We start from the raw sequence: 68551 nt of genomic DNA, 5'->3' as shown, positions 1-68551 counted from the left end.
GATGTAGCCCTATGAATCAAAGTGTACAGATCGACGCAATAGATGAACTAAATCATGCGCGCATATATATGCGAGCTTTTTTTGTTTGGGTCTCGAAATATCTCCCTATAATCGTCTACTGTCAAATTATTCTTAATTTCGATCTTGGAAGCTGAGTTCTGTACATAAAATTTAGAACTATATATAGCTAGTTTTTCCACCATCATCGATCGATCATAGATGACCAGAGTGCTGGTCAATTGACATGCAGAAACGCTCAGAGGTCTTTCAGCTAGCTACACAAGGTGGTGGACTAGCCGACCTGGATTAAAGTCTCGCTCCTTTTATTTATTTGATATAAGGTTATTTTTTAATATTTGTGTTTTTTTTCTAGTCAATCGACATGCAATGATGTTTTTGTACATCGGAGATTCATTCATCGAGAGCTAGATCGATCGATCGATCGATCGATCGATCGATGAGGATAATCCAGCCCTGTCCGTCTGGGCCTTGAACTCGCGGAACACACTGCTTGTCCTCCTCCGTGAAGCACTCAAGCATGCAGGCATCTGCATCCATTTGGTCCACCTTCATGTCGAGGAACAATCTCATAAATGTAGGCCAAACGGGAAACTTAAGCCCATGAAGGGCCCAGTACTTCTAATCTCGAGGGCCATCTTAGCCTTGGCATCATTTCGGCACACAGCATTTGGGCCTAGTGGTACTGTCCCATGCAGCCAACATCGAAGAAAGTCTACTATTCATCTCAAATGATGGTACACATTTTATTTGCGTCTCTCAACCATAAAATCAGATACAAAGCGTCCCTTAAATTCTAAAATCAGTACAAATTAAGTTCCTTGACACTATTAAGGACGGTTTCAACTGACGTGATGCCTATAGGACGGTTCTATAGTTTCGTGGGCCCTAGGCGAACTCAATGATATGGGCCTTTTAGGCTACTTGTGTTTTGGAGAGAAATTACTAAATATTTTTCTATATCTTAGGTGGTGTTCTTTTCTCCTGAAGATGAAGATAAAGATTAAGTTTTTTTTACGTAAAACGAGGTGTTATTAATGTATAATTGATTGAGTTTTAATTATTACAAACTTGGAAAATAGAGTAATATGATATTTTAGAGCAACTTTCATATAGAAAGTTTTTACACAAAACGCACCGTTTAGCAGTTTGAAAAGCGTGCTACGAAAATCTTTATCTTTATCCAACTCTTGTTGAAGAAATGAACGGGAAGTGTGATGTACATAAAATAGTTGTTTGCATCATTCCGATAGATACGATTTTCGTGAGATCATCGTTGATAGGAGAGAGGAAGGAGGAAAAAGAGAGAAAATGAAGCGTACGTAGGGGAATTGAAGAAAAAAAAAAGAGATGAGTCCCCTTCAATTTGGTTCTGGATCCGCCCCTGCGTTTGAGTTAAGCACACGTATATTACTGTATATATTTCGTGTTGCACGTGTATTGGCTTATTAGTTTGGTTTTCCTTAGTTGGTTAATTTGACTTAGGGGTGCGGCATGCATATGTTTATGCAGCATTCATGGATTGATATATTCTGTTGGCTTTCGCTAATTACATGCAGCAAATTAATCGTGACATCTTCATGTTAATCGTACATATTGGTAGATAGCTTCTACTGGTCGATAGTAGTCTGGCAGCCCAACATGTATTATGTATACGTATATGTATATACATTATACATCGAATGATCTATCTAGTATAGCCACAAGTGCAAGCATATTTCTCTTTTTTGGTTGATTAGCTTGCTGCCGCTCTGCCGTATTAGTTAAGCATATAAATATACGGTTGAATAAACGGCCTACGGATGGCCCCCTCCTTACCTCCTAGCCAGAGCCCTAGTCGGTCGCACCACCTGTCTAGGTGTCTAAGTCAGCGCTACCTATGTGGCTTGTTGATTTAGTCTTTACCCCATGTAACGTTTAGGTAGCACATACTAGAAGTAATAATAATAAGAATAACAATAAAAGATAGATCATAAAAGGGACTCACGTATCACATGGTGCCAGTAGAAAAATACTAAAATAAAATATGTTGGGCCCACATGTCAGTGGGTGTCTGCAAAAAAAAACACTACACATTAGCAAGGGCTTCTATGGTTGCAGCCAGGTCACACTAATTGTGGCAGTAGTGCTAGCTGAGTATGTTGAATTTCAATGAAGAGGACATGGCCACTAAGGAGTCACTATGGATGCTCGATAAGTCACTATGGGCGCTCAATGAGCGCTAGTGCGAGCACCACAAGGTTGCATGAGACATCAGCAACAAGAGGTTGTGCTTCAATGTCATCAAGCAAAGCACGCGTCACGGCTACGAGTTCCAACAACCCTTCCTAAGCTAGGCATAATCTCTTCGGAAGAGGTTGACATCGCATCCCACAACCTCGCATCTTTGACGGCGAGAAGCACCAAGGCGGGTCTGTCGATGTGGTCATGTGCAACGACCTCCCGGTAAAGTTGATTGGCATGTCAACTCTCTTAGGAAGAACAAGTTGGTATCATTGTCGGTGCAGTAGCTCGTGTATTGTGACACGAGGAGCCACGCAATGGTGAGTAGAGAGCGTCAACTCTCTTAGGACAAACAAGTTGGTGTCATTGTCGGTGCAACAGCTCATGGACTGCAATACGAGGAGTGCAACGCAACTAGGAGATCAGTGCATTTTTCTACATCGAGAACAATGGCGGTTTGGCGTTGGATGACTACCCTACATAGTAAGCAGGATTTCTACTAGAAGGTCACGAGCCCCGTCATCACAATCGACGTCCATGTACGAGTGGTTATATACAAGGAGATCAAGTTGAAGGAGGCGTGGCGTCCTGACCCATCATAGTGGAAGTCAATGCCAATTGGAGTGCTGATGCCCAAGGCCCTTCAAGCGCTACTTATGTGGCTTCTCGTGGGGGTCCTGCGGGTATGGCACCACCGAATCCGGCAAAAAATATTGGATTATGAGAAACTCATAACACAAACGATAGAGAGATGACGGTTACATGTTGATGAAACTACAAGTGCACGTGATCAATTGCATGATCAGGAGCGAATCCAACATGGGTGTGCTGGGGGCCCATGCCCCCTATCCTGGTGGATTTCTATATCCAAACATTCATGTGTCATCACGAAAAATTAGCGCGATGACGGACGAAAACGCAGACAAAAAGATGTGACGATCGGAAAGTTACGCATTTTTAAATTAGTTAAGATATAGGGTGTGCTAAATTGTATCCATCGTCACATATTAATCATTATCCCATGTTATGTAAAGCTGGGACAAAGCCTTTTATAAATAAATAAATCTTCATCGTATATTACATAATACAATAAGCCTGTCAGTTGCTCGTGGAAATGATATTATATGTAGAGATAATCTAAGAAATGCTATTGACAAGCTTTCAAATCCAAGAAATGTCATTGATAAGTGTGAGTTCCAAGAAATACCATCATACAAACGATTTTCTCCTCGTTGTTAGGGTTCCGTTCATTCCGCATCGTTAAATACATTGTTCATCCTATACTCCCTCCATTCAAAAGTTTAAGACCTATTTCTTTTTACACCAAGACCAATGAGTAATTAATTCATCCATCATGTGACGAAACCAATGAACATGCAACCAATAAATACTAAAATAACTTCTTAGGCTCTGTTCAAAAATTTAATATAGCACATAGTGACTAAATATGATTTAGATTTTTGGAAAAACTTTTGGACTTAACAACACGGAATGTACGGAACCCTAACGGTAATGGTATTTTTGGGATAAAATCGTTTCTATGATGGTATTTCTTAGAAGTGACACTTGTCGATGGTATTTTTTGTATTTGGACGCTTGTCAATGGCATCTTGGATTATCTCTTATATGTATGGATTTGCTAAACATGAAAAATCAATGGCACAATCTGAAGGCCCATGTTGGGCTTGTCGGCATGGGCCACTGATAGCATTTGGCCCATCCATCTTCTCATTCAGCAGCATGCTGCAACATCATTACTGTTCCCTGTTCTGCATTCCTGCATGCTGTTTTCAGAAACAAACAAATACTCCCTCCGTTATCTAATATAAGAGATTTTGATATTTTACTTGTACTGTTTGACCACTCGTATTATTAAAAAAAATTGCGTAAATATAAAAAACGAAAAGTTGTGCTTAAAATACTTTGGATAATAAAGTAAGTCACAAATAAAATAAATAATAATTTTAAAATTTTTTAAATAAGACGAATGATAAAATATCAAAATTTCTTATATTATAGTACGGAGGGAGTATATGGGCTTGGCTACAGATCAGAGTTGAGAAGCCAACTCATTGCAAGGAAAAGAAAATGGCACACCTACAGCCCTACGGTATTAAGAATACTTTAGTTCATCATCATGTATTGGAAGAGGACATGTATGATAGCAGGGCATGGACCACATGCACACAAGATCCACGGAACAAACTGCAATAATCCTCGAGCATCGACCTAGCTGCCCCTTGTTTATGCATGCTCTCTTTTCTTCTCTTCTCATCTCATATCGTAGCACCACATTGACTAGTAATAGAATGCATAGTATATACTACTGCATAACGAAGGAATATAGTAATAGTGGGAGTATATACTTTTCTGAACTTGCACAGAATTGTTGTCGGTGTTTATAAACAACCGAAGTCTCTCTCTCTCTCTCTCTCTCTCTCTCTCTCTCTCTCTCTCTCTATAATTTTCAAAAAATAAGCTTACTGAAGTTTATATTGCACATACTTCTCTGAACTTCTGCAGAAATTCTGTCTGTATTTATAGCTAACTGAAGTTTACTACTGGTATAGTATAGTATATACTTCTCTGAACTTCTGTAGAAACGCTGTCTGAATTTATAGCTTGTTTCCTGAGCAAATTTTTGCAGACACAGAGACGGTGTGGAGTATCCGGCAAATGCAGACGAAAAAAATATCAAAAACTGAATAGAAATATATGTGTAGGGCCAAAAGTGATACTACTTATTAAGTAGTGCCACTTGACAACCACATGCATAGAGATGATCTGAATGAAGAGGAGTTCGTGGTGGGCTTATTCAATTTCAATCTACCTATCTGTGCCAATTGTTGGTTAGCTCTCGTGTTAGGGGCTGTTTGGTTTCTATGGACTTATTCCTAAGTCCCTGTCACATCAGATGTTTGGACACTAATTTAGAGTATTAAACATACACTAATTACAAAACCCATTCCATAAGCTTAGACTAATTCGCGAGACGAATCTTTTGAGTCTAATTACGCCATGATTTTGACAATGTGATGCTACAGTAAACTTTTAATAATTATGGATTAATTAGGCTTAAAAAAATCGTCTCGCGGATTAGCTCTCATTTATGAAATTAGTTTTTTTATTAGTCTATGTTTAATACCCTAAATTAGCGTCCAAACATCCGATATGACATGGACTAAAAAGTTTTAGCCCCATCTAAACACCCCCTTAGACTGTCAACATAAGAATATACTTCCTCCGTTTCACAATGTAAGACTTTTTAGCATTGCCCATATTTATTTAGATGTTAATGAATCTAGACATATATATGTGTTAGATTTATTAACATCTATATGTATGTGAACAATGCTAGAAAGTTTTGCATTCTGAAATGGATGGAGTCCTGTATATCAGCATCAGCATGACAGCATGGGAATATAATGGAATCTCAGCTGTTAAACTATGCTTATCTCATTTGGATAACTCACGACGCCACCGTGGCAGATCTTGCTACCAGCCAGCTGCTTGCTCTGACAATACCAACTTGAATGATGATTAATAATGCCGATCTTTCAAAAAAGAAAAATGAGTACTAGCTTGGTTAATTAATGGCAGTCCTAATACTAATACGATTTGAACACATGCTTATACTGCAGTGCTAATTGGAGTACTCCATTGTCGTTTACACTCCATATACGTGCTGGATCCATTGTCGTTTGTTCCACGTACGCGTACGACATGACACATTTTGTCTGTGTTCTTCTCCGTGGGTCAGATCATGCTCGCGTGTTTCGTCTTATGATTGATTGTCACCTACAAGTAGCTTATGCATCGATCGATCACACTATCAGCTTGCAGCCGCACTCCAATTGATCAATTAGCCGATTGGTTGATGTTGATTGATTGATCAGACTGGCTAAATCCTGTGCAAACTTTATGGGTAATTAGTCACTGAACCTATGTCCTCCTAGTCCTAGCTAGCTAATCAATTCGATCAGTGGCTGACGATGAACAGAGATGAGGGAGAGGAGAGGAGAGGAGTGTCGGTGGAGCGGCCCGGGCGTCAGGACACCGACGACGCATATGCAGTGCAGCAGATGCTGGCCACTGGCCAGTGGGGACGACGAACAGACTGGACTAACGTACTTGCGGCTCATTCACTCCACCCTTAAATTCATTTCACCCGACAAATTAATCAGAGTCTATGGCTTTGCTTAATTACTCCTAGATATAATCAAGTACGCACTCACCCGATCCATGCAGCTTTCTTTGACGAGACCGACTCTTAATTGGTTTTGGGGGCACATTAGAGTAGGTACAATAATAACAGGCTATAAGCCAGCTACAAACATATTTTAAGGAAATAAATAAAGAGAGAGAAGAGCAGCGGGCTACAGATTGTAGTCAGCTGTAGCACGAACTTCAAGACGCAGTGTGTGTATGACAGGTGAGACCAGGTATTAATAGTGTAGTATGTAACTATTGAATGAATGAGCTATTAGATTGGCTATAAATAAATTGGAGCTAGTAGTTGGCTATATTATTGAACTTGCTCCTACTGATTCCGGCTGTTCTGAAGACTGATGAGACTGAGAGAGAGCTGGCTGTAATCAAGAACATTTCAGTGCAATGTTAGTAACTGACCGGAGGTGTTTCTTCAGCTAGCTCGTACATCCAACAAGCTGCGAGCTGGCTAGCATGCGTGCTTCTGTTGAAATTTTGCTACTAGCTAGCTCAGATCTTCTAGTTAAACTCATCGTACTGATAAACAATTCAAGGCGCGGCGAAGAAAATGGAAGGCAGGCCAGTTGTCTCGTTGCAAGTTCAACTTCAGTGGCGTCAACCGTCAAGTCCGAAACTCTGAAAGTTAACTTCTGAACGCAGATTCATGCATGCCATTTACTGAATTGCTCCTTCATACGCCGAGATTACTAAAGAACTTGATCACACAGTGTCACACTATAAACATATACTCCACCAATTAATTCAGGTGGATCTGCTTGCATGAGCAGCATCTGATTCCTGTTACTTTCACAGCAAGGAGCTTCATACGTACTGTACGTACCTGCAGATATATAGACAGACAGGTTTCAGTTTCACTGGAGATAGCCTGCATGGTCAGCGTAATCCTAGTACAACCGATCCATCTGATTCGGCACCCCATGCATGTGTTCTTGGAGTGTAGATGCAAATTGCTCAACAGCTAGCTACCTAGCTAGCTGTATTAGCGTCTTCCTGGAGGCAAATCTGCACACTGGATTGGAATATTTGATCAGTAACATGCATAGAAGCACATAGGGAGAGTATTAACAATTTAGTAATTGACATGAGCTAGCAGCAATATGCTGTACAAGTGCACAAATCCAGACAAGTGGAGTACAATTGTAGCATAGCAGAATAGATAAATGGGATAACTGAAGCATGAGCATGTGCTAGCTCTTTTGACTGTATATATGTATCCATAGTGCAGTAGTATGGATACATGTTGCTTTCTCTCTTTGACATTTTGCCCGGTAGCTGCTCGACAACAGATTAACGCTCTCCATTCCTACCTTTTCTGCAACACAAAGTCACAAAGACATGCAGGCGTGCCTATCTTTGTCTTTTGCACACCGACTGTATGAGCGAACAATTATTCTTTTAACTGTATATCTTTTTCTACCTATCTAGTATTTATCTACTACTATGCATGATGATTTCTGCACCTTCAGAAAATTCAGACTACTCAAGGATTAACACTTTCATCTTCAGAGAAATTAAAGAAATTTGCAGAGAGGCTGGTATGTTTTTCTTTTATGCATTGCCCAGCAGCAGCAGGAACATCATATATTATACAATTCCCAGGCAGTTTTCAGAGAAAAGGCCGGTGCTGAAGAACAGAATCATTGCTCCACATGGTCCTTCTCCTTCCTTGGTAGACTGAATGCTAATCTGTCAAGACAAGGACACAAAAAACATAAGACACAGGAAAGCAAAAAACTGCATGCATGCTTTGATTGAGTGATGAAAGGAAGGAAGGAACATGCATGGCCATCACTACCACTACCAGACTAGGACTGCTACTATGTCCATCACTAAAAGCCTCAAACCCCAGCCAGTAGTGAACAAAGTGCAAACAAGAACAAAAAGTAAACCGGAAGCTTCACTGCAATGTGGACTTCAGCTCCTTGATAAGTTGGTATATACTGTAGCTGGTAATGCCAAATCTTGTACTGATGCAATGCACTAGTAAAAACTGTATATTTGGAGTACCAGGTTGGTAGATGAGTGGGTTAGGCTACATACATTTGTGAAAGGCGAGAAGCATATTTAGCCGAATAATCGTGCAAATAGCAAAAACTGAACCAAAAACATGTATATATGCAGAGATAGCGAAAACCAATATGTATATGGCACTAGAAATGAATGCAAATTGTTACTCTACAGGGGGAGGGACAAGAAGGAGATGGTGCCACTTTATTAAGGTGGAGTACATAGCTGTGGAACATTCAGAGCCGCGAGACGTGAGATGTTTGTCATCACGCACAATGTATGAAGCACAATGAATTGCAAACATCATCGACCTAGCTACAGTATTGGCGCAATTAGAGCACCCGCAATGGTAAAGTAAGGTGCTATCTATAAAACATTTACATCTCAGTAATAGACTAGATTAATAGTAAACCACTTCAATGGTATGTCTATATGGGTATCTATAGCTCTCTAATCCATTGCTTCGTTTTTCTCTATAAACTATCTCCAGATTAGTAGATAGCTTTGTTCTCTCTCTTCATTTAATCTCTTCCAAGTAAGAAAATATGTTGACATGGATCTCTTGTAGAGAGCCTATAGATAACCATTGTAAGTGCCCTTAGAGCACCCGTAATGGTAAAGTAAGGTGCTATCTATAAAACATGTACATCTCAGCAATAGACTAGATTAATAGTAAACCACTTTAATGGTATGTCTACATGGATATCTATAGCTCTCTAATCCATTGTCTCGTTTTTCTCTATGGACTATCTCTAAGTTAGTAGATAACTTTGCTCTTTATCTTCATTTAATCTCTTCCAAGTAGGAAAATATGCTGACATAGATCTCTTGTAGAGAGCCTATAGATAACCATTGCGGGTGCCCTTAGCATGCACGATGCAATGTAATTACAATCGTTTTAATTAATCTGTGGGGGAATCGAAGAAACATGGATGTTGATGCGATTAATATACTTGGTGCTAGCTGTTCCCTCGAACCGTAGTTAATTGCACCATTCCAAGTATAAACTTGGCGTTTCTTTCTTCGATGATGCCATCGCCACTTTCCCAATATTTGACCGGCTGGTATGCACGCGGTGTATAATTAGAGGAGATATATACTCCTATCTCACATAAGAGGCAACAATTAAATCAAGGATTTGATGCCATGGAATTGAATTGAATGAGCATAAAAAATATATATCTGATTCGATCGATATTAGGAGTACAATATATATTTACTGTTCCTCCGAAAAGAGAAAGAGAGAAAGATAGTACTACTACAGTGTTGTTGATAACCGTTGGTTGGTTGGTCCAGACAAGTTAGGAAGGAAGGGGGGAAATATAATGTGGGGGAGCCAATCCCGGCGAGTTTCCGGGTGTCCTCTGTTACACCCGCAATTCCATCGATCAACAACACCACACTGGGGGGGTGTAAACCTTTGCATTTTATTTTCTTTTAGTATTTATTTATTGTCCCAGGCTGCCACGCGCATTGGCATGCTACATCAAGACTTGCACTGTAAGTTGCAATTAATCACCTGGCTGGAAGGAAGAAAACAAAAGATCATGATGTGAATATTCACATGGGAGATAAGATAGAGAAAAACAAATTCGAATGTAAAGAAAACAAGACAAACCAAAAAGCACTTCAATTGGCAAGTTTAATTCAAGTCCTAAACTCTATACGAGTGCTCTTAATTTTTTAAGTAGTAGACGACGCATCCGTATTTATGATTAATTATTATTTTAATGGTAGGTGACATACCATTAAACAACGAGATATTCGTGATGACTTTGTTGATATGAAGATATAAATAGAGAGTGTGTGGGCGCGTTGTGAGCCCCGTGTTTGTACTATGTTACTAATAAAAGCACTAAACCCTCTTTGAGTTTATAAGCCTTTTTTTGTCATTTTTTTCTTGAAACTACCCCTCTTATATTATTGTTGTTTTTAATACATAATATATGATGTATTTGATATTTTTTAACAAACATTTGACCAGAAGAGGATCCTCTATCTGCTCTCGATTTTTTTCACATATAAAAACATAAGTAGTGTTTAAAGATCATTTGACTATAAATCAAATCACAATAAAATAAAAATGAGTATTACATAATTACTTTTAATAATGCGATTGGTGAAACGTATCTAAAATATCAACATCGACATATAAAAAACACATGGAATATTGTAGTAGATTTTGTTGGTTATTTGAAGTGGTAATATGATTCCACTATTAAACTTAGATTTAAAAACTTAGCAAAATTTGATAGGCACGTCGGTGCGGTCTGTTTAGTAGAGCCCCAACTCCTAAATTTAGCTTTAGGAGTTGGGTCTGGAGTGGAGTTGTGGAGTTGCCTACACCCAGTTTCACCTCCTCTAGTACAGTTGTACAAAACATACCCTCGTAAAGCACCAACGTATAAAAGCCAAAAGATCAGCTTAAAAGATAAGCCTAAGCTAAAACAAGGAGCAATCTAATCTTTATCACTGCTAAGATTTTTTTTCTTAAAAATGGAAATCACTAATTAACTAAAAATATATTTATTAAAAAAACTGAACAAGTAAAACAAAAAGAAAAAGCAAAAAGAAAAAAAGAAGAGCGGCCCAGCAACCAGCATTCATTCCGCCACAACACCACGCTGACCACCACACCACACCACAGTCCACCGTCCGTCCGTCATCACCCGCTCCCCCCTCCCCCTGCTGCGCCGGAAACAATGAAATCGCCTTCTTGTCCAAAACTCTTCTTCTCCTCTCCTCCCCCCAAACACAACTGAACTCGCCTCACCGGCGAGCGAGCGACGGAAGGAGGCCGCATGCTTCCACAACTACAACCTCCTCCTCCTCCTTCTCCCGTCTCCAATGCCCTCCGCCTCCACTAGATGGCCGCCCTCTTCCTCCTCCTCCTCCACCTCCTCCTCCACGTATCACACGCCGCCATCAACCCGGGCGACCTGTCCGTGCTCCAGGACCTGCGCCGCTCGCTGACCAACGCCGACGCGCTCCTCGGCTGGGGCGACCCCAACGCCGCCGACCCGTGCGCCCAATGGCCGCACATCTCCTGCGACCGCGCCGGCCGCGTCAACAACATCGACCTCAAGAACGCCGGCCTCGCCGGGACGCTCCCCTCCACCTTCGCCGCGCTCGACGCGCTCCAGGACCTCAGCCTCCAGAACAACAACCTCTCCGGCGACCTCCCGTCCTTCCGCGGCATGGCCTCCCTCCGCCACGCCTTCCTCAACAACAACTCCTTCCGCTCCATCCCCGCCGACTTCTTCAGCGGCCTCACCTCCCTCCTCGTCATCTCCCTCGACCAGAACCCGCTCAACGTCTCCTCCGGTGGGTGGACGATCCCGGCCGACGTCGCCGCCGCGCAGCAGCTGCAGAGCCTCAGCCTCAACGGATGCAACCTCACCGGCGCCATCCCGGACTTCCTCGGCGCCATGAACAGCCTCCAGGAGCTCAAGCTCGCCTACAACGCCCTCTCCGGACCCATCCCCTCCACCTTCAACGCCTCCGGGTTGCAGACGCTCTGGCTCAACAACCAGCACGGCGTCCCCAAGCTCTCCGGCACGCTCGACCTCATCGCCACCATGCCCAACCTCGAACAGGCATGGCTCCACGGCAACGACTTCTCCGGCCCCATCCCGGACTCCATCGCCGACTGCAAGCGCCTCTCCGACCTCTGCCTCAACAGCAACCAGCTCGTCGGCCTCGTCCCACCGGCGCTCGAGTCCATGGCCGGCCTCAAGTCCGTTCAGCTCGACAACAACAATCTCTTGGGCCCCGTCCCGGCGATCAAGGCGCCCAAGTACACCTACTCACAGAACGGGTTCTGCGCCGACAAGCCGGGGGTCGCCTGCTCGCCTCAGGTGATGGCATTGCTTCACTTCCTCGCCGAGGTCGATTACCCCAAGAGGCTGGTAGCTAGTTGGTCCGGGAACAATTCCTGCGTGGATTGGCTGGGAATTAGCTGCGTTGCAGGGAATGTGACGATGCTCAATTTGCCGGAGTATGGACTCAATGGCACAATCAGCGACAGTCTTGGGAATCTGAGTGAACTCTCGGACATCAACCTCATCGGAAATAACCTTACCGGGCATGTGCCGGATAGCCTCACAAGCCTCAGGTTGCTGCAGAAGCTGGACCTGTCCGGGAACGACCTGACCGGGCCGCTGCCCACCTTCAGCCCGAGTGTGAAGGTGAATGTGACCGGCAATCTCAACTTCAATGGGACGGCACCAGGATCAGCGCCATCCAAGGATACTCCTGGGTCTTCGTCGTCCAGGGCGCCAACCTTGCCTGGCCAGGGCGTCCTTCCGGAAAATAAGAAGAAAAGATCAGCTGTTGTGTTGGCCACCACCATCCCGGTTGCAGTCAGTGTGGTGGCTCTGGCTTCAGTGTGTGCCGTGCTCATCTTCCGTAAGAAAAGGGGATCAGTTCCACCAAATGCAGCTTCCGTCGTCGTCCACCCCCACGAGAATTCTGACCCAGACAACTTGGTCAAGATTGTCATGGTGGACAATGATGGCAACGGTAGTTCGACCCAAGGCAATACACTTAGCGGGAGCAGCAGCCGCGCTAGTGATGTTCACATGATCGATACGGGCAATTTCGTGATTGCTGTGCAGGTCCTCCGTGGCGCAACCAAGAACTTTACCCAGGACAATGTGCTTGGCCGTGGGGGCTTTGGTGTCGTCTACAAGGGTGAGCTGCATGACGGCACGATGATTGCTGTGAAGAGGATGGAGGCTGCAGTGATCAGCAACAAGGCCTTGGATGAGTTCCAAGCCGAGATTGCCATTCTAACCAAGGTACGGCACCGCAACCTGGTCTCGATACTGGGTTACTCAATTGAAGGGAATGAGAGGCTGCTGGTCTATGAGTACATGTCCAACGGGGCTTTGAGCAAGCATCTGTTCCAGTGGAAGCAGTTTGAATTAGAACCCCTCTCATGGAAGAAGAGGCTCAATATTGCACTGGATGTTGCTCGTGGGATGGAATATCTGCACAACCTGGCACATCAGTGCTACATCCATAGGGATCTCAAGTCAGCAAACATTCTCCTCGGCGACGATTTCCGAGCAAAGGTATCAGACTTTGGGCTAGTTAAACATGCACCAGATGGAAACTTCTCTGTGGCAACCAGACTCGCTGGAACTTTTGGGTACTTGGCTCCTGAATATGCTGGTAAGAATCGCTTTCTCTGGAAGTATATGGTTGTTGTGTTAATTTGGATGCTTAAATTGTACTAGTTCTCTTTGTTATGTGTTACAGCAATTATCGTTAACAGATGACACATGAATTAGATTTGAATCTAGTTATATTGTCTACCTGTCCCAGTGACTAAGGGTCATTCCACTGTTGTAGCCCATGAAAATGCCTTTGAGGAGTTAAGGATGTGCTAGATACAACTGAATTCCTGATGAACTAATCATTCTTAAAAAAAACTTGTCACTACTAGCTTGCAATACACTACATCTCGAACCACTTGACGAGATGGTATCATTGTTTCTCTTCCATGGAACTGTGAGAACAAATGTGTGATATCATTTGATGGAGGTTGCATTAGTATTTGTCCTTTCCCTGTTTGTTATGCTGCCTTGCTATTATGACTCCTGAATTTATGGTTGATAAGTTGCTTTAATGACCATTGCAGTGACTGGGAAAATCACGACAAAAGCAGATGTCTTCAGCTTTGGGGTAGTGCTGATGGAGCTGATAACTGGAATGACTGCCATTGATGAGAGCCGTCTGGAGGAGGAAACCCGTTATCTGGCCTCATGGTTCTGTCAGATAAGGAAGGATGAAGATAGGCTCAGAGCAGCCATTGATCCTACTCTGGATCAATCTGATGAGACTTTTGAGAGCATCTCCGTGATCGCAGAGCTTGCTGGCCACTGCACATCCCGGGAACCCACCCAGCGACCGGACATGGGCCACGCCGTGAACGTGCTCGTCCCGATGGTAGAGAAATGGAAGCCTGTGAACGACGAGACCGAGGACTACATGGGCATTGATCTGCACCAGCCGTTGCTCCAGATGGTGAAGGGCTGGCAGGACGCAGAGGCCAGCATGACAGATGGAAGCATCCTGAGCCTTGAGGACAGCAAGGGCAGCATCCCAGCTCGGCCTGCCGGGTTTGCAGAATCGTTCACCTCGGCTGATGGCCGGTGAAGCATCATATATCTACAATACAAATAAGTACATGTCTCCTCTGGACCTCTCCTGTTTCCCTATAGTGTTCTTGTAGGTAAAAGAATGCATTGTCCATGTGCTTATGCTTCTGTAGATAGACATCCATTTTTCTTTCTTTTCTTTTTTGGTAGGATTGCTTTCCTATTATTCCAATCTTGAGACTGAAGTTTCTGCCTTTTTCTAGTCATCGGGGTCATATAATGCTTCTTTAGTTTACTGTACTTGAAAATTTTTGCAATGGCATCTGGTGGCATCAATGATCCATATCATGAGTCTTGTACTGTTTAGGGAGCAATTAGTACCAATCCAGGCTTGCATTTGGCACTTTTCTGAAACTCTACACAGGTTGCATCATGCCTTGATAATTATCAATGTTCTATATGATCTAAGCAGATGCTAGATTATCTAACAATTACTAGAGCACAGGTAAAATGGTGAGCTTGCAGAGATAGGCCAAAGTGTGAGCTTCCTCCTGAATTTTGTTTGCAGTTGCAGCATGTTAGTACTATTCATTTTCTTAGTGGTTGTGCTCCACTGATTTGGTGATCTGGTAACGCCAATAGAGTCTGTACAAATGTAGAATTGGTGTAAAACTAGTGATGGTTAGTGTGGTTAGTTGTGACACCTAAACCCTGTGTTCTCTAGATTTTTGGCTTGACAATGACTGCAAAGACTCCATCGAGATAATGGGTGTCATTCTTTCTTGAGGACTCACCGTTGATATCAATCGATTTGTTGTTTAATGATGTGTCGCTATGGCCAGCTAGCATGCATTAACTTTGTGGCCGACGGAGTCGATGTGTCGGTGTTTGAGTGAGGTCACTACATCTGTATATATACATGATACATGGCTTCTTGCTTCATTGCTTGATTGTATCTACTGTACGGGCATATCATTGCAAAATTTTCGTCGCAGTATGGGGACTACTTACTACTATGCACAAGTATATGCTGTACACCCATGTGTAATTGTTCAGTACATCGTGAGAAATAAATAGTACTTATGTGGGATAATCTTCTGAAGAATTTTTTGAAGAGGAACTTGTTGCTCTATGTGATTTGGTATCGGACAGTCCGTAATCTGTGACCAAGAGCTCTCACGCTCTTGTCGTGAGCCGGTGAATGGCCACCACGGCCTCATCACGGGGGTAAGGTAGGCAGCACATCTGCATCACGTAGAGAAGGCCTAGGAGCAAAATACTCAAACGCCACCGGTACGATTGGCATTACACGATTGCTTATCCCTTTATCAGCAGCTGCCTGAGCTAAACTTAGTTTCTGGTCCAAACCAAAGCAGGTGTCAAGTCACTGCTAGCTAGTGCATACATACAGACATGTAAAGAAGCGTCTGTGTATGTAGACGACACTGCAGAGGAATAGATAACATGCCATTTCCCCAACTCGGTGTTAATAAAAGAAGCGGTAAGGACAAGATCACAAGAGGGGGCAGGCAGATGAGATGGAATAACACAAGTGTGAGCTTGGGCACGAGGCTTTGCATGTGAAGAGCAGCATGTACGCCATGTGGTGGCACAGGGAGTTCTCGCCTGTGTCTTCTCTTCTCCTCTTTGGGGCAGCAGCGGGAGTGGCACGGCAATTATTGAAGAGCACAGCCCCACCAGCTAGGCTGCTTAACTCCCTCTCTGCCCGGCCATTGCCATTGGCATTGCCTTCCACATGGAAGATTTGCCACTTGTTCCAGACAAGAATGGCCTCTTGTTCCAGCCAAGAGAAAATGGCGCCCATTTGCATTTTGCATCGCCGTTCAATCTAGGCCGGTCAGATGAGGTCGTTGTGGGGGTGTGTGTGATGCATGGGTCCCTGATAATACTCCATCTCTGGTCCCAGATTGTTCAGTTACTCCACTCCTACTATGTTAGTACTAGTATCCATGATTAAGCATTGAAGATACCCAAATAATCCATCTTCAGGGTGTAAATACAAGTAGTACAATACTCTACTTTTGTGTTCAGTTCAGTTATTCTGTCTAAACACCACAGCAGTTAAATGGTTCACGAAAGAAAAGGGGTGGAAGTTAGTAAGGTACTAGTACACAACTACTAGCAGGCATCAAGCCTGCGCAAGTTCATGAGGGAAAAGAAGCAGACACACATGAAATAAAGCAGTTCATGAGGGACTAGTAAATTCAGTCGACTTGCTTTCCTCACCAATGCTCGAGGCCAACCTCTATTGGCATTTAAGAATCCCCACACTTCATGCTGCTACTGGTACTCCAAATCTTGTACAATCAGAGCCACATCTGGAGGTGGAGGAGCAAGCAATACATCTTCCTAACCACATTTCCTTTTCTCTATAGGGGACAATATCATGACACAGTACAAAGCATAAAGGGCAGTTTGTCCTCGCACAACAAAAGCCACAGCAACCTTCATGCCTTGATATTTGTTGTCAAAGAAACTCTCTGGTCCTTTTCTAAGAATTCCATACTGAGAGGATGTTGGAGGTAGAAATACGGTACGGAGTAAAGTAACAAGATAATTATTGTATCAGTTTGCACACTTCGATCCAATGTTGGGATAATAATTGTCAGGATAATGCCAAGTATTCAAAGATACTAGCATCCGTTAATTCATACTAATAAATTATTGTGGATCTATGGCAACATGAGAGCGCTCTATATAAAGAACTTCAGGAAATTCGTTGCAGCTATGATGAAGTTGTAGTTGCTGGATCTGACTGTAGATATGGGGCAAAGTGTTTCAGGGCTGCCTCATATACTGGTTTTTTGAATTCAACTGCCTGCTCAATATGAAATTATATCAGATACTACAGAAGCAGGGAATCAGATAAACATTGAGCTGGTAAACAGACCCACCTTTTCAATAACTTGCTGAGGTGTCATCCATGTCCATTCACAAAACTCCGGCCTCTCAGATCCGTCACCATTAAGGTTAACCTCATCTTCCTTCCCAGTAAATCTAAATAGAAACCTGTTTATTTGCACCCATATGTTCACAAGTTACTTGTGGATCACAAAGACAAGTGGGTATTATCCTTTTTCTATTGGCATTTCAATGGTGCACATTGCATTAACATAATCAAACCATGTCTTAGAAAGTTGTGGTCTTGTGATTTAGTCAAGTCTATCCTAGGCCTAAATAACAAGTATGAGCCCAGGCCCAACCCTTGGCCTAAGTGAATGAGTGTGAAAGATGTAAAGTGATGGCATAAATGGGCCACAATCCTTCATAAATGGTTCACAAGTCACTTTGGAATCATGAAGTGTTGAAGACATGTGAGTAATAGTTTATAGCTTACAGACACTATTAGTATTTGAATGCTGCGCATGGGCATTACACAAACATACTTACCTGACAAATTTGGTGGGCTTTTCACTTATTAATGTCTAGGATAGGACAAAATGATAAGTCTGGGCCCAGGCCTATCCTTGGTGTAAAAGTAAGAGTGTGAGATATGTGAAGTTGATACCATACAAACTACCAGCCACCAATTTATATCAGTAATTTGAGCTTTAAGGACAGGTATCTACTGGAGGCTACCAAAATTATCAGATTTTATCCAGAGATCACACAGAAAACACTTATATAAGAGTTACAGCCAATCTATCTGAGGGATCACGAACCATAACAAACACTGAACTGAAGGACCTTTTCCACACTTCCACTAAGTATGGGACTATCTAGCTGTCTGAGACTGTATGGTATGCTACATATCATGGACAAAAATAAAAAAAAAGCTTCCTACCAAAGGATGCAACACAGAAACATTGGCTCAGCACAAGTATGATCCTTCGGAGCGAGTGTAAACGGGGTAGATAGATTTGGCTGTCCATCTCTGACAGTTTAGTGGCTCTTCTGATTTCTGTACCCAGCCCCTCTCCAAGAAGCTTTCTATTTGAATTTTTGCCCCTGATAGATTGAAGCTTCCTATTTGAAGCTGTAAGCACTCTAGATAGATTGAAACTTTCCAATGCGCTACAGCTGGAGAACTGGACAATCACATGTGTGTGCACACTGTGCAATACAAGCATGTCAAGTGTAACATATACTGATACACACACATATGGGCGCAGCCAGGAAAATATGATTCATTGGCAGCTCAAGGTTCAATCTATATAAACATTCTAAGAGCACTAGGTTTAAGGTGCTGGCATAGGCTTCCGACAGGTATAGTATCATTTCTAGGAAAGTGAGGTGTAACATGTATGCTGCAGCTGTGGCATAGATGATTTTCCACATTTTACAGATACTATTTATAGTAGTTATGGTGCTTATAACTTAATCAATATCATATTTAGCACGAAAATCGCTAAACCGGTACACTTCGTGGACAAGACAGTGTTTCTCTAGCACAGAGACTTAGAACAAGAGCAATCTGGCACTCTTTAGTCGTAACTGTGAGTTTCTGCCTGGCAATTACCATACTATCTTAACCATATGGCTGTTTATCAGATAATTCTTGTCAGACTATTCTTGCAGGTCTAAACAGATACCACACAAATGTTGGTTACTAGCATCATTGTTGGCCCAAGGAAATGAGAAGGCTAACCATTTCTGAGCCTGTCCTTTCCAGTTCGTTCCTCCCCACCTAGCATTCAGCTTTTCTTTCACATCAACAGGGAAATCATACGTTAACCAAACGGGGACCTACATGAACATATACATGCAACTCAGTCAGCAAAACTAGTTACGAGACTGATTATGACAAACAAGTATCATAAACACGCAGTATTAGGAGAGACGCTGCAGGTTTGCAAGCAATTAGCAGCCGTTTGCGTGAAACAGAAGAAGTTTGGGAGTGGGCGAAAGGCCAATAGCTGACCTCAGCCACCATTTCTGCAGATGTAACACCCGTTTCCTCCCTCAATTCTCTGAAAGCAGCTTCCCTCGGATCCTCTCCCGCATCAATACCACCCTGTGGCGAACATCGCACTTGCGGATTAACACTCAACAACCTCTCGAGACAAAACATAGGAGCAGTTGTTCATCACCTCACCTGAGGCATCTGCCATGTGTTGGCGATGTCGATCCTGGACGCGGTGAAAATCTGGGGACAGAGGAGAGAGCACACGGAAAAAATTGGTCAGTTGAAGCACCGACGAAGAGGAGGGTTAGGTCGCGGGAGTGGAGTCGGGAGCGCCGCTTGCCTTGGTGAGGGAGGGGTCGGCGAGGCAGATGCCGACGTTGGTGCGGTAGTTCTCCGGCGGCGTCTCCATGGAGGCTACGACGGCGAGCGGCGACGCGGAGCAGGAGGAGGAGAGCGGGCGGGTGAGGCGGAGCGCGGAGGAGGGGAGGAGACGGCGGCGAGTAGCGGTGGTGCGGAATCGGATAGGGCTCACGAGGATTGGGGGGAGGCGTGCGACGGACACCACCACCATCACTCCGCCCCGCGGCTATGGATCGCCGGGGAAGAATCTCTCTCTCCCCGATTTGCCCTGCAGCCTCGCTGACAGGTGGGCCCGTCAAGAGTTGGGCCAGGCCCACACGATTTTGCCACGCGTTTCGGCCTGCAGGCCTAACAGGGAGACCCGGGCCAATATACCGTCGCCTGAGACTTTGTTTTTTTCTTTTTCTTTTTGCGAAACTTTTTTTAAAGGGAACTTTTTGCGAAACTTTGTTTCTTTTACTTCATCCAATCAATAATATTTGTTGTTTATGATGATATTTAATCAAATTTTCGTCATCAACAATTTCTTAGTTTAAAACTAAAAATGATATATATATAGACTTATCTCGAAAGTGCTATAGTAATATCGTAAACTTATTAGATTTTATAAATGTTAAAAGTTTGAATACATATTTTTTTGTCCTACATGGCAAATACTCTTTTAATCAGAGGAATATTTGCCTAATTGCTCGTGCGTGTGATTCGTTTCTCTCCAAGATAGGGGATGATGCAAGCATGGAGCAACTAAGGTTTGAGTCTTAGGCTTACCTCAAAAATCATGTATAAATTATCTTAAATGATAAATCACCATGTACTTATAATGAAAAATAATAATTCATTAGTTGAGTCTTAAGCTAGCCCTGGTATTTAGTCTTTGGTAATTTTTTGGCTCTGTCATTGTTTAAAAAAGAAAATAAAATACACTGATTTTTTTTAACTGGACCCAAACCCCGCCGCTAAGCAAGTACGGAGCACTCAACTGTGTTGTGCTCCCGTTTTGCTTGGTACTACCTGTCAACTTGCCGCTCCAACCTCCAAGAAGTTTCCACTGTTGTGCTTGTAGCGAAGCTTTAAGCACGGTCAAACGGGGCAGCCAACCAGGTGGTTTAGGTTAGGCTCCGTTCAAACAATTTGAGAAATTTCGTCGAAGTATTCGGCGAAACTTGTACTGATCTAATTCGGATACTGGACTAAAATTGTTTCACACAAGGAAAGGGAAGGGCAAGTCGGTTCATTCCAGAAAAGACAAGCAAAGGGGCTTAAACAGACAAATATTGTTGGGCCACACTATCATACAGTACGTTGCTAGGAGTGACGGCCCATTGTTTTATATCCTGGAGGAAAAGAAAGGAAAAAGGTAGCCCAGCCCAGTCAAAGGGCCCCCCATAACTTGCTGCGACGGCCATATGAATCCGTCCGTTATGATATCCTTTCTCCTGCGCGTACTCTCTGCTTGGTTTGTATTGTCTGTTGGAATGAACGTTTAATTAGAATAAACGTTTTATCACATGTGCATCTATTTTGCCATGTTTTAACCCGTTTTTAAGGAGTAGTACGGTAATAAATAAAATGAAATGAATGCCTATTTATTCTAATTAAATCTTTGGTAGTACGGTGTTTAACTTGCGTACTGTACAATTGTACATGTATTGTCAGGATCTGCTTTATTAATGTTGCTGGAATTTATAGTAGGATTTGACCATAGTAAATTAATTTGGAGGAATTGTTTTCCGATTTTAGATATATATAGACACATTGTTCCACTGGTCTGTATAGATAGAGAAAATTAACTAGGATAGGGACGGATAAAAACAGCCGGAATTTAAAAGTAGAGTATTTACACGCTTTTTAACCTTGTGCGGGCATACATAAGCAGAAATAAAAAAAAAAGAATACATCTAAGCTGCTATTGCTACGGAGGAAGGCGGAAACGGTCCGTGTATATAGCCGCCGCCTTCAACGCGTTTATCACGCCGAATCCATGGCGGCTTCACGTGGACCGCGGCCATCATCATCAGGCTGCAGCTGCAGGGACCCGACCCGAACCGAGCCGAGCCGAGCAGGCCAGCCAAACAACGAGAACGCGAGGCGGTCTTCCGTTTCACCGTTGGCGCACAGGTGTCACCGCCTTGGCCGACCACGCCTCGCGCGTACGGAACGGAAACCGGCAGGAAAAATCTGGTACTCGCAACCGTGGCGGCCACGCCGGCGATTGCACCCGCGGGCAAGTAAGCGCGCGCCTGACGTGGCACGCCGATCAGCCAGTCACCGCGTGGGACCACCTCGCCCCTCACTGCCGCGTGGGGCCTCAAGTACCTTGGCCTGCCTTGGTTCCCAAGGAAAGCGACCACTTCAGGTCCGCCCCCACCGTCCTCCCCAAATTACCATCCCCACCCCTCAACCCCAAACCGCCTTATCTCCCCTCTATAAAACCTCCCCCTCCATCCCCCACTCCCCAGATTTCTTTCACAGATTCACGAATTCCACCCGTTTCGATTCGATTCGATTCGATGCTTGTGCCCTCCGCCCCGGGAGAGACTCGCCGGAATTCGATTGCTTCTTGCTGGTAGGGGGAGCCATGGGAGAGCTGGCTTCCTCGCCGCCGCCCGCGGCGGTGCTGCCTGTCGTCTTCGTCGACGGCGACCAGACCGTCGACCTCGGCACCGTCACCGTCCAGCCCTCCCTCGGCGTCCGCAAGCTGCAGGCCGTCGTCGCCGACAGGGTGGGGCTCGCGCCGCAGCAGATCCTGGCCTCGCTCGCGCGCCCCCGCCGCGCGCGCCGCGTGCCCCTCGAGGAGGGGACCGACCTCGCCGCCGCCGTCGCGCGCGAGGGCTCCGGCTGCTACGTCCTCGCCGCCCTCCGCCGCTCCCGCCGCGAGCGCCGCGGCGGCCGCTCCCGCCGCGAGAAGAAGGCGGCGGCCGCGGCCGCGGCGGCGGGGGCCGCGCCCGCCGCGCCGACGCAGGAGAGGACTATCCTCAAGCGCCTCCCCGCGACGGATCTGGCCTCCCTGGCCTCGACCCCCTCGCCGGCGGCGGCGGCGGCCATGTTCGGCGTCTGGGACTACGAGGCGCAGCTCCAGGAGCTGCAGCGGCAGCGCGAGTGGTACCTCATGCACACGGCGGCGGCGGATCCGTACTTCCCGCTGGCGCCGGAGCGCGAGGACCCGCCCTTCTGGTCAGCGCAGCCGCTGCTGCGGCAGGGGACGCCCTCGTCGTGCCCCGAGTGCGAGGCGGCGGCGGCGATGATGCGGGAGCCGGGGTTCCACTGGTGCGTGCGCGACGCGGTCACCGTCGGATTCCGCTCACTGGTGGGGCCAATCGAGCGCCCGGCGAAGAAATCCCCCTCGCCGCCGCCCTCGCCGCCTCCCCTGCCGCCGACCCCCGGCCGACTCCCGCCGTCGTTCGTCGGGATGATGCCCGTTTACTAGCCGTCGATTCGATTAGAAGAAAAAGAAATGTAAAAAAAAAAGAGGAGAAAAAACTGGAATTGGGGAGGCTTGCGTGTGGAATTGGTGCACCAGCGCAGAAGAGGAGTTTTTTTTTTTGTTATGGAGGAGGAAGCGGCCAAGTGCGAACGAGTCCAGAGGCGCTGGACACGTTGGAGCCTGCAGCTAGCTTAGCTGTTACGAAGAAATTTTCTTTTTTTTTCTTGGGGTGGTTACTGCTTGCTGCTAGTGCTATGTGACAGGTGGTATGAGGTGGTACGAGCCTGACCAATGTGGCTCGGTCGAATCCAGAGATTTGGACCAACATCTCTGGAACCCTCTGTTTTTTCTTTTTTAGTTTTTCTGAGAGAGCGGGAGAGAGAGAGAGAGATGCCTGCTGGATGATGGCATTTGTTCCTGGTATATCAAAGCGGTATATGCAGAACAACATTTTAGTACCTACTTGAGTATGTGCTGAATTTTGTCTCCAGATCAGTTTTTCTTCCTTTTCTGAATTCTGATGTGTGTGGTGGAAACCGTGAAAGAGCTGTATCGAAACGAAGAAGGGTGAGAGAAAAACGACGAGTTCAATCGGTTCCCGCAACGAAACCAACCAACAAACCATTCGAGATTTTTGGGTGGTTTTTGGGCTGGATGCGTGAATGGAAAAAAGGTGGCGAAAATTCATCCACAAGATTGGCCGTTCCAAGTCGTGTTTTCTCGACGCCGGATATTCCATAGTCCTCTCGCACGTACGCACGTACGCTCGACGACGACGTGAAGCGCTGTCAGCTAGTACGTATCATCCACCACGTCATGGATGGAGCCCTCAATTCCATGGAAAAATATTGCTGCTGCTCCTCCTCCTACATGGAACGGATGGATAATCATCCATCTCGTCCAGCCATGGAAGCAGACGATTGGAGGCCAGGGGTACAGGGCAGAGGTACGCGTAACGCTAAAACGTGCGATTTTAATTGTGGCGTGTGCGTTAATACTAATCCATTATTTAAATGCCAATTAACACTGTAGCCGCCAATGTCTCCCCCAAATTTAGGGCTGGTTTGGTTTGAGGCTTAAATTAGGCTTACCAATATTTGGCAATTTTAATAGTATTTAGTGTCTATTTGGTTTGAAGCCAAATTTTGGCATGCCTAAGAAAAAGACCATTTCAATAGTGAACTTAGGCTATTTTGGTTTCAATCCAAACACAACTTTACCTTACCAAAATTAGTCATGCCAAAACTTATTAAAATTTAGCATGACAAAATTTGATAAGGCCTATATAGACCACAAACTAAACCAACCCTTATTGTCAACCCGTCTCTTCTCTCTCGCAACCAACCGAACAAGCCAACGGCAGCTACCATAGCATAGCGTAGGCAATTAGGCATATACTAGCACGGTCATGGTCCAAAACAATGGGCAGCTGCTACTTGTTTCAGGGGAGGGGAACGTATCACGTAGGAGTATGCATGATCGATGAGTGCCTGACCGGGTCTTCGTGGCCATTAGCGACCTAATCACACAATTATTAGCGAAATCATGTGCCATCTGTCACGACCTGCTCCTCCAACCGTTTCAAATATATGGCTCTAATCGAATACTACTACATTTGTCGAGATCACGGTACGTAGAGCGGATGATGTGATTCTCCTCCCTTCAGGTGACAAGTCAAACTCGATTCCTGGATTTTTCAACAACAGTGGATCAATTGATTAATTAAACTTCGTCGAGTTGTTTTTTTTAACGCTGCGATAACGTCAATGATAAACAAATTCAACACCGCAGTACTTTTCTCAATTTCCCCACGCTGTTGTTTTGGATCATACCAAAGACCCGGTTATTGCTAGCAGGTCGATTGATGTTTTTTCCAGTATACAAAACAGAAGCTGTCAAAAACCAGTCAACCTCGCCAACAACGACCTCTAGAGCTGGAAGCGTCGTACTTATATTTATTATATTATGTTCTGTAATTTTATATTTCTTGTTTACACGTACTTTTGTGGACTGCCAAAATCTGCTAGGAATGTACCAATGCCTGTCTAAAAACGTTTCCAGCCATGGTTTTTTCAAACATACAGAGACTGCTGGTATATCTAAACAAACATTTACAGGAGCAAAAATTTATATACGTAGGAGAAAACAAGAGTTGATGGAAGACAGAAGGTAAAGGGAGTTAATTTCGTGTTTTTGATTGGAAAAAAATCACTCTTATTTTCCTTTATTACTTCAGGGATGACGCATGAATAAAATGTGTAATTATATATTGTTATAAATGCATGCAACAAAAAGAATGCAATTTCCCTAATTGGGTAGTTGTGCTTAGAGCAAGTTTAATACTACAGCCCACTAATAGCTCCAATTCAAATATAGCCAATCTAATAATCAATTTATACAATAGTTGCTTGCTATACTATTAGTATATGGTCCCACCTATCATGTACACATTGCGTCTTAGAGTCCGTGCTGTAGCTGGCTACATATCTGTAGCCCGCTGCTCTTCTCTCTCATCTTTTATCTCATTAAAATATGTTTATAGCTAGCTAATAGTTTGCTATTATACCTGCTCTTATAGGACCAGACTATCAAACGTGGATTGTTGATAGACAAAATAATGGATGCACTCAAGTTGAGGAGTTACCTTTCTCTTTCTTCTCTTCACCCATATTTGTTCCTCCACTTTCCTTGAAAAAACAAGATATTTCCCTCTACAGAAATACCCAATCACATCACTCTCACGCACACGCACCAATTGGTCTCTCTTTATGTATGTCTCCCATTCACGTAGGCGTGTTATCCAAACGATAAAGTTTCTAAAATAAAGGGTTATTTGTTATCAAATATTTTAAATACTCAAAATACACAGTATTTAATTTACATGATTTTTTTTCTAACCTTATACTGCTAAAATCCTACGTTTTAAGTAAATATCGAGGGTTGTTTTTGAAAGCAGAAAACTTACTGTACTTTATTAGCAGAAAACTTATTTTTTTTGAAAGCAGAAAACATTACTAACATTGTGTTTCATAGGTCCTCTGCTATAAAGAAGAATGAAAAGTTGGTAGAGTTGAAGAAGAGCAATGGACATTGGGGTTTTTCTAATCGTTCTTGAAACTTTTTTAGTTTTAAATGTAAAGGCTCGTAAAACTTATTTCTAATTTGATTCTTTTAGCCATGCCACTACACGCGGTAGACTTTGTTTCGCCAACCAGCTAGATCGGCGTGGCTAAAAGATTCGGAAATAAGTTTTTTAGGTTTATTTTTAAAATTAGAAATTGTAAAAAGCTTCAATGTTTTTATATTATAAGAAAAAAAAGAAAAAAATCACATTAGGGGAGAGGAAATGCAGAATTGATCCATGTGCTACTACCTGCAAAGTACCAGTACCAGTAGAGTATAGGACCCACCCAGCAGCAAGCAAGCGGTCCATGGCTGGACTGGACTGGACAATCCCGCGTCTGGCGGCCCACGCGACAGACACTTGCACTTGCTCTCCGCTGCCGTTCCCCTTCCCCCCTCTTCACTTTCCTTCCCAGCTGCGCTAAGCAATCCCCACCCACCACCGCTGCAGCTGCAGTTGCTTCCTCTCCTCCCCTCTCTTCTCGCCGTCGGTGGGGTCCTCCTCCACCCTGTCTCTCTCCTCCCCCCCAGATCCACCCCTCCCCCTTCCCGAACCTTCTGGAACCATCTGGAGGAGGAAGCAACCGCCCAAGCTGTAGCGGCAGCGGCGGCCGGCGGGGGAGGAGCGATGGAGACCCTTGCGCAGCGCGCGGCGCTGCTGCGGGAGTCGCTGCAGAAGAGCCAGTCCGTGACCGACGCCGTCGTCTCCATCCTCGGCTCCTTCGACAGCCGCCTCTCCGCGCTCGACGCCGCCATGCGCCCCATCCAGGTACACCTGCTCTCTGCTCTGCTCGCTCCTCGTCCCCCCCCCCCCCCCCCCTCCCTCCTAGGGTTCTTCGCCGTTTGATTCCTTCTAGGCTGCTGTTCTGATGCCGCTGCCTCTCCTCTGCTGCTGTGTGCATATGTGTGTGCAGGTGAGGACGCACGCCGTGCGGACGGCCCACGAGAACATCGACCGGACGCTGCGCTCCGCCGATGTCATCCTCACGCAGTTCGATCGAACTCGAGAGGTGCTCCATCGCTTCAACCCCAGATTTCCCTACTTCTTACTAGTACTACATATGCTATTAACAATATGTGTGCCCCGCCCGCTTGTGGTTGGTTGGAACTTGGAATTGTAACTGCTTGTTCCGTGGCTGATGAATGCGGGGAACGGGTAGTTGGTGTGACTGTGATCAGTCCATTTTCTGATCTGCATCTCCTGGCACTGGGCGTATGCTTAGTTGCAAGCTTGCACGGTGGATTAGCCCTTCATTTTTTAAGTTTCTAAAATGCATCTTTGCTCCCGAATTTGAACCAGCAGTGCTCAGGAGTGCTGTGGAGCATGCCCAATCCTTCTCATTTTCTCGAAGGAGCTTCACTCCCCTTTGTCCTTTCTCTGGATGGTCTTTGATGTTTCGCCTGCATGTTGGTGGGGGCAATTATAGCTTGAATTATAGTTTGTATACATCACTGTGAGGCAGCGTATTGTTGGTTTGGTACCACATGGTCCACATGTATTTGTTATAGATACATTAGGAAGGAGAATTCTTCATTGCATGTGGCGGTATGCATATAAATTGTTTTCTTCAACATGAATTACAGTAAGTATTTGTATTTCAATATGTGCCTTGATGGCTGCCCATATTGGGTTTGGCAACTAAATGGTTGGACATGGATTTTCCTTTTGACCGATTTTTGAAGACCTTGAATCCAAAAAATGTACCTAGCTATTTTTCAGTGTTGGATTACTTTGGAGAAAGGTCTGATTTCAGTTATTGACTTATTGTCATCTGTGCAGGCAGAGCGTGAAATACAGAAGGGGCCACATGAAAATCTTCAAGGTTTTCTAGATGCAGTTGATCGGTTGAGAAGTATTGAGCGTTTCTTTAGCTCAAATAGGAGCTACCGAAGCAGTGATGGTGTGCTCAACCATGTGAATGCCCTCCTTTCTAAGGCCCTTGTGAAGATGGAAGATGAATTCCAGAAGCAATTGACTCAGCGCAGGTTGTGTCTCATTATTAGTTTAAATGTTTTTAACCCCAACATCATCTAACTTGCATTTTGCACCCTCCTGACTGATTCCAGCAAACCTATCGAGCCTGATCGTCTTTTTGATTGCCTTCCAAGTACGCTTCGACCATCATCTGAATCTCATCCTGAAGGTGGAAAAAACCAATCAAATTCTGAAAATCAGCAAAACTCGGAAGCAGCTGTATACAGCCCCCCTGCTCTTATTGAGCCAAGGTTCATTCCTTTTCTGGCTAAATTAGCACAACAGTTGGTACAAGCGGGATGCCAACAACAATGCTCAGAAATATACAGGTAAAAGGAAGATAAATATTTTCAGGCTATATATCTATTCATCACTTCATGGATACTAGACACTAAATTTGTTGTAATATCTGGAAATTTTTTGTTCTGTTTGTCCTTTTGATGCTCACATGAATAATGAAACGGGTTGAAAATACATATGTTTGTCTAGATTGATTGATTGAAGATAGAAGCAAGGCTAGGCGAGCTATTTTCATACTTGTCAATTTGAGTATATTTATAAACTTTTTTGGCCTTTGTGAAAACCATGAAAAATGATTTTTTTAGTTTGGACTGCCAGTTCCAGCTGAAAGGAAAAATAAAATGTTCTCCCTGTGAATAAGTTTAAAGCACTTGTCTCCTGCATTCCTTTATATATTTTTCTTGTTTATATGGCCTATGTGCTAACTACCTCCTATGCGGCAAAATACTCAAGCACTTTCTCCTCTTGTGCACAGCGAAGCCCGTGCCTCTGCTTTAGAGTCAAGTTTGAAGAGCTTGGGTGTTGAAAAACTGAGCAAAGATGAAGTGCAGAAAATGCCTTGGGAAATTTTGGAGTCTAAAATAGGGAATTGGATTCACTTCATGCGAATTGCTGTAAGGATTTTTCTCTTATCTACTGTATGGTGCAACATGCCTCTGGTGACACCTTTTGCTTTAAACAGGTTAAACTTCTTTTTGCCGCGGAACGTCAGCTTTGTGACCAGGTTTTTGAGTGCAGTCAATCTTTGAGGGATAAGTGCTTTGCTCAAATAACTAGGAATAGTTTGGCTACACTACTCAGCTTTGGAGAGGCAATTGCTATGAGTAAAAGATCACCAGAGAAGCTGTTTGTGCTGCTAGACATGTATGAAATAATGTGTGAACTTCAAGCAGATGTAAGTTTCTGATTCATACCATAGCTATCTATTAATTGTTTCATTGGCCAGCCACAACCCTTTTGTGCAGAACTGCGAAATGATAAGTGTGTGCATGCTGAGTTAAGATCTGTTTTTAAGTTTCTAAAAATTTTGAGCTCCTTATGCCATCGGACCAATTTATGGTTGACGTAATCCTGCAGTACTGATCTCAACAGCTTGATATTTTTGGGTTGATAAAATTGCAAAAGAAACATATGATTAAATGATATTGTGAATGCTTTGTGAAAAAAGGGGCAAAATGCCAAACTTCTCACTGCAGATTTCAAAGTATGAGAAGTGCATGGGGCATTATCATACTTATATGACACAGTGTGGTGCCATATTTCCAAAATTTCTCTGTTGGTCCATCTATATTGAAGTTCGCCGTTTTACCAGAAATCAATTTTCACCAAGGTCTTTGGAACTTGGACTTTCTTGTTTGCATATTCTTTAATGAAAAACGACTTCACTAGACAAATGTTATAGTAACTAACTAACTATGGAGAATTTAGACTGTCAACCGAATGTAAATTTATTTTAGATATGGTGCTATTTTCTTGACACGGAAATAAGTAATATCTACATTTTTTATTGATTGTGTAGATTGACACCATCTTTGTTGGAGAATCATGCTCTCAAATGCGTGAGTCTGCATTGAGTTTGACAAAATGCTTAGCACAAACTGCACAGAAGACTTTCAGTGACTTTGAAGAAGCTGTTGAAAAGGACGCAACAAAGAATATTCATATTGATGGGACAGTGCATCCTTTGACGAGCTACGTGATTAACTATGTCAAATTTTTATTTGAGTAAGTATATGATCATGTGCACTTAATCTTTCCTGTAATTTGATAGTTGCATCGCTATACTTTCTTGCATTTCTTCTTCAATCCTATCCACCAGTATGCTGATATTTGTGTTTTGCAATCGTTGCTGCTGTATCTCTTCTATTGGATAGCCTTCTAATTCACCAAGACCAGATTATTTTTCCCCAGCTGTATACGACAACAAATAGATCACTCCAATGTAGCTGAACTTCTTTTGTACCGTTCTTGCAAACATTATCTATATCCAATTTTGTACCTATTAAATGCTCTTTCAGAATGTCTTGTTTTGTCAAGCTGCAACTGGCTATAGCTTTGCAAAAAAAATGACAACATTTAATCTTTCGCAGCTACCAGTCAACTCTAAAACAGCTCTTCCAGGAGTTCAAAAGGGAAGATGGAACAGGTTCTGAGTTGGCCACTGTAACCATGAGTATCATGCAGGCTTTACAGAATAATCTGGATGCAAAAGCAAAACAATACAAGGATCCAGCTTTGATGCACATATTTTTGATGAATAACATTCATTATATCGTGAAATCTGTCCGCAGGTATGTTCTTATGAAGTAAGGTATAAACAAATTCGCAATAGCCAATAGGTTAGTAAGTGGATGAGTGGGTATAGTTTAATGCTCTCTTTTCTTTCTTCCAGATCAGAAGCCAAAGATTTATTGGGGGATGACTGGATTCAAAGGCATCGAAGAATTGTACAACAAAATGCAAATCATTATAGAAGGATTGCTTGGTCAAAGGTCCATTTGCTAGACATATTTGAACAAAGCTCACTGTTTGTTTCTCTTGCATTTTGTTACCATTGTTGATGTTTAATAGGAAGAGTGAGCCTAAAGATCTATGCATTATTCCGATTTTACAGGTCTTGCAATGCCTCTCTGGTCAAGGTTTGACTTCATCAGGAGGTAGTGGTCAAGTAGGAAGTGAGGGAGGCAATAGCAGTGGAGCTTCAAGAGCTGCGGTCAAAGAGAGGTTGGTCATGTACACTAATTATTCCAGCTTGCTTTTCGATGAATGATGTTTTACCATACAATTTCTGAAACAGTGTTTTGCCCACTATTTTGTAACCAGATTCAGGTCTTTCAATGTGCTATTTGAGGAGATTTATCAAAAGCAGTGTGGCTGGTCTGTTCCAGATACGGAGTTGCGTGAGTCACTAAGACTTGCAGTTGCTGAAATCCTGTTGCCTGCATACAGATCTTTCCTAAAGCGCTTTGGGTATGTTTCTTTGAAACTTCATTACATGTAAATAATATATTAATGCATGGACAAGGACCATAACTAATCCTTTATTTTCTATTCAAACTCTCCTGCTCATGTTTTTGTTTCTGGCAGTTTGTCAAATGTGAGTTGGTGCATTTTCTTGTTTGTGCCAGTTATATTATTTAATTAGGTTTAAAAAAACCATGAAGATTATATTTACCTACCAATTTGGTGCTTTATGAATTCAAAATTATTTACTAGCATTACAAATTTACAATATAAATTGCAAAGGCGTTATCCCTAGAAGGCTAGAACCTGATACACTTCATGGCTGTTTAGGAGACACTCCTTATTCTCCTTTTGATTTCTATCTAGACCTGAATCCTGACTGTTTAGGCTGGCACTTAATTATGAGTTTGTTAGTAGAAATAACAGCAGCCCCTGACTAAGATCTTAGTCAGTAGTAGGAATTAGAGTGTTCCGGGTGCTTTCACCAGGCCCAGCTTTGGTGCATACCACATGCCACTGATATCAGACCTGGACCTGACCGACTGTCCCTCGGCAAAATAATTGTTGCTTGCATCTCCTCTGCTTTGCCGTTTAAGAAAGAGACTTTAACAAATTTGCTTGTCCTAAAACCGGCGTAGCCCTGGTCCACAGAATTTTGATGATTGAGCATTGCCATCTGTTCATTTGTTTAATACCATGAATTTTCCCTCTTTTCTTTTATTTCTATGTTTCTATGGATATGTATGTTCACTAGACTCAAGAGTTCATGTCCCTGGAGCTTATGAGACTTGTAATCTATAGGCCTCTCATCGAGAACAGCAAGGCACCTGGAAAATATGTCAAGCACACACCAGAGCAAGTTGAGCTACTGCTTGCCAATTTGTTTGAAGGAAAACAAGAGCGTACTTGATTGGGGTATGTGGCTGCTTAATATACACCAGCGACGATGTGATGTCATTCTCTGTAAATTGGGACCCTGGTAGCATTGCTTTTGTTTGTGTAGCGCTGCTGCTCAGAACCGTTGCTATGTGCACCTTTCCTTGCTGGGGTGCATGATTTGTATAGATACTGTCCTAGTTGCCATTTATTGTTTTTGTTGATTTGGTAGGTGCTAGGTTCGTTCTGATATGTTGGAAACTCGTGTTAGTGCATTCATTATTCAGTATCAGCAGTGTGCAATAATTGTCCAATGTTAATGCAACCTCTAGTGCCTCCATTTTGCAGTTGCGGGAGTATAGTCGCAACTGTTTCCCACAAAGGCAAACCTGTATTCTCCTTGTTTGTGAGCTTTCAGGGTCAACTCGATTTTTTTTTTTGACAAATTAGCCATTTTCAAAAACTTATGAAACTAGACCGTGCAAAAAAAAAAAAAAGGCCGTGGGCTCCATGCTCAGACCTCTGCCACATCGGCGGGGGGAATGGCTTGGCCGCCACGCTGGCAGGTGCTTAGCGTCAAGCGTTTTTTTGCTAACCTCAGCACCAGAAGCGTTGGCGTTGGCGTTGAGGTCACGGTCTATTTGCTTGAAGTATTTTTTTTTCACGGTCTAGTTTTGAAATAAGTTTTATAAAATAACCAATTTGTCAAAAAAAAAACAGGAGTCAACTCTTATTAGTGTCGTTTTCATAAATATTATTATACATGCCCTTAATAATACAGAGCAGTAAATAATAATAAGTCTTTATATTTATGGGTAATTACTTTTTTAACAAAGCACATGGGTGACTTCGGTAATATCAAAATATGCCGTCAGTTTTTTTTTACAGGTGTTCATAAGAAATATTATACATGTGTGCTTTATTTTCTTCTTTTCTGGAAAACTCAAATGAAAATTCACTCTACTCCTAGTTGTTACTATGGAAAACAGAAGATATGAACCAGTTGTTAGGCCCTCTTTATTTAGGTTAGCTTATATCTTTTATAATTCAGGTTAGCTTATATCTTTTATAATTCGGTGGATTTAAAATCCTAAATTGAATAAAAGAGTCATACCTTCATCTTACGTAAGTTAAAAAATTTTCTTCAACACAACTTTTGACTTACCGTTGTAAGAGTGACTTATAGCTTTAAAAAAACTAAACAAAAAACTGCTTATTTGTTTAGAATTAGACTAAACAAAGAGCCTATAAACAAAGATGATCTAAATCCTGGTGTCTTGAGGACTTTGAACAGATGCGATGGATCGAACCTGGCGTAGTGGATATATGTCCATGGTGGATACAAAAGCGACCCGATGTTAACGTGCATGGACTAGCGATAAGAATGTGTACGAGAGAGATACGGAAAAAAAAACCAGCGTCCTTTCGTTCAAAAGCGCCCTTCCCTTATCTCTGCATGCAGATGCAGACACCACCAGACCCCGCGAGTATAAAGCCGTCATTTGTTCTATTCTGTTTTCCTTTCAGTTCTTCTTCAACTGAGAGAGCACTAGGCAGAGAGGGGCAGTGAGATCGATGGAGCGAGCAGCCGATGAGGAGGCGGCGGCGGAGGCTCTCCGCGCGAAGATTGAGCTCCTGCGACAGGCGATGCAGAGCAGCGAAGCTATGCAAAAGGAGGCTGCCGTGATAGGCACTCGCTTGAACAACCACATGGTCGCCATTGACGAGGCCATGCGCCCTGCCCATGTAAGGGATTATGTTCTTCCTGATCTTTAAATCTATCTATCTATCAATCTCAGAATCTCATTGTGAGCGATTTGCATGCAGAAGAGGACGTACAACGCGTGCAGGGTTCATGACAACATCAGGAGGAGCCTCACGGCGGCCGGGGCGATCGTGCGCCACCTCGACCTTGTAAGGGAGGTAATCTAATGTAGCTTCAATTCGTTCCTCGATCAGGTGCAGATTAGATTAGCTGATGATGAGAGTTCATATTTGTTCACCCCCTCCTCCGTCGATCGATCAGTTTGTTACTACTACAAGTTTGAATTTAGCCGATATTGGACGAGGCCTGTCCGATGGGCCGGCCCCTGGCATTGAAGCGGAGGCCCACGATAAACAGAGTTACTAGTCTACAGCCCATCCAGCCCATAAACCACCTCAGGCCCACTAAACAACCCCAATCCGGGCCCAATATTGCGCCCTCGATATGCGGCCGGCGGCGTGCAGCCTCCTCCGGCGTGGCGACCGCCGGAGGAGGGGAATGGGAGGAGGGCTAGCAATGCCGGCGGCGCCTAGCAAGCGCGACGGAGCCGGCGCGCCGCGGTGAGGCATCTGCCGTGCGCCGCCCTCCCGTACTCTCCTCCCTTTGCTTCGCTTGGCTTGTGCGGTAAAATTGCTTGGGTTTTGGGCGGAGAGCGATTGCGGTTCCCCCGGCGTGGTCTCGAATTTCAATCCGAGCTTTGCTGCGGGTCTACTTCTGTGCCTAGTCTGTTCACCAATTCTGCTCCTACTTTTCTGCACCGTGTACCTACCCGCCTATTTGATCTGAGGTTTTGGGTCATAGTCGCCTATGATGTGGAGTAGCAATCGACCGGCATTGTTCTCGCTTTCATTCCATGATTCACTTTTTACATTAGGGCACCCGCGGGTAGTAACTAATTCTAATCACTCGTTTCTGTTGCTTGATGATGCAAATTTCTCTGATAAATGCATGCTAGGACCTAGAATACTCTTTGGTTGTCGTCAAACATTTGCTTGATATTTTTTCTTTTCTTCGTAAAAAAATCTCTAGTCCTTTTTTATGGGTGATCATGTTAGATTGCTTGATACTTTACCTTTTAGAATTGGGTTCCTTATTACTGACATTTGATTGATTTTCCATGTGTACAGGCAGAACATGTGATATTATTGGACAGACCAAACGAGGATCTTAATGCCTATCTTGAGGCGGTTGATAAGTTGACTAGTGTCGAATACTTTTTTACTTCCAAGATAAGATGTAGAGTTGGTAATGATGTTCACGAACGTGTTAACGAATTGCTTTCTAAAGCAATCCATGGGTTGGAGAATGAATTCCACAGGCTGTTAACCAAATGCAGGTTCGGTTATCTGTTTGTTTAGACCCCATATCTATTTAGGAATGTTCAGAAATTAATTACTTCATCGGAAACCTCTTTACTATCTCATTTTCCCTATAGCAAACCTGTAGATCTTGAGAATATTTTCAACTGTCTACCAAGTCTTAATCGGCAATTGTCAAGTGAGGACCTTATTGGCCCATCAGCCGGTGATTATTCTGAAGCACCGCTGAAACAGTATGCTGAGTGCACTCTTCCTACACTCGTTGATCCCTGTTACTTGACTTTGCTCTCAAAGTTAGCACAGAAATCAATTCAACTTGATTGCCATCAGAAGTTTATGGAAATATACAGGTGCAATCTACAAAAGTTCTAAAGTCTTTTCTACTTGCAATATTTTGCTTCTGAGTTTCTGATTTTGCTTGTTCACATTTTCCATCATTCCCACAGAGAAATTCGTAGTTCAACTTTGGAACGGACTCTTAAGCACTTGGGAGTTGAATATGTTACAAAAGAAGAAATGCAGCAAGTTGAGGCTCAGAGCATGGAAGCTAAAATCGCCGAGTGGACACAATTCTCCCGAATTACAGTGATGCTCTTGCCTTGACTGCATAAAGTTTAAAATGCAAGATGTTGTTTGGCAGTAATATCTGACTATTTATTCGAACAGGTAAAGTTGCTTTTCGGCGCTGAACGCATTCTGTGTGATCAAGTATTTGAAGGAAAGTATACATGGAAAGACCATTGTTTTGCTGAAGTAACAGCTAAAAGCCTTTCAATTCTACTCAGTTTTGGAGATGCTGTTGTTCAATCCCAAATATTGCCAGACAAACTATATATACTTCTAGATATGTATAAGGCAACATTGGAACTTCAATCCAAGGTGAAAGAACAATGATATCTGACCTTTGCTGTGTACATAGTTACATTTTGTTTGTTCAAAGGGCCAAAATATGAGGGAAAGAAGTAAGTTTCATTCTGACTGAGTATGCCTTCTCATTTCAAAGAACTAACCATTATTCTTGGGCCGGTTATGTTAGGTTGATGCAATCTTTGAGGGTAATGCATGCTCTGGAAACCGGAAATCTGCCCTTACTTTAACTAAAAGCCTTGCACAGACTGCGAAAAAGACAATAGGTGATTTCATGGAATACATTCTGAATCACTCGGTGACGAGTACGACTGTTGATGGGGCTGTGCATTATATGACCAGCTATGTCACTGATTATATCAAGTTTCTTTTTGAGTAAGTGAAATCTGGGGATTGGGAGTTTTCTTCATATGACCTCCAATAGAATATGGCCTAATACCGTTAGCAACGATCTGACTTAACAGCTATCAAACTGATGCAGCTATCAATCATCAATAAAGCAGATCTTTGGAGATCCCTGTGTTGAAGATGAAAAAGATACTGATGTGGTCTCTCAAATTGTTGGTGCAATACATGCTCTGGAGACCAATCTAGCTATGAAGGCAAAGCAATACAAGGACCTTGCTCTGGGGCACCTCTTTTTGATGAACAACATCCATTATATTGTCAAGTATATTGGCAGGTCAGTAGATATCATATAAGGACCAAAAATCTGATTAGCTGAATGATATAACTATTTTCTTATTCTCAGATCAGAATTGAAGGATTTATTAGGTGCTGATTGGATTGAAAGACAACGAAGGATTGTGCAACAACATGCTACTCGATATAGAAGAGTTGCTTGGCTAAAGGTCTGATCACAAAAAGCTTGACAGCACGATTTAACCGAGCATCTCTTGTATTTTTACAAGGTTTTTTTTTAACTGTTCTGAGTTTGCAGGTATTGGAGTGTCTATCAACTCAAGGTCTCACTTCATCAGTAGGCTCTTCAATTGATGTCACTCAAGGAAGTTTTAGAAATATTAAGAACAGTACAACCTCCAGATCTGTGATCAAGGAGAGGTTAGGCTGAAATACCAATATAATCAATGTAGTATGTACTCAGTTTTTGGTGATTCATCTTGCGATTTACTATGTTCTTTTTTTTCTAACTCTTCTCAGATTGAAATGTTTCAACATGCGATTTGAAGAGATTTGCCAGAAACAGATGAACTGGGGTGTTCCTGACAGAGATTTACGAGATTCCCTAATTCTTATGATTGCTGAAATATTGTTACCTGCTTATAGATCTTTCCTGAAACACTTTGGGTACTTTCCAATTTGCTCTGGTTTTACGACTTTGTTTTATTTCTTTATCAAGCTCCTCAAGACATTTCTCCTTTGGTTATGTTATGGTTATTGTTTTCATCATGTAGGCCTCTTGTTGAGAACAGCCACAGCGCTTTAAAATATATGAAGTACACTCCAGAATCACTTGAGCAAGCTCTTGGTAATCTATTTGCAAAGAAGTTACGAAGTGATCAGGTCATCAGGGATTCTGATTGCATCAAACATCCCATTTAACTGTAAGTCAAGAGACCTTCCTGAACCCTATCTGTACTATGCAGTGTCATAGTGTGTTGGAACAAAAAGGGGTGCATTTTAGTTTCATAGCGCATTTTACCTGTTAAGTATTGTCATCTTGTTTTGATTTTGTTTTCAGACAGCTAGCCAAATCCATTGTAAGCAAATTTAACTTTGGGTTCAATAACCAGGTGTTCTCCTTGCATTTGTTTGCTGCCTGCATTGTGCATGTTTGCATTGGACTGACATACTCTTTCTCTAAGCCTGGAGGTTCAGACCAAGTCTAAACATTTATCTCTTTTTTTATGAAAAAGAAACAAACCGTAGACTGTAAACTGTTCCAAGTGGCTAACTGCATGATCAGCCTTGCATTCCTCTTGAGAGATGCATGTTAGCGTTGGCTCCAATCCTAAAGACTCAAATTCTCAAACCAAGTCATAAGAGTCTCCTCAAAAACTGTAAAAGATAAAGTGTTAAATTGGTCCTAGTGGACAGTGGTTATTTGATCTAGTTTAGGTTATTGAGAAAAAAATCGATCCCACCCATCAAATATGTGGTAGCTGGGTATTAGGTGTTAGCCTACACTAACCTGCAAATTTTTGAACGAACTCACTAACCTGCAAATGGAGACTGTCCAGAATTAGATTTAACTTTTATCAAAACAAAAGGAAGACGCTGACTTGTAAAAATTCCTATTTCAAACATACAAGGGAACTCTTGCACGTGGACTCTATTCACCAATAGCGTCCATGCATGAGTGGCATGACGGTCAATGGCTAGCTAGTAGGATAAGTATAGGTTGTACCTGAAGAATATTTCACATCTTTTGGAGACTACTTACAGGAAAGTATTCTTCTACAACTCATTCAGGAAGTATAGCAGTTGCATGCTGCTTTTTAATTTACGTGTCATTGTGGACCCTAAATGATGTAAATGGCTACCACATTCCACTTTATTAATGGCACTGCTGGCACACAACAATTGTTAAACCCGTATTGATAGGATTAACTGAGTTCATGGTCTCATCAATTTTTATGTAGCATAAATGTGAATGCATTTTTGAAGAAGATAGGTTGCTAGCTCACTATTGGAAGTGGCTACACTGGGTGATTATTATACTAGAATGAACATATATCTCCAAACATTTTCTTCCACCTCATTTGTTTACAATTTTGTGTTGTATTTCTAGTGTGCATGCTTTATTTTTCTTCAAATAAAATGTTTTTAAAACTGTATATTACAACTACTGTATTTTTATGGTTAGTGCAAATTAGTTGAATCTGATTGCCTGGGACCATGGCAGAAGAACCATAATCAGCCATCATCATTACAGTATATACCAGGACCGCACCTGCTCTCTTCATTCTAGTTGTTCCATATCCATCCTTTTAGTTAGGATCATTCTGTTAGGTTCTCTTGGTATATTGAGATGCATGAGTATGACCCCACCTATGACGGGATAATATGTTTCTTTACTCCTGCATAAATGATTTCCCCTTCTCATTAATAAACTTGTGAAGATACAAGAGCTTAATGTACAGAAAGTTGATTGCAGATTGAACTTTATCGCCTTTATGGTGACATTGTGGATGAGAATCCACTGTATTCAGACTAAGAAATATGATAACACCTTTGTGGCTGCAGTACTTTCTGGTGCTCTCGTTTTCTTCTTAGATGTCCTTTAGAGGCTTGGCGCATAGTTGGTTTGTGCTTCAGGCAAACTTTATATTCTTTCCCCATATGTTTCTGCTTCAAACAGTGATTTAAAATTTGGAATTGTTTTGATTAATGGATTCTGTCTTTGTTTCTTAATTTGGTCATTTGGTGAGTACAAATTATATGTTTCATGCATATTTGGAGTCACCTATCATTCTTGTGATCTTTCAATTTCCTGTCATCAGACTGAAAAGTTGCACGGTTTGTAGTGATTTTGATAGAAAAGGACGAGTTCTTGTTAGTAGTTTCATGGCAATATCGCAGTTAGTGGAGTTGGTTCGAGAGGTGTCGTGCATTTGTGCCCCATCACCTTATGTATGGTTGTATAATACTCCCTCCGATCTTTTTTGTATGAAGCTGGTTAGTTTAATTCATTAAAGGATGTAGGTAGTACTACTTTTTCAGGAAGAGGTACATAACTTTGTGAGAAAAGAGCAAATTTACCATTTTCTCTTGCATAATTACTTCTCTATGTTCGCTTCATGGTTGAAGCTTCCCCCATTGACTCCTGCCGGAACTTCATATCATTGTTTAATTAAGCATATGCTAGTTTTTTTTTTCTTTTGGCTGGGTAGATAAGCATTGCTAGTTTTGGTTGCCATCTGAGACTATGGATTATGGCAGGGGCGGATGGGGGTAGCAGGGCCTTGAGTCTCTACTATTGGCGCGAGAACTATGGGAGTCACCACTAAAATATTTTTTTTTGCTATATGTAGAGGGGAAGAGGGGGCTGTAGCTTTGTCTAGTTTGTTCAGACTCCCCTTATATTTCTTCCTAGATCCGTCACTGGAGACGGGGTAACATAGTTAATCATGCTAGTTTTGGGCTATAGTAGAGGCCGAGGATGTTAACTTCTATTACAAAATTGTATTAAAAAAAAGGTTACCGTGCTACCTACAGTTATATAGCTTGTAGATAACATTTGGCAAGGCAAAATTTCTCTGTTAACTTCCTGCTTCCTGCTGTTATGATTCGTTTGGCATGAAACTTTTGTTACTCGGGCTGTCATGTAGGTTATTCATTCGTCAATTTATAAGATAAATACATACTTTACTGTTTCCCCTAATTAATATCTGTATGACATTGTCGTCTCAGGTTTGACTCCTGTAGGCGAAGTCAGCGAACGAGGTAGCAGGCTCCAAGCCTTATTCATCATCTGCCATAGCTAAAGCGCATGGAAACCACGAGGGCATATTTCCGAATGCCAACTTGGAGCGCAGCTGCACAGGTGAGCCCCTAATGCAACAGCTCTTCGTATTTCCACGTAACCATCTGCGCGTACTGCCGTTGGCATTTGATGCTATTAGTCGACATCTGCCCATTTAGCAGTGATTATACGGCAGGCATCAGGTGTACAGTAATTGGAAGGCGCACCGTTCCTTGCATCTTATGTCCTAGTAGAGACAATCAATTATCAGAAACTCTGGTTGGCTGGTTCAAAGTCTCGCGCATTAGTGTGAAAGATACTCCTATGTGACCTTTATGGTACCACAAATTCACTGCATCTAATCATACTTTTCTTAATACAATTATGTATTGGAAGATTACAGTGCGCATAGCATATAACAAGAGCCCATTTGGCTTAAGAGACGTCCCTAACATGGGTTCCCTATGTGAGCTGTCCTTTGGACTCTACCTGCCAACAACCCTTCTTCTCTGCCCTTCATTTCCGCACAAGCTCAAACATGGTGGACGGCTGTAGCATAAGAAGCTTCCATGCTGTGTGCTTGTGTCCCACTGATATACGTGTCTGGCTAGGCAATCGTTTATTTCGATCTATTGTCATTGTACTGTGATTGACTGATTTGTTTCCACACTCGTTAATTACATTCTTTAAGCTGGGGTTTTGTTGGCACATGGATGATAGAATCGCAAGCGTGCTTCTGGTTCTCTATCTCACCTAATATTCGCAAACTCTTATAGCCATATGCTTGTAAATTAGCCATTTTTCTGAGTTACGGTGAACAGTAGACAGGAGTGTAGTCGCACGTTATCCTTTTTTTCTTTGTTTTGTTTGAAGTGAGAATGTGATATGAATGAAGATTACAGTTAGCTAGGCAACTGGACAAGGAAGTGAGAGTACGGGACCCATTTATTATCTTTCTATGGGACGGCTTCTTCTCTTCCTGTTTAGCTTTCTTTCCTTTGGATCTCTTCCTCTGATGTGGACACCCTACCCGCTCGGTGACTCTTACAGCCAATAATGAATCCTCCTTGCTCGGTTAATTACCTGCTGATAGCTAAGGTACAGTTCGCTATTATGTGTATTTATGTTACAGAGGTGGTCAAACGTAAAAACTAGAGTCTTCAGTGCAATCGAACATCATGAATGAAACGATCGGTTGTACGTCATTATCTGGACGACTTGTTGGTGCTTAGATGCGCACGTCAGAAGATCGGACATGTAAGTATGCAATACGAGTCCACTAGCTCTGTTTGACGCGGAGTCATTTGTGCTGATCACTAGTGCCGCACCTGCTAACCTACTGGAAAGCAAGGTCAATCTAGTACTAAATGACATTGGTAATGCCCGTTATAACTTGATGTATGTGGGTGTGGCGTGCAAAAGAAGGTTTAACGCGCCTTGTCACACTCACACACCTTCCAAATGATGCAAAGGCACTCGCTCACCTGCGGGCTGCGCCCAACGTTCCTTTTAGCTGCTTCCTTCCCTTTAATTTCCATCGCTGATGGATTCCTTTTGAGAGAATCAAAATCCTTCCTTTTCACTTTTTGTATCGACGAAAGGCGTTTTCTCCGAGTCCTTAACAAAACTTGATTACCTTTCAATCAATCATAGCTTCTTTTGGAGCTTACCACTCACCACCATCGATCACCAGCTCCACCATCATAATCCACCCCTTTGAGACATACACCATGCTTACAAAGCTGAAATTAAGTTAAGCAGCAGGCGACCGTGCAAAGTCTAGTAAGCCACCCAAAAGTGAGCAGCAGCAACCAACAACTGAACCTACCCTGATCTGCTCACACTGTCAGCCGATGCTGATCACCTCCTTCCAATCAATCAACCTGCCATTGCTGTACATGAGCCACACCACCATCTCAGCTCATATATAAACCCCCTCCCCACCCGCTGCCGCGACCTCCTCCCAGCCATTTCTGTCGATCAAACAATCGATCGATCAAGGAGAGCAAAGAGGGGATGTCGGTGATCAAGGATTGTGGGGGGCACAAGGGGTGCGAGTGCGAGAAGGAGAAGGTGCACCGGAGGCTGTGCTGGGCGCTGGTGGCGCTGGTGCTCCTGACGCTCTTCATCGTGCTGGTGGTGTGGCTGGCGCTGCGGCCGCACAAGCCGCGGTTCTACCTGCAGGACCTGTCCGTGCTGTGCCTCAACGTGACGCCGCCGGCGTCCGCCTACCTCTTCACCACCATGCAGGCGACGGTGGCGGCGCGCAACGACAACGGCCGCGTGGGCGTCTACTACGACAAGGTGGACGTGTACGCGCAGTACAAGGACGTGGCCATCACGGTGCCGACGAGGCTCCCCGTGGAGTACCAGGGCCACTACGACCAGTCCGTCTGGTCCCCCTTCCTCCAGTCTCTCGACCACGTCGTCCTCCCCCCCAACCTCGCCGTCGCCCTCGCCCAGGACGAGACCGCCGGCTACGTCCTCGTCGACATCCGCCTCGACGGCTGGGTCCGATGGAAGGTCGGCACCTGGATCTCCGGCCACTACCACCTCCGCGTCAACTGCCCCGCCCTCCTCACCGTCAACGACGGCAAGGGCAGCTACGGCGTCAACTACGGCGGCGGCGATGGCTACTTCCGCTTCCAGCAAGCAGCCGCATGCGCCGTCGATGTCTAGCTGTGTCTTCTTTCTTCATTTCCTCCTCCTCCTTCTCTTCTTCTTTTTAATTAGTTTCACGGCTTCTCTTCTTCTTCTTGCTTAATTTTTCTCACCGGAATCAATCATCTCATATCAATGAAGAAAAACCGATCGATGATAGTACTAGCTTCTTAATTTAGACCGTAGTTGGTTTGGAGCTAGTGTAGCTTGGAGTGAAAGGGAAAATTGGGGTATTCTGAAAAGATGCATAATAGACGTACAGCTGGGAGTAGACGTGAAGTGTCTGCATAATTCGATTTGCATTTGGCAATAATTATATTCCAATGTGAGTACATCAATAATTAAAAAAAAATGTTCATATGTACACCTGTGTGTTTTGCTCGTCTTGCCTTTCGATTCTCTCTATATAAAAAAATTGAAGAAAATAGACTATATTCGTGTTAGCTTGTGCCTGAGATATTTGACCTTTATCTTGGACCTCATCGATCAGCTTTTAGTTTAGTAAAGCGCTCCTTTGAAAACGAAAATCTAATAAGCTAGCGATCGATCGATGAGAGAGTTTGATACGAGTGTGGACCAATGGGCAGATTGCTACTAGCTGGCCTTCCCCGTTGTGTGCCGGGGAGCCACTGCACGTCACTGCACATGCCGATGGCGACTCACTCTTATTATTTGTTTCGCCATCTTTTGCCAATTTTTCTTGCACAGTGATTGACGATATGTCATGCATTTCCTTTTTATATATTTATCATCGGAATTATGGAAAGCTACTTTGCTAGCTCTAAGCACACGTCAACCCCAGCATCACAGCATGTGATGACTTAACAGCTAGTATTAGTATACTTCATTGACTACTAGCTTGTGATTCTTTCACAAGTAGTAAGTAAAGTGGTCTCTGTTAGTTCTTCATGGAGACTAGATGAGGGGTGCTAAAGCTTCTACTATGGAGATCAGTGTCGTCATGATCGACCAACTCATGGTCTAATACAAGTATAATTTAATTGCATGATGGAGCATTATAATCCATACATACACTTTGTGATCTCGCGTGTTAATGATTAAAATGCGTGCCAATTTGGCATGGTTGGTGGATGCGACCAAATTAAACCAAACGCTACATGTGCTTTTGTTAGGGCACTCATAGTAGCTTACACAGTTTTAGTTGGTGGCACACACGTATACAGATCACTACTACCATCTGCTCTTCAAAAAATATGTTCTCTATATAGATATAGATCACCATCTTTAATTAATCTTAGTAGATACTGGTACAGGAGAATGGAGAGTAGCAGATAACGCTTTCAGTTGCAAGTCCCTTTCGCTCGATTGCCTCGCACCAACGTAGGTAGCTATAGCTGCTTGCCCTTTGCAGAGCATGGTTGCAAAAATATTCTGCAGAATACCTGCTGGCCCTATCAAAATCAATTCGATCGATAGCCTGCTTTGAGGCTTGAGGTTTGGTTATACAGTACACATACTTTAAGAGTGTTTTTAAGTGGAGGGAAAAAAAGAGAAAATTCATATACGTAAAACGATACGAGCCATTAGCATATATGATTGATTGATTATTAATTATTTTAAACTTAAAAATATATTAATATAAATTTTCGATAGGTCAAATCCCATCTTAGATAGTAATATTTTAGGATGGAGGAAGGGTTTTAGAGAACTTATAGCAACTTTAACTTATTTCATAATCTATGGCTTCTCCACATAGTTAGTTTGTTTGCATAGAGTTTCATAATCAATAGTTGTAAATTCCAAAATAATATAAATTAAGAGCCAAAAGTTGAAAAAACCTGATTTTTTTTCCAAATTTTCAAAAGTTTGATACTCATCAGCTGCTTCTTACAATCTCGAGAACCCCAAGAGGTTCTTATACTGTACATAGGGTGGTAATGGACCCAACATTTTGACCAACAAAATGTGAGGGTTGGGTCAAAAAATGGTTGGGTTGAAATTTAGTAGTTTTTTTTTTGTGCTAAAAATATTTAAGGGAGGTGGGTTGTGAAAGAATCCATGGGCCCTAACTGTACACCATGCCTGCTATGTATATTGAACTGTACCTTTCTGTGTGGTTGAGATGATGATATAATGCTGAGACAGAGATAGAGCTGGCTCCATGCATGAAGAATGTCGTGCCCATAAGGGCTTATAATTTGGGGGCGTACTGCCTGCTTACCTGCTATATATGTACTGTAGCTAAGCTAAGCTAGTACGTATGCATGTATGTATTCGAATTTGAAAAGGTTGATCAAAAGCAGGTAATTATAAGCAGGGAAGCAGGTATGTATGTACGTGGTGGCCGGTGGGTAAGGTTAGGATGAGCGGTAGAGTGAGGCACTAGTAGCACACTGTAGTCTAGTCCTGCAAAGAAAGAGCTTTTGATCAAGTGCGAGTGACTTTAGCTGCTAGTTTCCTTGAGGTTTCTTCGAAAGGGGGAAAGTGAAAAAGGCAAGGGTGATTGGCTGCTATTCTAAGGGAAGACCCTCCATCACAGTCAATATATATATATATTCGGCAATGTATCCCAAACAAGATGAGAATATGAGATTGAGCACATGGTTGAGTGAATGACGATATTTGAAAATGCCGTTTATTTGGGAATTGTGATCGATACAGCATCTGCCGATCAACATATGCATGCATACATCTGCCCATCCGGCCACTGAATATAGGATTGGTGATTTGGTGAACGCAGCGCTGGTGAACAAAAGAAAGAGGAAAATTTTGGAGGAAGGAACAGGCAGAGTTGGATTGCCAGTTGTGCCACCCGACGGAGCGACTGGGACGAGCAGGAAAGTGGATGCAAATGCAATCACACACATTGACTGGGTCAGTTACGGCCCGTCGCGCTAACGCGGATCGCATTGGGCTGCTGGCCTCTTGCGCGGGGTTGCTGGGAATCCGCGGGCCTTCAGCCCCTCGCCGAGCTCTGCAGGCGCATGGGCGAAAATGAGCCCGAGCTGTGGTGCTCAGCTTGGGCCACATCGTCACACTATCGGACGGGCCGTTTGTGGCCCAGGCTGCTGTTTCAAGGCCCTTAGAAGTCGCGAGCAGGTTGACTGTTCATATATCTTCTTTTTTTAAAAAAAAAAATACACAGTACAACACTACAACGCAAACACACCACAGAACACCTCGCTGTCGACGGGTGTATCACCTACCATTGAAAGCACAAAGCCATTAAATCCTAAAAAATTCGCTCTCATGGGGAGTTGAACCCATTGTGACCTATGGTTCCACTGAGGCTCGTGTAACCACTAGGCTACAGGCTCTTTCGCTTCTGTTCATATATTTAATATCTAAATGATCTATTATATTATTAAAGGAATAGAAAAAGTAGCCTCCACGTTCGCTCTTATGGCCTAGAAATTCTCACATTAATCAGAGAAAAAGAAAAGACAGAGTCCAAATAGAAATACAATTTAGAAATAGCTGAAATTCGGAATTAAAAAATAAGGAATATTAGAGGGGAGACTAGAGTCCATATACAAATACAGTTAGGAAATAACTGAAATTCGGAATTAAAAATAAGGAATATTAGAAGTAGAGTATAGAGTCCACATAAAAATACGATTAGGAAATAACTGAAATTTGGAATTAAAAATAAGGAATATTAGAAGTAAAGTATATAGTCCATATAGAAATACAATTAGAAAATAATAGAAATTTGGAATTAAAAATAAGGAATATTAGAGGTAGAGTATAAAGTCCATATAGAAATACAATTAAGAAAAAAAATAGAAATTCAGAATTAAAAAATAATAAATATTATAAGTAGAGTATAGAGTCCATATAAGAATTTAAAAATAACTCAAATTTGGAATAAACATAATAAAATTAAATAAAATTAAAAGTAGAGTTTACAGTCCGTATAAAAATATAATTTACAAATAACTAAAATTCGAAATTAAGAAAAACATGGGAAGAAGAGCTTAAAGTCAATATAGGAATACACTTTAGAAGTAACTGAAATTCGAAACTAAAAATTAAAGAATATTGAAAGATGAGTTTAGAGTCCACATAGAAATACAATTAGAAATAATAAAAATTCAGAAATAAAAATAAATAATATTGGAAGAAGAGCATAGAGTCTATATAGAAATACAATTTATAGAAAATTCGGAATTAAAGAAAGAAATATTAAAAGACGAGTCTAGAGTCTATATAGGAATATATATAATTTAAATAAGGAATAGTAGAAGTAGAGTATAGAGTCCATGTAGAAATACAATTAGGAAGTAATAGAAATTTGGAATTAAAAATAAGGAATATTAGAAGTAGAGTATAGAGTCCATATAGAAATACAATTAAGAAAAAAATAGAAATTCGGAATTAAAAAATAAGGAATATTAGAAGTAGAGTATAGAGTTCATATAGGAATTTAAAACTAACTAAAATTTGGAATAAACATAATACAATTAAAAGTAGAGTTTAGAGTCCGTAAAAAATACAATTTACAAATAAATAAAATTTGAAATTAAGAAAAAAATGGGAATAAGAGTTTAAAGTCAATATAGGAATACAATTTAGAAGTAACTGAAATTCGAAATTAAAAATTAAAGAATATTGAAAGATGAGTTTAGAGTCCACATAGAAATACAATTAGATATAATAAAAATTCAGAAATAAAAATAAATAATATTGGAAGAAGAGTATAGAGTCTATATAGAAATACATTTTACTGAAAATTCAGAATTTAAAAAAAGAAATATTAAAAGACGAGTCTAGAGTCCATATAGGAATATATATAATTTACAAATAACTAAAATTTGATATTAAAAATAATTAATAACTAACACGTATATAAAATACAATATGAATATTACACATTAGCAATTTTATAAAGTTATTGCAAAATTTAAAATTATGTTGTCATTTTAATATATTTGAATAATATAATGAGAAAACATATATGCTATTATGTGAGAAAAACATACTAGTTATTAATCAAAGGAAAAGGAAAATTCGTGGTGAAGTCTTCACGCGTCACGCGTCTTTGCGCGATAAATTGACTACGAAACGATTGCTTGTTTGAGCTAAACAGCTCAATACCCGGTAGAGTTTGGACGAAATTTCCCGTTGAAACGCTAAACAAATCTATATTGAAAGCGACACGTGAGCGACGTGGGCTTGAGTGAATCGAAGAAAGTGGCAAGCAAGCGCGGCACAAGCGAACGTTTCAACGGTGACGAGTCGCCCCAGATAAACAATGCCGCGCGCCCCCCCGCCGTTGCAATCAGACACGTACAGCGCAGCAGGCTGTGTCCCTGCGGTTTATACTGCTTCTTCCTCATTGATTTTGGGGTTTGTTGGAATCATGCCACCTTAATTCGGTAAAATTTGAGATATGCCACCCGTATCTCAATGACATGTAGGACCCACATGAGTTAATGACATGTGTGTAAGGGTGGCATATCACAAATTTTACAAAATTTGTGTGGCATGGTTCAAATTTTCCCTTGATTTTGGGTGCGCTCGTTCCTGCGGGCAACCGTTCCTGTCAGCTCGTTTTTTTCGCTCGCTTGCTTTCCAAACTGTTAAACGGTGTATTTTTTCAAAAAGCTTATACATAAAAGTTGCTTAAAAAATTCATATTGATTTATTTTTTAAAAAAAATAGCTAATACTTAATTAATCACGCGCTAATAGCCTTGTCGGTGATATGGGCCCGGGGGTATCATGTTTAGAGGGAAGAGGTTGCCCCCCAATGCCACGTGGCCCTCCCTCAAGGGGAGTCAGGCCCGAGGGGTGGTGGCGGCCACTCCCTGATCGAGACTAGAGGGAGAAGGCTGCCCCAGACGCCACATGGCCCTCCCCCGAGGGATCGGGGAGCCCGACCCCCTCTCTAGGTCACCACGTACGGTGGGTTAGGTGTCCGCCTACAGGTGCCCACCTACCCGCATTTATGGCGACCCGAGCGGTCGCGCCACGCCGCATTTAATGTGGCGTGCAGTGTACTCAACCGATCTGTGACCGGTCGAATCACCGATGGGACTGGGTAGTGCACCTGTGCGCTGCTCGTGTGTTAGATGTCGGGGAGTGATCTCCTCCACCAGGGAACCGTGAGGCCCCCCTTTGTGAGTTCAGCCGGGGGCAGCGTGTGAGATTCGAAGGCTTGGTGAGCGAAGCTGTGTGATCTTGAGGGGGTTCTATCCCCCAAAGACGATGAGACAAAAAATGTTTATACAGGTTCGGGCCGCTAAGTAGCGTAATACCCTATTACTGTGCTTGATTGATTGAGTGTAGAACACAAGTGCTCGGGGTTGCGAGACCCAAGTGCCGGTTCGCTCGGAAGTCCCCCCCTCTCTCACTAGGCCTGGACCTCCTTTTATACCTCAAGGGGTTACCACATTGGCCTAACAACCTAACTTCGTCGAGAAGTATTACAATCTTTGCATTAAATGCATGTCTTGTTCCTTAACTTTGAAGCCGCATACACGTCGCCTCGGTCGTGGGGCCTACCAAACCATGCCGCCTGACACGGGGGGCGCCCAAGTCATTCACCATTTAATGGGTGAAGACTTCTGGGCTCCTATTACACCGGGAAATGGGAGCCTAGCTTTGATCAGAGCGGGAGGGCCGACTCCGGCTGGGATAAGAGGATGAGAACCTCTCACCATCATTATTTGATGGGACATGTCAGGCTGCACGCCGCCTGACACACGAGCAGCGCACAAGCGCACTAGCCAGTCCCATTGGTCATTCGACCGGTCACAGACCGGTTGAGTACACTGCACGTCGCATTAAATGCGGCGTGCCGCGACCGCTCGGGTCGCCATAAATATGGGTAGGTGGGCATCTGTAGGCGGACACCTAACCCACCGTACGTGGTGACCTAGAGAGGGGGTCGGGGGAGCCCGACCCCTAGTCACGGGAGGGGGCCGCCGCCCCGACCTCGGGCCCGATCCCCCCTCCGGCAGCCTCCTCCAATCTGTCTTTGGGTAGGAGTGGCCACCACCCCACTTCGGGCCTGACTCCCCTTGGGGGAGGGCCACGTGGTATTGGGAGGGGCAGCCTCCTCCCTCTAAACATGATACCCCCGGGCCCATATCACCGACAGTAGCCCCCGGCGTTAGCCCTGACCAAAACCTTTCCCAGGTGGTCAGGGTTGACGCCAATCTACTAGTCAGTTGACATGTGGGCCCGATCTTCTGTCCTATCATTCTAGGAGTTGGGCGGTGGGAGTTTAGTCACGTTCATACGTCGCCTTAACTTCCCACTTTCCTCCCGATTTCCGAGGCGCTGTGGGCTCGGGAGTTTAGCCCGTACCTTAGGCCGTGAACTTATTTCCTGTATATACTCAGCAAAAGTTGTTAGATTCTCTCGGGCCCGTGACCTTATGCCGCGTACCTTGCTTGCCCCTACCTTTTGTTAACCTCTGTTTGCGTTCTACTTCATCTACCCAAACGATTATTTTCACGTGTGTGAGGACTGAACTTTCCATAGCCAGCAATCTTTACCCGCGATCAAACTAGGCTGGGCGCCGTAGCCAGCCGGCGGGGCTAAAGCTAGCTGCTGCGGAAGAGTCAGCACAGGGGGCCTGGGCGTCGACGGCGACCAGAGCTCGACGCAGGGCTAGGAGAGAGCTAGGAATCGTAGCCCCCACACTTTTAGCAAAGAATCGTTTAAATGGATGAAGCGAATACAAACTTTTTGTTACCAAGGGAGGTAAACCAGCGCGCGACACGTGGGTACCGCGGGACCGCGAGGAAGAGATGGGCGAGAGATAAATATAAGCAATAATAATTCTATGTGAGAGATTATCTTCACGCGAGTGCGAGAACTAAACTTTCCATAGCCAATAATCTTCACCCACGATCAAGCCAAGCTGAGTGCTGTAGCCAGCCGGTGGGGCCAAAGCCAGCCGCTACGGAAGAGCCAGCACAGGGGGCCCCAGACGTCGACGACGCCCAGAGCTTGACGCAGGGCTAGGATAGAGCTAGTAATCGTAGCCCCACACTTATAGCAAAGAATCGCTTATATGAATGAAGCAAACATAAACCTTGCTTGCATGTCGCGACCTTTTAAACTTTTAGCTCGAAGAGGGCCTCCCATCATGGGTTCCCAACCATTTTGGGAAGCCTGCGACCACTTAGCAAACGAGGTCAGGTTCCCACGAGCCTGTGTCCCCATGCTATACATTCTGTTTGTTCTTTCCTTTCGGTGGCCTCCTTCCAATATCTCATTTCCTGGTGGAGGAGTTCATTCTCCGATAAGCCTGCTCCGTTTTTCGTGCCAAAAGGATTATTCCCCGTCCCTCACTCTCGATTGGGCCCTTTATTTTTCAACTTGTCTTCACCTGGTACGGCGTCAGCAAGGACTAAACATCCATTAACAAAAAAAAACCTTAAGAATTTTTTTTAGAATAAAACCTTAAGAATTTGATATAATCTTGATCATCATGGGCAGAGTTTGGGATGCGAAAATATTAGCGATATCCTCGTGGTAGTTGCTGCAGCAAAAAGAAATTGGCCTGCAAAAGCGTGGCGCGTGTTTTTTTTTCTTTTTTTAAGGTATAGGACAAAACAAATAAAGCGAGAGTTCCCTGCGTTTGAAGTGGTGTCCGGTCAAAGACCAGGCATCCAGCGGAGCGTGGGTTGGGGTCTCAACCACCAGCCAAACGCCGCCACAACGGCTACAACTCCACCACACTCCCCGCATCATCAGGGTCGCACACACACACCACCATGTCATGTGCCCGCCCACTACTACCACTTCGCCTCCTTCCCATCGAGGGCGAGGCGATCACACCACGACCCGGCCAAACTTTGTTAACCCAAACCAAAAAACAACAACACCTGCCAATTACTCCTCGCGGTTGCTGCCGTCCTGCAATGCAGCCGAGGCTATCAGCAGTTAATCGGCCACGCGCTTTACACAATTATAAACGCGTCGTTGCGACCCCGACCTGGAGTACTTATAACCCACCCGATCCACCACAAACACGTACACAAACCACAAACCCGCATCGTCTCCTCCTCCTCCACTTGTTGTTCAATTCCCCCCTCTCTCTCTCTCTCTCTCTCTCTCTCTCTCTCTCTCTCTCCGTCGCAGATCTCGGCAAGGGGGCAACAAGGTAGGAGGCGGCGATGGGTTCGGCGAGCCGCGCGGTGTCGTGCCTGTGCTGCCCGTGCAAGTGCCTGGCGTGCGGCCTCTTCAGCTGCCTCTGCAGCATCCTCATCTCCCTCCTCGTCACCCTCGGCGTCCTCGCCCTCATCTTCTACCTCATCTTCCGCCCCCACATGATCGCCGCCACCGTCGACTCCGCCGCCCTCACCCAGTTCACCCTCTCCACCAACTCCGCCCTCGCCTACAGCCTCACCGTCGACCTCACCGTCCGCAACCCCAACAAGCGCGTCGGCCTCTACTACGACAACGTCGAGTCCCTCGCCCTCTTCGACGGCCAGCGCTTCGGCTACGCCCCCCTCGACTCCTTCTACCAGTCCACCGAGGCATCCACCAAGCTCTCCCCCGCCTTCAAGGGCCAGCAGCCGCTCCAAGGCGACATCACCGCCGCCAACTTCAGGTCGCAGCAGTCCGCCGGCAAGTTCGACATCGAGGTCAAGCTCAACGCCAAGCTCAGGGTCAAGGTCTGGGCCTTCAAGGTTCCAGGACCCAAGGCCAAGATCAGCTGCCCCATCACCGTCCCAGCGTCCGCCCCCAACGCCCCCGCATTCCAGCGCACCGACTGCAAAGTCTGGTTCTGATTTCGATGGTTGGTTCCGCTTCGCATTTGGGGATTACTATTAGCCAGCACCGCTTCCAGTATGGACGGATGGATTCTTTTGTTTCTTTCGATTTGTTGACGAGGGATTAGCTCGCCGGATGTTGCTGTACATCGCTGTGGTTTAGGTGGTTACATATCTTCTAGCCCTTGTAGCTAGCGCTTGTCATGCACATATTATCGATCCATGTCTTGTTCTTAGTTTTTTCCCCTTTCTTTTGGGTACGGCTTACTTACTGCTGTTCAGATCATATATGACTATATGTTGGTTGATACATTCAGAGATTTTATTCAGGTTCACCTATTACTTCTATGAGTGACATCTATTATGATTCCTTGGTTGATTCTGAGTTGTGCCACTTATTACGAGTGCCTTCTTACTGAGATACCAGTGTTCAATTGTTCATACATCAGAGCTTCTCTGCTTTTTTTTTTCATTTGTTGGATTGATCTTTGTCACGGGCAAGCCGTGACGTGATGAAATTCACAGGTCAGGTGAGCACCCCACATAATCGTATAATGAAAAAGTTTCAAAACTTTACCTTCAAAAGAAAGAAAGAAAATCGTTTGTTTCAGAAAGAGCATCTCCTTTTCACTTTTCAGTGCCTCTCCTCTCCTTGGTGCTGGTGGAGTGGTGGATGGATATCTATCCAAGTCTTGCCGAGGATTTTCCTTTCTTCTAATGGTTGGAACTAATCCAAGTGTGGGCGTGGTGACAGCGATTCTTTTGTGTTTTTATTTAGGTTTGCGTCGTTGTCATCCAAGCATAGAGACACAAACAACATCGTCGTTTTCATTGACGGATGCACTCGCGACAGGTCAGCAGCTTCTGAATTCGATATCCTTCTAATTAGTCAGGGCACTTGTGCAGTTGTGCAACTAACACCCGGCTTTCAGGTTAGTAGCAGTTTGCCAGTTTAGCTGCTTTAGCACGATAGCGCGTTACCGATTTCCTGTGAAGCAGGCAACCAAATCAAAACTACTCGGTGAAATTATTCGTGAAAATCATTAATTAAGAAGTGGTTGGATAATTCTCCAGTACTCGACCACGATTGACAAGCAGGACAGCGAAAAGCACATATGCCGCATACATAAACGTGTGTGCCCCGGTGCTCTGCTAAATTCCAACGACAACGATCGGAATCACATGGAGATAGGATGCAACTAAAACCTCATCTGAGCAGCTCACCTGTTTTTTTTTTATTCCTTTCTTTGATAAGATTACCTAAACACCAGTAGAAACACAAAAAGGCTGGTAATAACTATACCATGACAAAGGGGGGGAGGGGCAAAGAAATCGCTTGTGTGCTTCTTCTACTGTAAATATAGCCATTGAATTTATGGTACAGACGGTGCAATTGCAGTATGGTCGTCGAAATTCTGGTTTCTATGGCCAAAAAAATCTTTCTTGTGTGCTTCTCTCCCACTGTAAATATAGCCACTGAATTTATGGTGCAGGCTGTTCAATTGCAAAATGGTCGGTCGAAACTGTGGTTTCTGTAGCCAAAAGAAACTTGCTCGAGATGGAAACACCCAGAAGAATATTCACAGAGAGAAAGTACGTTCTGTCTAAACAGAGGCGGACCTGTACCTCTCGTTCTTTTGGGCCTTTCGGCCTCGTCTCCTCCTTTTGGGCTGTCTGTACTACGGGCCTCCCCTGGTTCCTTCAGAAATACTGGGCTTACTGTTGAGGCCCACAATACTACAAGAATATGGTGAGCCCATCTTAGCATGGGCCTCATTTTTTTCCTTTCAAAAACATCTAGTAGTACCAGCAGCAGAATAAATTCAGTTTCTGTTCTTTTTGTTGTAGTACAACTTTGGCTCAGTTGGCCACTTGGCAAGAAATTATTCTGGATTTTGAATCATTCCTGTAGAGAGAGCTGGTGTACGGTGCGAATGCTATCCTCCATACTCGTTTTTTTTTTATCATATTCTACTCCAAGAAAAACTGCTATAGCTTTCCCCCCATATGCTCTGGTCTAGGACACGTCCATCAGACATCAGTACTGTATGCACGGGCTGGCGGTAAATGCGAAAAGGGTACCACACTACCACTGCATATGTGAAGCAGACACGTAGTAGTAGCGACCCTGCAGCTGCAAATGGGCGGCACATGCTTATATTTACACCGCCACAACAGTAACGTGAGTTGTTGGTAGGATAATTCTAGAGCTCCATCGGTCAGAAGCAGCAATGAACCCATCGACACAACACGTACCAGATTGCACCCAAAAAAAATCGCAGGATCTAGCGATCTCAGATCAAACACTTCGAGAATTACACTACCAAGAACTCGTACAACAAGAGAGGGGTAGAGTAAATACTCTCTCGTGCTTTCTCTCTTTGCCAAAGCAAAGCAATCCCAAAAGGAAAAGATACAAACATCGTCTTTTCCCTCGTCTTTTTCTTCATTCCGCTTACGGACACTAATAATGGAGTATCTAATCTGCCTTTGCAACCACAAACTGACGGCGAACGCATCCACACACGCCACGGCCACGCCATTGTAAAAAGAGATTCACATCGAGCTAGTAATATCTTATTGTTCATAAAATGCGCTTCATCTCTAAGCTCGCTCTAATACGGGACTCGCTAGCTAATACAATTACTACTAGAAAGCTGCATAAACGCACAGCTTTATCATCAACTAACTTTTTTTTCGTACGTGGAGTACGTAATTAATTAACTCGATCAGCACAAGCCCCCGCCATTGCCATGGATTGGAGCTTACGACGACGAGGCGCATTGCTGGCGCCGGAATCCGAGCCTCTCCTTCTCCAGGTCGTACTCGATGTAGTAATTCTGCTGCTGGAAGCTCCCAAGAATGATCGCCGGCCCGCCGGAGGAGACTCCGGCGCCGCCGGAGCTGGTTGGGACGTCGCTCACCACGGCAAGGCAGATGGCCTCGGCCATAGCCGGAGCGCCGCCGCTCGGAGCCGGTCCGGCCACCACGAAGTAGTTCTCGACGGGGAGGTTCATGACGGAGCCGCCCTTGAAGTGGAGCGACATCTCCGGCAGCTCCATCGTCTTCGTCCCCGGCGGCATCGCGAAGCAGGGGCTGAGGCCGAGGCCCTCCTCCACCACCTTGGACCGGCTGTACCTCCCTCCCACGGCCGCGACCACCGCCGCCGCCACCGGCTCGAACACCGTGCGGTCGAAGTAGGAGAACGTCGTGCCGGAGTCGACGATGGCGCCTCCCCCGGCGCCCCCGGCGACGAACGCCCTCTCCGGCAGCTGCACGCTCTTCCCGCCCACCGTGATGGCGGTCAGAGCCAGGTAGTAGTAGACGGAGTACGGCGGCCTGGCGCTCGCGCTCCGAGCCAACGGGGCGTACTGCATCCCGACGCCACCGTCCTTACCACCCGCGCCGCCGAGGATCAGCTCGCCGCTGACGGCGGCGTTGTCGTCGAACCGGCGAGACAGGAGGCAGTAGGAGAACTTGGTGAGGCCGAGCTGGGACGGCACAGACGGCGCGCCGCGGCCGAAACCGGCGAGGCCAGACGGCGGCTGGTGCACGGACGCCAAGCTGCAGCCGATGACGAAGTTCCTGACGGCGCGGCCGGGCGTGCGCAGCGTGTCGGAGATGAGCAGGCCGGCGGTGGATCCGGAGCCGTAGACGACGAGGTAGGGCGGGCAGACGTTGTTGGCGTTGGCGTTCCGTGGCGTGCAGTTGGCGCCGGGGCAGGAGGAGGCGGCGCGGCAGTCGGAGAGGTGGTCGGGGGAGTGGATCCAGAGGCAGGAAGGGTTGCGGCAGCCGATGAGGCGGGAGGAGGAGGAGTTCTTGGGGTGGAAGACGTGGAGGGGGGAGGCCGCGGAGAGGGAGGAGCAGTTGCGGCACTGGTAGGAGGAGGTGCAGGGGACCCAGGAGAGGTGGCTGCCGGTGTCGAGGAGCACGGGGAGGGGTTGCGGCGGCGTGCCGAGGGAGACGGTGAAGGCGTAGCCGCCGTAGGAGTGCGGGTAGAGCGAGGCGCGGACGGACGGTGGCGGCGCGGTTCCTTGGCGCGAGCGCGGGCGCGGGCGGGCGAGGTGCGCGGCGCGGGCGAGGGAGGCGGCGGCGAGGCGGGAGAGCGGGTGATGGTGTGGATGGTCGGTGTCGGCGGGGACGGGCGGGAGGTTGCGGTAGAGCGGGAGCGTGATGGCGGTGGAGAGGAGGGGGAGGAGCAGCAGCTGCAGGAGGACGACTAGCGGTGGTGGATTCGCCATGGTGATGTGCGCGTGTTGATCGATCGGCAATGCAGGGTAAGCTAGCTGCTGCCTACGAGCTCTCTGTGCTTTGCTTGTGTCTCTCTTAAACCGGGAAGTGAGAGTTTTAAGAGTTGAGCTTGATTGCGGAGGGCTCGGTTTGGCATATGTGCTTCGCTTGCGTTGGGTTGCATTGGTGGGGGCCGCACGCTCGATCGGTTCATGGATTTGATTTGGGATGCTCGATCACGGGCGCGGAGACATGGATGGTGAACGGTCTCCGCGGATGGAGTCCTAGCCGCGTCGGCGGATTCACGATCGGCGCCGCTCTCTGTTCCCACGTACGCGCGCGCGCGCGAGATGGTCGGTATCGGCCATGCCACGCTTTCACGTACACTTGAGCCGCGCGTCCACAGAAACATGATGGATAGTAATTAGTGCCACCAATGCATGTGGCACGCACTCGGATGATTGGATAGTAGCGCACCTATTCCTCCCTTCCAGACACTAGAAGCGTAGTACGTGCCCTGCCACTTCGGGTTCTTATCATCAACACCGCCATGTGATGCTGCTGACGAATTCATATGCGATGCTTCTGCTATATGCATGTTCTTCTACCGCGCATCTAATTAACGTCACCCGTGAAATTAGAAAGGATTAATTCATCCGTCCTCCGCCACGACTGCTGCAATGAGTATCGCCACCACACAGTACAACTGACAGCCATAAAGACGAAATGATATTGCACCTTCAATGCACATCTACCGCACACCCCAGCAACGCATCTATCCTAGCCAGTCTCCATGGACGTACACAAACCAACTCGTACAGTAGTCATCCTTCTTAGAAATTTCCCGAGGCGACAACTATCGACAGGCAGGAACCGCAGCTTTTGTTTATTTCTCTCCACTTTCACCAATTCACCATGCACGCCTTACTTTTACTTTTTTTAAAAAAAATATAGTACATCTTTGGATGGACCCGAGCCGTCCATCAGATTAGATCCAACGGACCAGATGTAATGGGAGCTGCTATATCATAAGATCCCGTTCGAACGGTATGATACCAAACAGAGATCGGATTTTGATACCTCATCGTATCAGCCGATACTTATTGGTATCATATATGATACTTGTTGATATTGTATCTGATACCCTATCAATGCTAGGCTAGTACTCCATCCGTCTAAAAAAAGAAAAACCCTGATTTCCTTGCCCAATGTTTGACCTTCCGTCTTATTTAAAAAAATTATAAAAAAAATTAAAAAGACAAGTTACGCATAAAATATTAATCATGTTTTATCATCTAACAATAATAAAAATACGAATTATAAAAAAATTTCATATAAGACGGACAGTCAAAGTTAGACACGGAAATCTAGGGTTTGCCTTTTTTTTATGGAGGGAGTAGCTGATACCCGGTTAGTACCACGTCAGTATCTTTTTTTTCTCCCCCTCGATATGTTCTCCGATGACAACGACGTGCTGCCCAGTGACGTACTACCTCCGTTTTTTAATAGATGACGCCGTTGACTTTTTCTCATCTGTCTGACCATTCGTCTTATTCAAAAAATTTACGTAATTATAATTTATTTTGTTATGAGTTGTTTTATCACTCATAGTAATTTAAGTGTGATTTATATCTTATACATTTGTATTAAAATTTTTGAATAAGACGAATGGTCAAACATGTGAGAAAAAGTTAACGGCGTTATCGGAGGGAGTATCTCTCATCTCCGGCGAGAGCGACGTGCCCCTGTTGACGCGGGACTCTTCTCCGGCAAGACCCCCTTCCTTCCCCTACCTTCCTCTTCGGTGACGAACTCTCCACCTCGCGTAGGCATGCTTCATTGTACCGGAAGAAAGCACATCGTTTTGCCGACGAGAAGCTCTGGATGTGCAACAAAAGGCTGGAGCAAACTGGCTCCCCAACCCACACCCTTATGGAACCTTGCAACACCAAGAACGTGTCATACACAAAAACAAAATCCTTGACCAACGAGCGCTGGGGCTCGCCAGCCTGATCGCCGAACGCAACCATAGCCATCGCCGCCCGTCGCACCGCTCCTCTCCTACCGTACACCCTGGAGAGATGGGGAAGAGAGGAAGATGGAGAGGAGAGAGAGGGCCGCTGACATGTGGAGGCCACATAGATACCATTCGCCATGTCAGCTAAAAATTGGTCACTATATTGCAGATGGACCAAAATTTAACATGGTATTGTGAATCGAGGGATATGCTATACATTGTATTTCTGTTGAGGGATGAAGTTCACACTCGGCAACAACTTAAGGGGCCTAAAGTGAACTTATTTCGTGTGCATATGCCACCATTTTCTCCGTGGGCCGTCAACGTTGATTCACATGGCCCATCTACTAGGCCGCAGCCCAGCCTACTAAACCAGTAAGCCCTAGCTCCGAACAACCCCTCGTCTGTCTCTCTTCCCCAAACCCTCCACCCCACCCGCCTCCTCGAGCGACGGCGCAGCCATGGCGGAAGCAGCAGCAGCACCTCCCGCCGCCGCCGCCACCAACTACGAGGTGGACCTCGGCAACCTCATGGCCTACGACCCGTCGCATCACCTCCCCGCCGCATCCTCCTCCAGGTCCGCACCCACCGCCGCTACTGCTATTGTGCCGTGCTGCTTTGATTCCGTGACCAAGTTTCCCGGGGTTGCGCGCAGGGAGGAGCTGAGGGAGGAGTGCCTGCGGAAGGGGACGGAGCTGGCGCAGGCGGTCGCCGACGCCCTCTTCGCGCTGCCGGCCACCGAGGACCGCGACGGCCCCATGGTCCGCCTCCCGCCGCCCACCACCCGCTTCCCCCGCGGGAAGCATGTAAGACCCGAACCTATCGCTTGCATACTCCTCTCCAATCTTTGTGATCTCCCAAGTATCATTTGCTGCTGCTGATCTGCTATAATCATGTATGTGGAGCCCTAAGCTTAGCTTCACTAGTGTGATTCGTTCGTGTGAATGAAATTGATACTTCGATAGTTCTCCTTGTATGGTTCACATGGTTCTCCTTGCTGACTTGCTGCGGCCATAACATTGAGATTCTCACATGTTCGTACTGTTATTGAGTCTTGTGACGGAATTTCGTAGTTATGTCCAACTTGATGCAGCTAAAGTTAGCTCTATATGGTGTCAAATCTTAACATGTAACTCAAGCGGCTGGCACAATGTTTTTGTTCTTGCTTATCTAGTTTTTTGGACAACACTAAATCACTAATCCATAAGAGTAGAAACATGCTGAGCGAACAGTTCTTTATATTGATGTGTGCATGTACAGTCACATATACAGACTGAAGAATACGATTTATTGCAGTGTTTCACTTCTTTAACTTATATTTCTTGTCTCCAGCTACCAAGGCCGAAGCCCCCTACTAAATGGGAGCAGTTTGCGAAGATGAAAGGTGAACTTTTTTAAAAAGCAAACGTTTTGTTCTTGTTGTTGCCTAATATTAAATGTATGTTTTCTCATTAATGTCCATATGTTCTCACTTCTCGATGGATATATGAATGCTACTTGCAGGGATCACAAAGCACAAGAAGAACAAACGTGAATGGGACGAGCAAACTCAAACCTGGAAGCGGACTTATGGCTATGACCGTGTTAATGATGATAAAGACATTCCAATCATTGAAGCCAAGGCGACAGATGGTTAGTAATTTGTCTTTCTTTAACTACCCTCTTCTGTGACAAGGATATTACCTTTTCCTTTGTTCAATAGCCTATTGCAGTTATCAATGCTACACACTCTTCTTCTTATATACAACATTTTGTTTGTTTTAAAGCTAGCGCTCGTACACTACTTTAGTTGACCATTTCTAAATATTGAATGCTTGCCCTCAATTCATCTTAGATAGAGTCATTTTCTTTTTGGGTCCTTGTTTGCAATGACACTTGTTCTGAAATATGCATGTCTCCTAATCCTGATTCACCAATCTGATACCCCTTTTGTTATAACTTTTCGCTACAGAGCCTGGTGTTGATCCTTTTGCTCAAAGAAGGGAAGATAAGAAGAAGCGTGTTGAAAAGCAAGAAAAGAATAGACTAGAAAACTTGAAAAAAGCAGCCAAAGTTGGTGCTTTGCCTAGGTTGTTATCCTTTCCTAGTAGACATTGTATTTATCTTGTACATTCCTTTTCTGTGTTGGTAAACCAAGAGCCTTGTGTAAATCTGCAACGTAAAGTACATTTGTACAATGGCAGCTCAAGTTTTTCATATAATATGTCTTTTTTTTTATTTGCAGTCATATACAACTTGCTGCAACAGCGTTGCCTATCACGGGAACTAAAGCAGACATACCCAAAAAATCTAGAAAGAAAGATCTCGAGGATGTTGCTGGCATGGCTTCATCAGCAACAGCTAGTGGTGGGAAGTTCGATGAAAAATTGCCTGGCGAGAAACCTCCAAAAAATCCTGGCAAACATAGAAAGGTTTTTAATCTGAAGTTCCCTGCCTTTTATGTGCAACTATGCACCATTAAAGGATTTTATAAGTGCATTATCTGAATTGATTCTTTTCTGCAGTTCCTCCCTGTTGTTGAAGGAAAAGGAATGGGCAACCAGGAGAAACAGCAAAATGACAAAATCTTGAATGCTCTGCTGGCCAAAAGTTCTGAGGATCAAATGGATGTTGGCAGGGTAATATTCAGGATTAAATATCTTGAACTAATCTGTATATAATTTATTATCTTGGTATTGCCATTTGTTGACGGGGTGAACTAACAGCATCTATCTAAAAATTTGAAACCAGGCAATTACGATGTACAAGGTGAAGAAGGAGAAACAAAGGAGGAAAGATAAGGAAAAGTCTTCTTCATCGAACAAGCTGAAGCCCCAGAAGAAAACACTCAAGAAATCTTCGAAGAAAAAGGCTTAGGTTAATTACATTCTTCGGACCTGCTGTAGGAGGTGAGCATAGTTTTTGAGACTCAAGGAGAATTGGCAAATTTTGCTGTCTGTTTGTCCAATTTGAACACATCGGAGAAATCTTGTTATTGCAATTGTTGGTTATGATGTAAGAACCTGAATGCTATTATAACATGGTTGTCATGAATATGCAATACACATGCATTATAATTTCAAAAGTTCTGGAGTTCGTTTTGGTAACTTGTTATCAATCTAAAGCAAGGAACAGTTTTCTGATCTTATTTAGTTCTTGGATTTTGGTACCGTGTAACTGTGTATGTAGTACTTAGCAGATATTTTTTATCCTCACAATTACCTGAGTTGAAATTGATATGCCTATAATTTTCTAGTAAGGTATTGAATTTGCGAAATTCTGTTGTGTGTTGTTACCAAGCTACTGTGTCGTCCCTCTGAATTAATCTCAGGACCACCACGCATAAAACATGTTAGATTTGACCTCCATTGTAAAGGTGAACATTTGTCTGTGTGTGCAAAATATGGTGTGGTCACGACACTGGGGAGTAGCCAGTAGGGGAGTAGATCAGTAGATTAGGGATGGTGGTGGTACCAGTTCGAATTAGGCTCATACAATTGAACGACAATTCGCTGACATACTACCAACCTCAGATTTGGTATACAGGAAGCATGTTGTTGAGATTCTGTGTTAATTTGCACTAGTGGTAGACCAGCATGTCTGTGTGTATGTATAGTTGATTGCTTATTCCTTGGAACAGCATATGATTTGGGCGCTGTTTCTGCCTCCCCTTGGGCAGTGTTGCCTGGTCCTTGCCATTCATTGTAGCCTCTCCCATGGTATCTTTTCGGTTGTAGGGTTGGGGCGTTTGCCAGTAGAGTTCGCCGCTATCGCCCCCGTGATTTCCTCCCAGGATGCCACCAAAAACAGTTTGCTTTCTGCTGCCACTCATCTATGATTCTATTCCAGTAGCCAAGTTATCTTGTTAGCTTGTGGAGATATCCTTTTGTTTCCGAGAGAAGAGAACATCTCAAACTTGAAATCTGCATGCAACTATTAAGGAGATCGGCCTGGGGATCACTGGTTTTGGAGTGTGGAGGAGTGCAAGGGCCCCTGTTTTTTTTTCTTTTTCTTTTTCTGATGATCGATGCATGCCATGCTGCTATAGCTGGGCCAAGAGCTGCACTGTTTCGGCTAGGCTGTTGTGGTTTGGTTGAGGCCGCATCAAACAGTGTCGTCTTATATATTGGTGCGCCCACACATGCAAACAAATTTCTTGAGCCCGGCTTCGTGGTGCGCCATCCAAATCGTAGTGTCTCCATTTTGGCGTCTTTCACATGCACACCCTATCATCCTTTCCTTTCCATGCTCAACCAAGTCATGGGTAAATAATATATACGGCCTTCAGTTAAAATTTGCCAAAGTTGTTTTCTTTTCTTTTAGAAAAAACACAATACATATTACGTATGCTCGTATAAACACATGTAGCTATGAACATACACGCACACACTATCTCTATAAGCACGTCTCTGAAGTTGATTTGAGCGAGCTAGTTAGGTTATTGCTTTGTTTTTCGCACAACACTCAAATTTGTCGAAGTTGATAGGCGTGGGGATTTTGAAATGTTGTTACTTCCTTAGACTACCCGCGGCCATTTTTGTCGCGAGTGGCAGGTAGTCTGCAGAGGTCACTGAAAGAGTGAAGCAGTACATACTACTAGCTGCCATGGCATTTCAAAATGAACTTCTGCTGCGTCTGAGCCATGAGTCCTGCGTTCCTGAACCCCAGGGTGCATGAGGGAGTAGTGAATGGATGAGGCAGTACTACTTAACAGTAGTATACCCGCATCTTACAATAGAGCGCGTTTCGCGAGAATAGCATATTTTTGGTATGTACGTATGTCCCGTTTAAATTTCACGAGAAAAGTATGTTCAATTCCAATGTGGAAATTAACATGAACATTTTCTCACGATCTAAATTAGAGGCTCAATTAGCCCTCCTTTCAAATAGAGGAGTTTCAAAAGTTCGTAAAATTACTGTTCTCTAAAGGAGCCCTTGTAAGATCTAAGATGAATTTGGGCATCATTTAAGAACACTATATCACGAAAATCTTTTTTTTGACAGTGCAATGTGTAGCGCAAGTTGTTGATAACATGATGGATAGATTATATTAAGACGATGCAGGAGAGAAAACGACGGGTAACAACTAGTGCACGCAGAATGGAGTACGTAGTACACATTGACATTTGACAGGTGAGGACGAAATCTCGATCTCTCGCGGCAAAGCAGCAATATACAGCAATGCATCTCACTCCAACCCAATCAAACACACACACACACACACACCAGTCAACACTGCTACAGCATCAATCATACCATGGCCATGGCATACATTATGCATGCTTCCAAGATCAATCAATCAAACGTAGTCTCTCGCTTAATTGCTCTACCTAGCTAGCTAATACAGTAGTAATTATTGTGCTCATGGATGAGCTATAGCCTTAGCTTAGTTAATCTGGCTGCCTTTCTGGAGAGGCAGCTGGAAGGCGGAGGAGGAGGCGGCGGCGGAGGAAGGAGAAGACGCGAGCGCCACGACCAAGTCGACGAATGCTCCGACGATGAAGCCATGGGTCTTCTTGCCGTTGGCCCTCAGGTACCAGCCGAGCATCTCCTCCAGCCACCCCCAGTCATGGCCCCCGCCACTCATGTGGCTCATCACCATCTCCTCCATCGACCGCCGGAAGTCTCCGTACGGGTCGGCCGAGTCGATGGACATCGCCGTCGCCCCGTCGAACGCCGCCGCGTCGGCGTCGACGGCGCGTCCCTTGACGACGATGGAGCTCGTCGACTCGGGCTCGAAGAAGAGGCGGCGGTTCGACGACCGGAGCCCGCGGATGATCACCTCGTCGTCGTCGTCGACGACGTCGTTGACGGCGGAGGCGGCGGAGGAGTAGGAGCGGCAGGTGGAGTGGTCGTCGAGGAAGAAGGCCGGGTTCATCACGCTCGTCTTGTAGACGCAGTAGTCGTCTTCCTCCTCCTCCTGCTGCCGCCGCCGCTTGCTGTCGTCGTCGTCTGCGCTTGCTGGGGCGTCGTGCCTGGCGAAGGAGAGCGTCCTCGCCTGCGTGCACGAAGGCCATTGCCACGACGACGCCGTGCTCGACGACGACGACAGGCTACAGGCATCATTGCCGCCGCCGCCGCCAACGCCGAGGAAGAGAGAGGCAACAAGCTTCCGAACCATGGCTAGCTAGCTCCTAGCTAGCTTACGTGCAGCTAGCTGTGTGAGAGTGATCGATCAATGGATGAAGCTTAAGCTAGGCTATGTCGGATGTCGCTGTAAACTGAGTTGGCTTTTTGGTCGGAGCGAGCTGAGCTTAGCTGTGCTTTTAAAGAGGCTGCTGCGGCGTGTGCAAGTAGCTATCAAAGATGCGAGCGAGCGAAAGCCTGTCTTCTTCTTCTTCTCTTGCATCGCATGTTGTTTAATTAATTAGCAGCTACCTGCACTTAACACGTCTAATCTAATATGCTAGCTACCCATCACACACAGCTTAATTGGCAGCTACTGATACTAATGCTACTTAATTATAACTGAAACTTGTATGTTGTCGGTTTACGCTGCAACTGGAGCATAAAAAAAAAATGTACGCATGCAGGTAAGGTAAGGTACCAAGTACGTACCATTTTGTCATTTTGAGAACGCAGATTTGCAGTCGTGGCTGTATGTATGAATGGCCAGCAGCAAACAGCATATGTACCACATTGATACGGATGAATTACATGACCGGGAGTTGGAACCGCGCGCTAATTAATTAATTATATCATGTGTAATCGCACGGCCATCTGATCCATGTTTTCCTGTATTTTATAAGAGGTAGAAGTTGCTAGCTAGCTTGATATCTATTAATTATACATGTACAGTTTAGTCCACTGCTCGCATTGTTCTCTACCAGCAATACACGAAGAAAGCGCAGCGACGTTTCCCTGACACACAATTGATCGAAATCCAGGATCACACGCAGGCCGGTCAGGCAGCAGAAAATGCTAGTAGCTCTATAGTTTAATTCCCCTTGTGCATGCGTATCAGAAATGAATACTACATGCTGCTGCGATGGTGGCCGACTTGTCCTCTATGATTGTATAAATGGATTGGATCATATATATATTGATTCATATATAGGGTGGATGCGGCTGTCAATGCAAGAACTGTGCAGCCATGCATGCAGGAGGGAGGAGGTGGGGGACATGCAAGCGGTGTTTGCTGAATTTCTTTTTGCTTTTCATGTTTACTTCTCCGTGCCTGATGCTTGAGAGAATTATTTGAACTTGCCAAGATCCTAGCTTAGCCCATCTGTCATGTCTCGACCTACCTAGCTAGTCTCACCCAGTCAATTAATTAATTGGATGCTTTAGTTTCTTGATCTCCCTAAGCAAAATGGTTTGCACAAATAAACTAGCTGATGAACTCAACTGATGTTTGTAATTAGATAATGGTGATCAACTCAACTGATATATATAGTGATATGATATCATCTTTACTAGTGCCTGCAGGCCATGCACTGTTTTAGCCTTTAGACTTGAGTTCAGAGGTAATGACGGATGAATAGAGTCGTCTGAAACCTATGTCTTCTCATGAAGTTTAATGAACAGAAATGGCAGTACATAAAGGCAAAGACATGATATCAGAAATACTAAATGCGTTTCTCTGATGTTCCCGTCCTGATTTTGTATCTATGGTCGCGACCTCTTGTCGTAAACTTCCTTTTGTGTACTGCCAACTTGCCATTGTGCAGTGTTTTACTACTCTTTTCTGCATGTATTTTTTTTATTCAAAGGATTAGACCCCAAAATTAATTTAAGATTATTTATGCAAGCTTGCCTAACCACGAGACCGAATTTATTATAGTTCCACCTCTCTATATTTCTTTCTCTTCTACATCTGCGATTCTCATAGTACTATATCTCATTGATCATCGATGTCTGCATATTCAGATATGGCATGAAAGAGAAAACAAGCAAAGCGAAGGCATCATTCTAACTGAACCAAGAAACTTGTGATACATTAATGGTACTCTCTAGTAGTATCTACTAAGTAGGTGGCTGTTATGAACTAGTATGAAGTATTCCTAAAGAAATGAGATCTTCTAGGATCACGTTTGGTATACGAGATTATAGTATTTCCAAACATTTCTGTGACCAATTTAAACATGGCTTCATGTATATGTACCAGCCAGTCAGTTACAAGTTGCAGCATATACAACATTCAGAGAGACAGAGAAATTGCTGTTGATTGCTTCATGCCGTAGACAAGCAACAAGATCTTATCTAGGATCTCGTTCTAACACCAAAGAAAAAAAAAGCTGGCATAAATTGATGTCTGAATGGCATAAATTTGCTTAGCAAACATGCAGTTAGTGACAAAAGAGAAATCATGGCGTTTCACCGCTGAATGCGACGTGTCGACTGATGTACCACCAGGAACTCCATGCATGCTCCTCTCTGCTTTCAGTTTTAGCATTATGTTAAGTTGAGCAACAACTATCAAGGCATGCAGCTGCTTCCCAAAGACACAGAAACGACTGTTTCTTGCAGCAAAAATTACTGAGGTGTTGTGCTGCGATTAGCTGAAGCTACTGGCTTTTGTTGCTGAGTAGCATTGTGTGTGTTGGTTCGTAGTACCAGTGAGTCAGTGTTAAAGCTGGTTGATGCCATTGCCTACTTGCACACTGTAGTACGCTGCAGAGAAGATGCCTGTGGCTGAAAGCCTGCATATGCATGCAGTATGGACTGTTTGCAAATAGTATTACTGGCAGTTAGATTACCCAAAAACACATCCCCAGATGCTTTGCAGCAGCTTTCCATCGCGGAATCAACACCAGCTGCAATGGACAGGATAAGTGTCTTGTCATCGCCTCAAACACATGCTTCACGTTGATGGGTTCTTGTTTCTCCACCTCACACTTTCAGGCTAACTGCAATTCAAGCTCATTTACAGAGAATCGAGAAGCAAAGGAAGTTTTGTTCCTTCCTTTTGAAACTCCAATACAAACGAGATGACCTTGATTCAGAACTAGGAAGTTGATAGAAATGTACAGCAGTTTTTAAAAATGTGCTTGACAGGTTTGCAGTAAATTTTGGAGGCAGGGTAATACAGGAGAACAACGTGTACTGTTGCAAGGGCCATAAGCTTCTTACTAGCTAACAGATCCACTGTTATGGAACATGAAGAAACGCAGTTTTTTGTT

At 44.3% G+C, this 68551-nt stretch overlaps 11 protein-coding genes across 11 annotated transcripts in view; 8 read left to right on the top strand and 3 right to left on the bottom strand.

The window, feature by feature from the left end:
• LOC127770040 (E3 ubiquitin-protein ligase PUB23-like) overlaps positions 1-93 on the top strand; it is a 1662-nt gene extending 1569 nt beyond the window's left edge. The window contains exon 1 of the mRNA XM_052295705.1: positions 1-93. This exon is cut by the window's left edge and continues 1569 nt beyond it. The gene's annotated coding sequence lies outside the window, so the exon portion shown is untranslated.
• Positions 94-11114: 11021 nt separating this feature from the next.
• On the top strand, positions 11115-14925 carry LOC127769720 (receptor protein kinase TMK1-like). Its single transcript, XM_052295341.1, has 2 exons — positions 11115-13653; positions 14123-14925. Exons 1-2 carry the CDS (start codon positions 11346-11348, stop codon positions 14638-14640), a joined length of 2826 nt encoding a protein of 941 aa, XP_052151301.1. The 5' UTR covers positions 11115-11345; the 3' UTR covers positions 14641-14925.
• A 2219-nt stretch (positions 14926-17144) lies between these two features.
• LOC127769721 (nudix hydrolase 26, chloroplastic-like) lies at positions 17145-20053 on the bottom strand. The gene is made up of 6 exons (XM_052295342.1): positions 19790-20053; positions 19639-19689; positions 19465-19557; positions 19192-19289; positions 17498-17612; positions 17145-17421 (listed from the first exon to the last, which is right to left on the bottom strand). Exons 1-6 carry the CDS (start codon positions 20018-20020, stop codon positions 17329-17331), a joined length of 681 nt encoding a protein of 226 aa, XP_052151302.1. The 5' UTR covers positions 20021-20053; the 3' UTR covers positions 17145-17328.
• Positions 20054-22221: 2168 nt separating this feature from the next.
• LOC127769553 (uncharacterized) lies at positions 22222-23691 on the top strand. The gene has a single exon (XM_052295148.1). The coding sequence runs from the start codon at positions 22388-22390 to the stop codon at positions 23234-23236; it is 849 nt and encodes a 282-aa protein (XP_052151108.1). The 5' UTR covers positions 22222-22387; the 3' UTR covers positions 23237-23691.
• A 3057-nt stretch (positions 23692-26748) lies between these two features.
• On the top strand, positions 26749-32785 carry LOC127771163 (exocyst complex component EXO70A1-like). Its single transcript, XM_052296999.1, has 12 exons — positions 26749-27125; positions 27271-27366; positions 28137-28342; positions 28424-28660; positions 29107-29245; positions 29314-29526; positions 30151-30356; positions 30722-30922; positions 31024-31123; positions 31246-31355; positions 31455-31601; positions 32397-32785. The coding sequence occupies exons 1-12, from the start codon at positions 26985-26987 to the stop codon at positions 32503-32505; spliced, it is 1905 nt and encodes a 634-aa protein (XP_052152959.1). The 5' UTR covers positions 26749-26984; the 3' UTR covers positions 32506-32785.
• A 1202-nt stretch (positions 32786-33987) lies between these two features.
• Positions 33988-42332, top strand: LOC127771143 (exocyst complex component EXO70A1-like). The gene is made up of 13 exons (XM_052296977.1): positions 33988-34217; positions 34299-34394; positions 35364-35572; positions 35672-35905; positions 36002-36140; positions 36222-36434; positions 36592-36797; positions 36904-37104; positions 37174-37273; positions 37363-37484; positions 37584-37730; positions 37838-37987; positions 40797-42332. The coding sequence occupies exons 1-12, from the start codon at positions 34047-34049 to the stop codon at positions 37983-37985; spliced, it is 1986 nt and encodes a 661-aa protein (XP_052152937.1). The 5' UTR covers positions 33988-34046; the 3' UTR covers positions 37986-37987; positions 40797-42332.
• A 398-nt stretch (positions 42333-42730) lies between these two features.
• Positions 42731-43873, top strand: LOC127771144 (NDR1/HIN1-like protein 1). Its single transcript, XM_052296978.1, has one exon. It carries the CDS (start codon positions 42865-42867, stop codon positions 43525-43527), a length of 663 nt encoding a protein of 220 aa, XP_052152938.1. The 5' UTR covers positions 42731-42864; the 3' UTR covers positions 43528-43873.
• An 8579-nt stretch (positions 43874-52452) lies between these two features.
• LOC127769431 (NDR1/HIN1-like protein 2) lies at positions 52453-53551 on the top strand. The gene has a single exon (XM_052295014.1). It carries the CDS (start codon positions 52604-52606, stop codon positions 53219-53221), a length of 618 nt encoding a protein of 205 aa, XP_052150974.1. The 5' UTR covers positions 52453-52603; the 3' UTR covers positions 53222-53551.
• A 2194-nt stretch (positions 53552-55745) lies between these two features.
• Positions 55746-57641, bottom strand: LOC127769278 (probable aspartyl protease At4g16563). The gene has a single exon (XM_052294812.1). It carries the CDS (start codon positions 57442-57444, stop codon positions 55969-55971), a length of 1476 nt encoding a protein of 491 aa, XP_052150772.1. The 5' UTR covers positions 57445-57641; the 3' UTR covers positions 55746-55968.
• Positions 57642-59857: 2216 nt separating this feature from the next.
• Positions 59858-62575, top strand: LOC127769520 (ribosome biogenesis regulatory protein homolog). The gene is made up of 8 exons (XM_052295108.1): positions 59858-60027; positions 60106-60256; positions 60783-60834; positions 60954-61082; positions 61402-61519; positions 61675-61861; positions 61955-62068; positions 62181-62575. Exons 1-8 carry the CDS (start codon positions 59912-59914, stop codon positions 62304-62306), a joined length of 993 nt encoding a protein of 330 aa, XP_052151068.1. The 5' UTR covers positions 59858-59911; the 3' UTR covers positions 62307-62575.
• Positions 62576-64686: 2111 nt separating this feature from the next.
• Positions 64687-65638, bottom strand: LOC127771362 (transcription repressor OFP18-like). The gene has a single exon (XM_052297258.1). It carries the CDS (start codon positions 65548-65550, stop codon positions 64816-64818), a length of 735 nt encoding a protein of 244 aa, XP_052153218.1. The 5' UTR covers positions 65551-65638; the 3' UTR covers positions 64687-64815.
• Between the last annotated feature and the right edge of the window lie 2913 nt (positions 65639-68551).

This window comes from Oryza glaberrima, chromosome 4 (genome assembly GCF_000147395.1).
Source record: "Oryza glaberrima chromosome 4, OglaRS2, whole genome shotgun sequence".
Classification (NCBI taxonomy): domain Eukaryota; kingdom Viridiplantae; phylum Streptophyta; class Magnoliopsida; order Poales; family Poaceae; genus Oryza; species Oryza glaberrima.
The sequence above is the reverse complement of the archived record's forward strand: the minus strand, read 5'-3'. Positions and strand labels throughout refer to the sequence as shown.

What these genes read in the sequence shown, in the direction of transcription:
- LOC127771163 (XM_052296999.1), top strand. Translation starts at nt 26,985, where the DNA reads ATGGAGACCCTTGCGCAGCGCGCGGCGCTGCTGCGGGAGTCGCTGCAG. An exon ending in TTCACTTCATGCGAATTGCT is followed by an intron (nt 29,246 to 29,313) that starts GTAAGGATTTTT and finishes TGCTTTAAACAG; the next exon opens with GTTAAACTTCTTTTTGCCGC. An exon ending in AGAGCTGCGGTCAAAGAGAG is followed by an intron (nt 31,356 to 31,454) that starts GTTGGTCATGTA and finishes TTTTGTAACCAG; the next exon opens with ATTCAGGTCTTTCAATGTGC.
- LOC127771144 (XM_052296978.1), top strand. Translation starts at nt 42,865, where the DNA reads ATGTCGGTGATCAAGGATTGTGGGGGGCACAAGGGGTGCGAGTGCGAG.
- LOC127771143 (XM_052296977.1), top strand. Translation starts at nt 34,047, where the DNA reads ATGGAGCGAGCAGCCGATGAGGAGGCGGCGGCGGAGGCTCTCCGCGCG. An exon ending in ACCTCGACCTTGTAAGGGAG is followed by an intron (nt 34,395 to 35,363) that starts GTAATCTAATGT and finishes CCATGTGTACAG; the next exon opens with GCAGAACATGTGATATTATT. An exon ending in ATTGTCAAGTATATTGGCAG is followed by an intron (nt 37,105 to 37,173) that starts GTCAGTAGATAT and finishes TCTTATTCTCAG; the next exon opens with ATCAGAATTGAAGGATTTAT.
- LOC127769720 (XM_052295341.1), top strand. Translation starts at nt 11,346, where the DNA reads ATGGCCGCCCTCTTCCTCCTCCTCCTCCACCTCCTCCTCCACGTATCA. An exon ending in CTTGGCTCCTGAATATGCTG is followed by an intron (nt 13,654 to 14,122) that starts GTAAGAATCGCT and finishes TGACCATTGCAG; the next exon opens with TGACTGGGAAAATCACGACA.
- LOC127769431 (XM_052295014.1), top strand. Translation starts at nt 52,604, where the DNA reads ATGGGTTCGGCGAGCCGCGCGGTGTCGTGCCTGTGCTGCCCGTGCAAG.
- LOC127771362 (XM_052297258.1), bottom strand. Translation starts at nt 65,550, where the DNA reads ATGGTTCGGAAGCTTGTTGCCTCTCTCTTCCTCGGCGTTGGCGGCGGC.
- LOC127769278 (XM_052294812.1), bottom strand. Translation starts at nt 57,444, where the DNA reads ATGGCGAATCCACCACCGCTAGTCGTCCTCCTGCAGCTGCTGCTCCTC.
- LOC127769520 (XM_052295108.1), top strand. Translation starts at nt 59,912, where the DNA reads ATGGCGGAAGCAGCAGCAGCACCTCCCGCCGCCGCCGCCACCAACTAC. An exon ending in CCCGCCGCATCCTCCTCCAG is followed by an intron (nt 60,028 to 60,105) that starts GTCCGCACCCAC and finishes GGTTGCGCGCAG; the next exon opens with GGAGGAGCTGAGGGAGGAGT. An exon ending in ATCAAATGGATGTTGGCAGG is followed by an intron (nt 62,069 to 62,180) that starts GTAATATTCAGG and finishes ATTTGAAACCAG; the next exon opens with GCAATTACGATGTACAAGGT.
- LOC127769553 (XM_052295148.1), top strand. Translation starts at nt 22,388, where the DNA reads ATGGGAGAGCTGGCTTCCTCGCCGCCGCCCGCGGCGGTGCTGCCTGTC.
- LOC127769721 (XM_052295342.1), bottom strand. Translation starts at nt 20,020, where the DNA reads ATGGTGGTGGTGTCCGTCGCACGCCTCCCCCCAATCCTCGTGAGCCCT. An exon ending in ACACATGGCAGATGCCTCAG is followed by an intron (nt 19,558 to 19,638) that starts GTGAGGTGATGA and finishes TGTTCGCCACAG; the next exon opens with GGTGGTATTGATGCGGGAGA. An exon ending in CTCAGCAAGTTATTGAAAAG is followed by an intron (nt 17,422 to 17,497) that starts GTGGGTCTGTTT and finishes CATATTGAGCAG; the next exon opens with GCAGTTGAATTCAAAAAACC.